This window comes from Lygodium microphyllum, chromosome 13, assembly GCF_053477565.2.
Source record: "Lygodium microphyllum isolate KBCC chromosome 13, Lygodium_microphyllum_v1.1.10, whole genome shotgun sequence".
NCBI classification, from domain to species: Eukaryota; Viridiplantae; Streptophyta; class Polypodiopsida; order Schizaeales; family Lygodiaceae; genus Lygodium; species Lygodium microphyllum.
This window is the reverse complement of record NC_141147.1, coordinates 9,775,838-9,847,926: the sequence shown is the minus strand read 5'-3', so window position 1 is coordinate 9,847,926 and position 72,089 is coordinate 9,775,838. Positions and strand designations below refer to the sequence as shown.

The 72,089-nt window shown below is 43.4% G+C and overlaps 1 protein-coding gene and 1 non-coding gene across 3 annotated transcripts; one reads left to right on the top strand and one right to left on the bottom strand.

The window, feature by feature from the left end:
- Positions 1-13,967: 13,967 nt before the first annotated feature.
- LOC148026329 (GTP-binding protein OBGC, chloroplastic-like) lies at positions 13,968-69,787 on the bottom strand. 2 transcript variants are annotated; one of them, XM_087690749.1, is made up of 7 exons: positions 69,272-69,787; positions 67,943-69,130; positions 39,830-40,103; positions 31,942-32,236; positions 31,710-31,854; positions 14,762-14,870; positions 13,969-14,678 (listed from the first exon to the last, which is right to left on the bottom strand). In XM_087690749.1, the coding sequence occupies exons 1-7, from the start codon at positions 69,727-69,729 to the stop codon at positions 14,592-14,594; spliced, it is 2,556 nt and encodes an 851-aa protein (XP_087546875.1). In that variant the 5' UTR covers positions 69,730-69,787; the 3' UTR covers positions 13,969-14,591. The 2 variants fall into 2 exon arrangements, with proteins under 2 accessions (XP_087546874.1, XP_087546875.1); XM_087690748.1 differs by having other exon boundaries at positions 13,968-14,678; positions 67,943-69,787.
- LOC148026330 (U6 spliceosomal RNA) lies at positions 39,436-39,540 on the top strand. The gene has a single exon (XR_015692995.1). It is a non-coding gene; the product is annotated as a U6 spliceosomal RNA (small nuclear RNA).
- Positions 69,788-72,089: the final 2,302 nt, after the last annotated feature.

Sequence of the window (72,089 nt, the reverse complement as noted above, 5' to 3'; positions counted from 1 at the left end):
CATAGTGATATGGATTTGTGTTTATATACGAAGAAGGCTCGTGATGTCAACCTTATGATTTTGATACTCTATGTGGATGACATATTGATTGTTTGAAGTGCTCATAATGAGTTGGATACTTTGAAAGGTCAGCTCAAGAAGAGCTTTGAGATGAAGAACATGGGACAGGTCTCACATATTCTTGGGATGCGCATTACGCACGATCACTCAAAGGGCTCCTCTACTTATCATATGAGTACATTCAAAAGGTCCTTGAGCAGTTTCATCTACGTGATGTTAAGCTTATTGGCTATCCTCTACCTTCTCATGTGAAGGTTAGTTAGGTCGATTGTTCCCAATTTGATGAGCAGCAGGCCGAGATGGCCAAGATCCCTTATGCATCCACAATGGGTATTTTGATGTATGCCATGATAGCCACTCGTCTTCACATAACATTTGGAATGGGAGTTGTGGCATGCTATATGGCTACACCTAGCCAACGACATTGGGATGCCTTCAAGGATATCATGAGGTACCTGTAGGGCATATCAGCTATGTGCATATGTTATGGTAGCCAGGATATAGGAGTTATGGGGTATACTGACTTTGATTATGCAGGACATGTAGACAATAAGAAGTCCACCTTTGGCTATGTTTTCACTTTTGCAAGAGGTGTTGTTTCTTGGTGTCAAGATTGTGGGAGAGAAGGAAGGAGTCTCACTTGTAGCTTTCTCACTTACACAATGGGAGAATACACACAAAGGTGGAGGCTGAAAACAATTTTTCTCTTCTTAGTTGTGTAAGCCAAAAAAAGAACACTTGTACAGAGAAATAGAAGAACCCTATATATGGGTCTCAAACCAAACTCAACTAACTGAGGTGGCATACTAACTAAGCCACGAACTAGAGTAGATAAGGATAGCTGTCATCTAGCTATTATTCATGGGCGGTGTACCAACCGCATTTACAACTAACAAGTCGGCGACATAAATGCACAACGGTCACCCTGGCATATCACGAGTGGAGCTCGATATCTTAACACTCCCCCTCGAGCTCAATCCCAATTCTTGCACACCAAGCAGGTCTCTGAACTTACGCAGCTTCTCTGCACCCAATGCCTTCGTAAATATGCCAGCTACCTGATCCTCTGTGTTGACATAAACTAGATCAATAAGACCTAGTAAAACCCTCTCCGGCATATAGGATAATGCACCTCAATGTGCTTTGTTCTAACATGATAGATTGGGTTATTTGCCAAGTGTATACTACTCATGTTATCACAATAAATGACAACTGGCCCATCTGTAGGCTGATGCATATCATAAAGTAGCTTATGCAACCAAGCTACCTCACATGCAGCCATTGCTGCACCCCTATACTCAGCCTCTGTGCTCGACAAGGCAACTATAGGCTGTTTCTTGCTGCTCCAAGTGACTGCAGCACTCCCAAAAGAGAACACATATCCACTGGTAGATCGTCTATCAAAAATACTACTAGCCCAATCAGCATCAGTGTATCTACGAAACTGTATCTGAACCCCAGTCTCATAAAATAGTCCATACTACAATGTGGACTTCACATACTTGAGTATACGTCTAGCCGCATCCAAATGCGGTTTCCTTGGAGCCTGCATAAACTGACTTACCAATCCAACAACATAGCTCAAATCTGGCCTGGTAATAGTCATATAAATCAAACTTCCTACTATGCGTTTGTACATAGTAGGGTCTTCCAGAAGCTCACCTGCATCTGCGCTCAACTTCACATTTTGCTCTAAAGGAACTGAAATAGGCTTACAGCTTGTCATCCCATATTTGGATAGCATGTCCAATCCATACTACCTCTGCAAGAGCCGTATCCCACTTGGTGATCTAATCACCTCAATGCCCAAGAAATAACGCAGCTCTCCCAAATCCTTCATCTCAAACTTCTGCTTCAATAGCATTTTCACATGAAGGATATCTTCATCACTATCACCTATGATAATCAAATCATCAATATAAATGACAAGCAGCATAATACCTTTCTCTGTTTTTCTCACATAAAGTGAGAAATCTGCCTTGGAAATCTAAAAGCCAATAGTGACAAGATACTGTCCTATCTTGTCAGACTATGCTCTAGGTGCTTGCTTCAAGCCATACAAGGCTTTCTTCAACCTGCAAACAAACTCAGGATGAACATCATGCACATAACCTAGTGGCTGCTCCATATAGACCTCTTCTTGCAAATCACCATGCAAGAAGGTATTCTTTACATCCATCTGATGTAAAGACCATCCCTCTGATGCAGCCATAGCAATGACTGCTCTTACGGTTGCTATCCTTGCAACCGAACTGAATGTTTCTTCATAATCAATGCCATATGTTTGTGCATACCTCTTGACTACTAATCTTGCCTTGTATCTGTTCACAGAACCATCTACATTGTGCTTCACCTTATAAACCCACTTACAACCAATTGCATTCTTATCTTTAGGCAAAGGTACCAATTCCCATGTAGCATTTGCTTCCAAGGCATCCATTTCTTCATCCATGGCTTTCTCCCATTTTTCTTTTCCCATGGCTTGCTCAAAAGAAGTGGGTTCTAGTTCCTGTATCACTTTGACTATATAGGCATAGTGAATGGCTGTAAATCCATCATATTTCAACCTATCCAGAGGATACCTAGCTCTGGTAGACCTACGCAAAGTAGGCTCACTTCTAGGTGCTCTCAAAACATCCATGGTCTTCCTTAATCCAGGTGTAACAACAGAAGGAATACCCAACTCATCATCAATGCTCTATTCTGAACCACTGGATTCACCATCCACATAAGAGTGACTTGCATTCACATCAAACATGGGCTGATCTACCTTCTCTTTTTCTTTTCATGATACCTGCATACCACTATCTGCATTGCTTTGAGAAGATTCTACTGATCTCAATCTGCCTGTCCATGGCGAAGAATGTGAACTGTTGCTAGAGGACACTCCAGGTCCACTAATATCTTGTGACTGCTGCTGTGAATTCTATGCAGCATTACCATTTTGTGCATCTACATTATCAATCACATTTACTGGTTTATACCAGCTACTCATCTCATCAAAAACAACATCTTTGCTCACTGTAAACTTACGAGTAGAAGGGTTATAGCATCTATACCCTTTCTGCTTGCAGAGAGTAACCAATAAAGATGCACTTCTCAACTTTTGGATCCAACTTGGATCTCAACTCATTTGGCACATGAACATAGGCAATGCAACAAAAAATTTTCAAATGAGAAATATCTGGTTTCCTACCAGTATACCTCTCCTCTGGAGTCATGCCATGTATTGTTGCAGTGGGAGTCCTGTTCATTATGTAGATTGCTGTAGCAACTGCCTCAGCCCAGTAAAAATCTGGCAGGTCTTTTTCATTGAGCATGGCACGAGATACCTCTCCAATATGTCTATCTTTTCTTTCTGCAATTCCATTTTGCTGTGGGATATGGCTACATGAATATTGCTGCTTTATGCCATGCTCTTGCAAGAACCTTGCAAACTCATTTGAGAGGTACTCTCTCCCTCCATCTGACCTTAGGCATTTTATTTGCAGGCCTGTTTCTTTTTCAACCATAGCTTTAAGAGTTTTGAAATGCCCAAAAACTTCACTTTTCTTTTTCATAAAATACACCCAAACTTTTTTGCTATAGTCATCAATAAAAGTGACAAAATAATGACAGCCTCCAATAGATGCAGCTTTAGTAGTCCACACATCAGAGTGGATTAATTCCAATGGCTTCTTACTCTCTTGAATATGTCTAGGAAATGGTTTCCTTGCCTGTTTTCCAAATTGACAGGCTTCACATACCTTATGCATTTCTACAACCTTGAATTTAGGCAATCCTGCAACAATATTTTGGGCTTGCATTGATTTAAGTCGCTGTACATTAACATGACCAATGCGTTTATGCCAGATATCAATATCTGCAACTACACCGGTCCCATGTGCAAACATTGCTACACTCAATTCAGGCATGCCTGCATCCAATGTAAACATTCTGCCCTTCTTCTTTCCTTTTGCTATCAAGCGACCTTTATTTTTCATATCCTCAACAAGCATCCATTTGGATTAAATCTGACCTGCAAGCCCTGCTCAACCATTTGACCAACAGAAACCAGGTTCTTGGTGATTTTCGGGACATGAAATACATCCGACAGGCATTTCTTTTTCCCATCCTGCATAGACAAATAAATTTTTCCAATCTGCACAATAGGATGTGCAGTATCATCACCAGTCTCCACAAATCCAGGTTTTTCCATTTTCCTTGCATCCTATATCCATTCTGCATGACCTGTCATGTGGTTTGATGCACCTGAGTCAACATACCACACATCATTGCTTTCTTCTGCACTTGTCACAGAATTGGTCATGTGCTGCACCATAAACAAATGCTCATTTCTGTCATCACCCTGTCTACTAGAAGATACATAATTTCCTTGTTGCAATTTTCCATTCATGATGTCATTCTGCTTTTTATAGCAGTCTTTAGCCATATGACCCATTTTACCACAGTAGTAGCATTCAACATTGTTGTTTGCATTTTGCCCTCTTTGCCATCCACCACGACCTCTTTGGCTCCCTCTGCCTCTAGAGTTACCACGTCCTCCTCCATAGGACTGGTTTTCTTGAGTTTGCTGCATATTCTAATTTCTACCACAGCCTCCAGATCGGCCTCCTCTACCTCTGCCTCTACCTCTTCTAGCATTTGAGTAGAAGACAGCTTCTTTTGAAGTTCCTCATGAAGAAGATGCACCACCATTTCTCTGCTCCTCAGAAATTAGAAAAGCAATCAACTCCTCAAAATCAGGAAATCTTTCATGGACGAAAATGGATGTTCGGAATTGTGCATAATCCTTTCCTAGACCATTCAAGGTCACAGAAACTAAATCATCATCTTCCACTGGTGATCCAATGGAAGCAAGTGCATCTGCAATCTTCTTCACCTTCATGTGGTAGTCATTGATGCTCATACTTTCTCTTTGCACATTGTGCAACTCTTGCTTGAGCTGCATTTTCCTGGCTTGCATATTTGTGCTATACATTTTTGACAAAGTATCCCATGCCTCCTTTGGCGTACTTGCATCCTGAATATGCACAATCATAGAGTCTGAAATACTGATAGACAGCCAGTACATAACTTTTCTGGCTCTCTCATGCCATCCTTTAAATGCCTGCATTTGTTGTTGATTGGGAACATCAGGAAGAACTGATTCTTCTTCATTTTCTGCAACAAATTCCCAATATCCTTTTCCCATAAGGAAATTCATCATTCTAAACTTCCATGCTTAAAAGTTGTTCTTGCCAAGCTTTTCAGTGACAATCTGTGAAAGAGAATCAGACGCCATTACAGAACACTGCAAAAAATTCTATAACTGCAAAAAACACAGCTTCAGCCTCACAAGGGTAAATCTGCAAAACTGACGAAAGTGGTATTTGACCACACAGTCACTTCCTAGTGACGATTTTGCATCACAAGGATGAATCTGTAACTCCCAATGTCTCTGCGCATAGGCATGCGATGCAATTTCTACGATAACTTTTCACCGACCTGTAGAACAGTGGTCGCACAGCAAAAAACAGGGCATTTTCCTGAGTGCATGCGGAAAACTTCCGCCTCCAAAATAGGCCCCGAAATGGCCTCGAATAAAAAAAAATAGGGCAACCAAGGGCTAAAGCCCCATCCCGCAGCATATACTGCCCTCTTGCTACACCGTGAAGGGCGTCTCAATCTGAGACAATGCACTCTTGCACTTTTCGGCTATGCTACCTGCAGAGAATTGCTCCCAAACTCGAAAAATGAAAGCAATACTGGTCCTCTTACCAGAACACTGCGAACTTAGTTTGCTTTCTTGAGCTCCTTACCACGAACCAGGCTCTGATACCATGTCAAGATTGTGGGAGAGAAGGAAGGAGTCTCACTTCTAGCTTTCTCACTTACACAATGGAGGAATACACACAAAGGTAGAGGCTGAAAACAATTTTCCTCTTCTTAGTTGTGTAAGCCAAAAAAAGAACACTTGTACAGAGAAATAGAAGAACCCTATATATGGGTCTCAAACCAAACTCAACTAACTAAGGTGGCATACTAACTGAGCCACGAACTAGAGTAGATAAGGATAGCTGTCATCTAGCTATTATTTATGGACGATATACCAACTGCATCTGTAGCTAACAAGTCGATGACATAAATGCACAACGGTCACCCTGGCATATCACGAGTGGAGCTCGATATCTTAACACTTGGATGTCTAGGGTGCAAAAATGCATGGCTCTATCTACTATAGAGGCACAATATATTGCAATCGCTGAGACTTGCAAGAGAGGCTCTCTAGTTAGGACGTTTGCTGGCATACCTTGGCATTACTGACGTGGTCTCTACACTACATTCAAATTCTATGAGTGCTAATTAGTTGGCCGAGAATCCGGTCTTCCATGCGAAGACAAAGTACATTGAGGTGTGTTACTACTTTATACGAGTGGTCATTAAGGACAAGTCTATTGAGCTTGTCAAGATCTCAACTTACTAAAATCTTGCAGATTTGCTTAGCAAAAGCCTCTTAGCAAAGCGTTTTGCCTTCCTTAAGAAGTTGATGGATGTTGGATGAGATGACATATTTCCTCATCCTGTTGTACTTATGTACATTTGTACTTTCACTTTTTTCTTGTTCTCTCCTCACTAGGGACACATGTCTTTAAGTGGGAGGTTGTTGGGGATAAAGGCGCCTGTGTCTAGCCACTCATATATTAGTTACATTGACAGTACCTAGATACTCACTCACCTGTACACTATAAGTGGTGGATACCCATCACTATCACTTTGTTTTTTATTCTTTTAGTGACATTTGAATGAAAAAAATACCGGTCACACATTGCGATTGTCGGAGTTCCCACATCCTCTCTCTCTCTCTCTCTCTCTCTCTCTCTCTCTCTCTCTCTCTCTCTCTCTCTCACTCCTTCCACCATAGCTCTTGCTTTCCCTCTGTGCCTACACTTCAAGGCTCACTCCCTTCATCTAATACCACGTCAGAGAAGTGTGGAGCAACAAAAGCAATAACCTAGTTGCTATATACATAGAGAATGGAACAAAAAAAAAGAATACATAAACGTAGAAATTAAACTTTAGAAACAAAATCCATACACCAAAGCACAAAAGTGTATACAGTTGAGTGGGTGGTGAGAAAAGGCAACTTCACTTGACTTCAACTTCCCTTAAAGGAAATAATGATTATGCCATTGTAAATGTTGGTTAACCAAACTAAAAGCATTCCACCCACTCAAAACAAAATGCATCCAAAAGACTTGCTCATACAATCCATGATATGTACTATGCTAACAATACCCTAATCTAGCTCGAAATTCACAAAAGTCTTGGTGGCTAACAAAAAGATATGGATCCATACAATGACATGTAAAGGCTCCTTGCTAGTACATGACAAGGGAAGGAGCCTGTTAGATATGATCAATGCCCCACCCTCATTAGGTACTACCAATGATCCATGGTGCTCAAAGTTGTAAGGCCCCCATTATGAGGAGAAGCCAAGTGTGAGCCCGGACATTGGTGGAGTCCTGACTTGTATATCAGATGAGGTCTATGTGACCGGATGGCAAAAAGGTGACCATTGTGGGTCTAATCTTTGGGTTAGACAGAGTGGTTAAGTTGGTAGCAACTCGAGGCACATTGCATTGAGTTGCGTAGTAAGGGAGTTAAAAGGGGCCCCTATTGTGGGGTCCGGGGGCCGCGGAAGCGGCCCCTGGCTGGGGGGTCCCAGGGGGGCCAGCGGCCCCCCTGGCGGGGGTCCGGGGGCAGCGCCCCCGGCCCGATGGTAAAGGGAATATTCCCTGGAATATTCCCTGGCCGACTAGTGGAGGCTCATATGGTAGGTCGGTCAGCAGGCCGACCTAACGACCTTCGCGGGCTATAAAAGCTAAACCCCTTCGCAGCCATCTGACACTCATCTTTCACCCAGTCAGAGTTGTTGTTCCAGCTAGCCTTAAGCTCTTCACCTATCTTCTGTCTAGATCGCCATCTAAGCTTCACACAGTGGAAGCGCACGGGTGGACAGAGCCATCTTTGTATCAGTTGTTTGGAGTTAAAGAATTTTACTGATTCTCCTCTTATCTGTTGTGTACTCTCTATCTCTTTCTCAGATTCTGTTCGCTGCGCCGTGTAATATTTTACATGGTATCAGAGCCCAGGGGGCTCTAGAGATCGGAGAGAGTGCAAGAGGCAAAGGCTTCAACAGCAAAGAGAAACGATGTCGACTCCGGGAAGCAGTTCTGGCGCATCAGGAAGCGGTGCAGGAGGTGGTGCTGCTGTACCGGCTATTCAAACACTGAGGATTCGTCCACCAACCTTCAGCGAAGGCAAGTTAGATGGTACAAACTACACCTTGTGGAAGTTCAAAATTACTACTATCCTTGATTCTTATGAGCTTCTGGAGACTGTGCTGGGGACTGACGCAGAACCACAGCCTACCCCCGACCCATCAAATCCTAGTGTGATGATTCCTCCGAATGCAGATCTTCTACGAGCTTGGAAACGAAGGAATGCAGATGCATTGTGTGCCTTAGTTACAAGCTGTTCTGACAGTGTTTTGACTCTGATTCAGCATACAACCAAAGCGTCAGAGGCTTGGAATGTACTAAGGAGTCAATATGAAACACGAAACCAAACAAGGATTCAAAACTTGGAGAATCAACTAGCAGCGGAGAAGTTTGCTGAAGGAGAGACGGTTGAAGCATTCATCACTCGGATTAAGAATCTGCGCGACCAGATGGCTGGCGCTGGGATACAAAAGACTAGCGAAGAGCTAGCTCGGAGGTGTCTTCGGATTTGTCCACAAAAGTTTGATGGACTAGTAACTGCCCTTAATACTCAGGTGAGACCTCAAGCTTTGACTTTTGAGGAGTTTTGTGCATTATTAATGGAGGAGGAGTTGAGGCTGAAAGCCCGAGAAGGAAGCAACAATGGAGATGCTGCATTCTCTGCCAATGCAAAAGGCAAAGGTATTTCCTCCACCAAAAATGATGGTGACAAAAAGAAAAAGGGCGGCAAGAAGAAGTTTCAAGGAGAGTGCTTCTACTGTAAGAAGAAAGGACATGCGATTGCAGATTGTCGTGTCAAGAAGGCAGATGAAAAGAATGGTACCCTTAAAACTAAAGGGAAAGAGACAGCCAATACGGCTGAAGCAGAGTTGGAATTATTCATGGCGACCATTGAGGAAGTGTGCTCCTCGGCGCAAGAAGAATCTACCACTGACTCTTGGGTGTTGGATAGTGGGGCCTCCCGTCACATGACCAACAAGAAAGGTCTATACAGTTCTATGCAGCCTCTACAAGAATCCATCACTGTGACGGTTGGAAATGATGCTAAATGCCCTGCTGCGGGCACAGGTACTATTTCTTTTGTTGCTGCAAATGGTGAAGTCAAGAAGCTTTCAAATGTGTTGTATGTTCCCGAAATCAGGAGAAATCTCTTATCAGTTGCTGCCATAACTGATCTTGGTCATGAAGTGAGGTTCAAGAAGACAGGTGCAGAAATTATTGATAGTGCTGGCACAATTGTTGGCAAAGGAGAAAGAAGGAACAACCTGTATGAGCTAAGTGCTCTTACAGCCACCGCTGGAGTGGGCACAAGTAAGCTTTGGCATGAAAGGTTTGGACACATCGGATTTGCAGTATTGAAGGAGATGCAAAAGCAAGGTATGGTTGCTCACCTACCTACAATAACTGAATTGAAGGAACCATGTGAAGCTTGTATGATGGGCAAGCAACAGAGAAAGGCATTTCCACAAGAAAGCAAGAATAGAGCACATGCTCCTCTAGAGTTGGTGCATGCTGACTTGTGTGGTAAGATGCCTACACAGGCCTTGGGGGGATCTTCTTATTTTATGTTGATTGTCGACGACTACAGTAGGAAGATGTGGGTGTACTTCCTTCGTGATAAGGCTCAAGCTTTTGGTAAGTTTAAAGAATGGCTAATACTTGTTGAGAATGAAACAGGGAAAAGTGTGAAGAAATTTAGAACAGATGGTGGTGGTGAGTTCAACTCAAAGGAGTTTGAAGGCTTTTGCAAGAGCAAAGGTATCAAGCGTCAATTGACAACGCCTCACACACCTCAGCAGAATGGTGTTGTGGAACGCAGGAATCGTACCATTGTGGAGATGGCAAGATGCATGCTAAAGGGCAAGGGATTGCCTAACCATTTTTGGGCTGAAGCTGTTAATACTGCAGTCTACATTCTAAATCGGAGCTACACAAAGGCTCTCAAGGGAAAAACACCTCATGAGGCTTACACTGGTAAGAAACCATCTGTTTCACATTTCAGAATTTTTGGATGTGAATGTTATGCACATGTTCCAGATGAGAAGAGAAACAAGTTACAACCAAAAAGCAGAAAATGTATCTTCTTGGGTTATAGTGATGAGCAGAAGGCTTACAAGTTATATGACCAAGAGGCAAAGAAGATCATCGCGAGCCGTGATGTGGTGTTCAAGGAGGAGCCGCATACAGTGGAGGAGGAGAAGGCAAGGTCTTCCACTTTATCATCAAGCGAAGAAGTAGTCCACTATGAACCTGTCCCGAGAGCTATCCCTATCCTTAAGGAGGAGGAAGCATCATCTTCAGATGATGAGGAAAAAGTTCACCAACCTGACATCACCCCACCGGAAAAGCCATTGCCGCGCTGGGTGAAGCAGCTCTATGACCACAATAATCCTATGCATGCATCTGTTGAGGAGAAGGCAGACGGACCAAGGAGGTCTCAGAGAATAGAGGAGCAAAGGAGGGCTTCTGCTCACATAGTCAACATGGCCTTGATGGTTGAGATTATGAGAGAAGTAAAGGAGCCAACTGACTTAGAAGAAGCACTTGCAGATCCATCATGGAAGGCTGCTATGCAGGCGGAGTATGACAGCATAATGAAGAATGACACTTGGGAGCTAGTGGATCGGCCAGCAAAGCGGAAGATTATTGGCACCAAGTGGATCTGGAAGGTAAAGTACAAGGCTGATGGTACCTTAGAAAAGTACAAAGCTAGACTGGTTGCCCAAGGATTTTCACAAGTTGAAGGGTTTGATTTTCAAGAGTCATTTGCCCCAACTGCCAGAATGACCACTATTCGCACGGTACTTGCAGTGGCTGCCCACAAGAAGTGGCCAGTGTACCAAATGGATGTTAAGTCAGCGTTCTTAAATGGTGACCTCAAGGAGGAGGTGTACGTGGCTCAGCCACCAGGGTTTGAGGCCCCCCATTCTGAGAACAAAGTGTGTAAACTGAAGAAGGCATTGTATGGGCTGAAACAAGCCCCCAGAGCATGGTACCAGCGGATAGATAGGTTCTTTTTAAACCTAAACTTCAAAAGATGTGCCTCAGATGCTAACTTGTATGTTTACAGGGATGGTAAAAAGTCTGTAGTGATTGTCCTATATGTGGACGACCTTCTTATTACAGGTGACTATGAAGATATGATCAACCAAACTCGAAAGGCTTTGAGTTTTGAGTTTGAAATGACAGACTTGGGCTTGCTGCACTATTGTTTGGGGATTGAAGTCTGGCAAGAGCCAGGAAAGATCTTCATCTCTCAGAAGAAGTATGCATGGGAGATCTTGAAGGCATTTGGTATGACCGAGTGCAAGGAGATAGCTACACCTATGGAGGTGAATGTAAAGTTATCCGTTGAGGATACATCAGCACTAGCAGACATTGGGAGGTATAGGAGGTTGGTCGGCAGTCTAATCTACTTGTGTAACACCAGACCAGATATCAGTTTTGCTGTTGGTGTTTTGAGCAGGTTCTCAAACAAACCTCATGAGAGTCATTGGAAGGCTGGGATGCGGGTGCTCAGATACTTGAAGAAAACTCTTGACTATGGTATCACATACAGTTTCGGAACTTCTCTTGTGGGGAACTGTGACTCAGATTGGGCAGGAGACATTGATTCCAGGAAGTCAGTTTCTGGTTATTGTTTCTCTTTGGGTTCAGGAATTTTCTCTTGGATTAGTAAGAAGCAACCAACAGTGGCATTGTCTTCTACCGAAGCAGAGTACAAGGCAGCTTGTTTTGCTGCATGTGAGGCCGTATGGTTGAGAAGGATTCTATGGCATATGGGAGTGCAGGATGAAGAACCAACTGTGCTGAGATGTGACAATCAGAGTTGCATCGCCATTGCCAAAAATCCAGTGTTTCATGCACGCACCAAACATATAGAGATCCAGTATCACTATGTGCGTGATTTGATGGAGGATGGGATAGTGGAATTGGTCTACTGTCCAACAGAGGAGAATGGAGCAGATATCTTCACCAAAGCACTTACGAAGGATCTGCTTCAAGTTCATCTTCAGAGACTCGGCATTGGGCCGAGGAGATAGTTCACCTATGGGTGGACATTGAGGGGGGGTGTTAGATATGATCAATGCCCCACCCTCATTAGGTACTACCAATGATCCATGGTGCTCAAAGTTGTAAGGCCCCCATTATGAGGAGAAGCCAAGTGTGAGCCCGGACATTGGTGGAGTCCTGACTTGTATATCAGATGAGGTCTATGTGACCGGATGGCAAAAAGGTGACCATTGTGGGTCTAATCTTTGGGTTAGACAGAGTGGTTAAGTTGGTAGCAACTCGAGGCACATTGCATTGAGTTGCGTAGTAAGGGAGTTAAAAGGGGCCCCTATTGTGGGGTCCGGGGGCCGCGGAAGCGGCCCCTGGCTGGGGGGTCCCAGGGGGGCCAGCGGCCCCCCTGGCGGGGGTCCGGGGGCAGCGCCCCCGGCCCGATGGTAAAGGGAATATTCCCTGGAATATTCCCTGGCCGACTAGTGGAGGCTCATATGGTAGGTCGGTCAGCAGGCCGACCTAACGACCTTCGCGGGCTATAAAAGCTAAACCCCTTCGCAGCCATCTGACACTCATCTTTCACCCAGTCAGAGTTGTTGTTCCAGCTAGCCTTAAGCTCTTCACCTATCTTCTGTCTAGATCGCCATCTAAGCTTCACACAGTGGAAGCGCACGGGTGGACAGAGCCATCTTTGTATCAGTTGTTTGGAGTTAAAGAATTTTACTGATTCTCCTCTTATCTGTTGTGTACTCTCTATCTCTTTCTCAGATTCTGTTCGCTGCGCCGTGTAATATTTTACAGAGCCTTATATCTATTACAAGCCCCTCTTCCATCACATGTTTATAATTAAAAAAGAGAGTTAAAGGCATAGCATTGGTATCCGGACGTGAACAACACACACACACAGAGGGAGGGAGGGAGGTTCCCATGATTTCCTTAACACAATAGTTACAAGTTCGTGTTAGATGAACATTGGGTTTGTAGATTGTGATTGTCTTAGATGAATGTGTCTAAGGTTTTTTGTAGCTTGTGATTGTCATAGATGAATGTATTTGTGTATTTGTATTGTTTATATATCAACAACATAAGGTGCATTGTTATTGTGTTGATGGATGCCTCGATCACTTCATGATTTGTGGCTATGTGCATGCCAAAGAGTAGACAAAACTTGATGAGCTATAAATTATTATAAAGTTGTAGCCCAACGCCGCTAAAATGCTATTACTAAAACCTCACGAACCGCTAAAACAAGTCTTAACATATTAGAAATGACTATATGGCTCTTGTTAATGGCAAGATGCAATCCTTAATCACAAGGTCTTGCTTTGTAAAGCTATATTATGCAAAAAATGTTCATGATAAACTCTTCTATTAATCCGAAATTCAAGGCCTAAAATTGATGGGATGCCTAATATTTTGTGTGACAGCTAAGTTTTTTGACATACATTTCGTTTATATGGACTAAGCCTCAAGCTATCCAAAAATTTGGATATGTTATGGTACATAACATAAAAGCCAAAAATAGGCAGGACAACTGTCAAATCTAGGATCTGATGACTTAAGATGCTCTTATGCACTCTGTGAATCGTGAGCATACTATAATATATTCATGTCGATATGGTGTGCGAGTAGTGTTGATATTATTGTGGCGATATGGTATTGTATCACATCTAGGATAAGTTCACAATTGTGAATAAGGTAACAAATTGTTATCTAAATGGACACCAGCAACCAAGCAAGACTAGTTTTCAGAACGGACATAAGCCCTTCATTAAGCCCAGAGATTAGATTAACGTCAAGCTCCTCCATATTCATGAAAGATTGGGTGATCAACTTCTTGCCACCATCAGAACGAGAATGTGAGAATTCATCATGCCAATCAGGACATCAACCCACTATCATGGTTCGAACAGTGCCAAGCGCAGAACTGGAGTCCACAGATCACCATACATTTTATTTTGTTGTCAGCCCAGGGATACAAGATCCAAGAACCATTGTTACAGACTTACAACGGTAGGCCATTAACAGGGGGTGTATTCTTTGCTTTGGCAAGATCCGATGACAAAAGTTGATCTTTTTACATATTTCATGTACTCCCATGGTTCATCACTTATATTTGAGATCTGTGTGAGAGCTAGGAGATGCATGACAACAAACCTCTTCTTTATAAGGCCGTGGACACATGGAGCTCCAGGAAAGCTTAGCATTTAGGCCTCTATACCTCCATCTCTACCAGGAAGGAACAGAAATGAACATGCTATGTTAGTGGGGCCAGAGTCTTGAGCCGCGGAATCCTCTTCTCCAATCACCAGCCAGTACATTCTCAGAATCATGCCACTCAAACTCCATCTGCAACCGCCAAAGTAAAGTCAGCAATACTTGAAAGAGTGTGGACGAAACTAGCCTTTTAACTACAATTATATCAAACCTACCTCTCCAACAATAACCGTGTCACCTTCTGATACTCCCTGCGCCTTAAGAGCCTTGTTTACACCACTTGCAGTTAAAACATGTTGGAACCTTGTTAGAGCCTCGAAGTACCTGCAGTGGTGACAGTTAATACTTTAAAGAAGAAAACGAATGTCTATCTAAGATAAACTACAGATCTCAACATGAAACCAACAGTTACTAAACCGATGACATTGCTGGAACCGAGAATAAAATGTACTCACACGTAAGGGAGCAATTTCAATGCATGGCTGCAGTCGATGAGAACAGGGTGAGGTCTGATGGTTCTAGTGTTCAAACAGCATTGTCAAACAAGGACAGGACCTCTAAGTCCAATCAGCCCAATTCCATCCAATCTAGTCTGATGGCATTGAATGACCATTGATGCTCGTAGTTCAAAAAGTGGCCATCTAACAAGAGATTTGGTCATGCCATCTGCAAGTGGTTTTTGGAGCTGTTTTTGCAGCTGGCCAGGCTTCCTCTCTCCTGCAATACAGACCCTCTTAACTAGAGATTTGGTCATGCCATCTGCAAGTGGTTTTTGGAGCTGTTTTTGCAGCTGGCCAGGCTCCCTCTCTCCTGCAATACAGACCCTCTCCCTTTGTACCTTCTGGCCAACTAATCACGAAGTATGCACAATTGGGGTGGTGTAGATAATATCCATCTCTGGAGCAGCCACCTATTCGAGGATTGCACCAGCAGTAGTCATGGAACCAACTTGCTGCAATAACAATCCTCAAACATGGCCCACACGACCCAAGTACTCAAGGTTGAGTTGAAAATGAATGCATTGCTTGTCAACCAAATGTGCCAAAGACTGGTTCAATGCAAAAAATCAAAGGGATAGATGGGTATGCTTTGGTTCTAGATTGGCCATGGACCGCATCTTGCCCAGAACCCAAGAACAGCTGACTATACATTGACATGTAATTAGAGTTTGTACTTGGAAAAACCCTCCCCCTCTCCCTCTCCCTCTTTCTCTTCCAGTCCCTCCCTCTCTCCTATCTTATTCTTTTTGCGAAGAAATTTGATTTAATGAATCGAAATATTTACAAAGGGCCTTGGGGCCAGCCAAGGAGACTCAAAGATAGATTAAAAAACAACATATGGAGCCCAAAGGCTACAAAAAACACAGGACTACAAGAATAGAAGAAAGGCATCATGAGACAAGCACAATCAGGGTGGTGTAGATGATATCCATCCATGGAGCAGCCACCACTTTGAGGATCACACTAGTCAAAACCATGGAACTAACTTGCCATGATAGCAATCCTTGAACATGGCCCACATGACCACAAATACTTGAGGCCAAATAAAAAATAAATGCATTGTGTGTCTGCCAGACGTGCCAAAGACCAGTCCATCGTAAAAAATGAAAACGACAAGGATGCTCCCTCTATAAAGTAGGCATGCACATAATCTTGCCCAAAACCCAAGAACAGATGATTGTACACTGATGTGTCACTGAAGTCCATACTTGGGAAATGAAACCCAAGCCTATCTAGCAATTGGGCAAGAAATAAAAAGATGAATAGGAGTCTTACCACATGCAATACAAAAGACATCTACTACTAGAAGCAACTGATCATGCCACTGGGTGAAGAGGCGACTCCCAAGGCAACAGTTCCAAGTCGCAAGTAGGTAGGCGAGACAAGTCGAAGGTAGCCTTGTGTGCAGGAGAGGCAATAGACAGGTGCAAGAGAGTGAGACAGGCAACAGTTGTTGCAGGTCGACGGGGCAACAGTCGTGATTGCTAGAGTTGCTGCTGGAGAATGGGCTACCTGCGTGACGGGTCAAGCAGCTGACGCGCTACCAGGCAAACAGGATACGGCAGCCACGCAACTGACGCGGGCGACAAGACTGAGTGACGACCAATTGGCTAACAGCGACCAGGCGCGGTGTGGACAGTTGATCGGACGAAGCGAGTTGACGATACGTTGATAGGTCAACGCATGGAGTCCGACGGACGAACTCCTATTTTTCGTCATTTTTTGTCAAATTCTTGCAATTTTTCCTCTTCCACTACCGAGTGTTCGCGCGCATAAGCACAAAGTTCAGATTTGTGCAATCTTGGTCCGAAAATTTGGGGCTTTTCTCGGTTTGAGGATTGTGATGCAGAGCAAGACCATTTGTTTCAGAAATTGCAAGAATTTGTGACATTTTGCCTCCCACATTTGGGCCTTTTCATGTACATCCAAAAATTGGGCTGAAATTTACCGAATTTCTCGACATTGATGCACGTTGGACCCCGTGCAATTTGGGGCTTTTGCTATTTGGGCGAAATTTGTGCGCCATGGGGTCATTTTATATACATCCGGGTTTAATGCAATTTGGACATCTAGCACTTGGAAAAATTTGGGGGTTTTGCTAAAACTGCCCTATTTTGGCAAAATTGGCCTATTCTATGCTTGTCAGAGACTGCAGATGTATGGTCAAAAATTTTAGGGCTTTTGATCGTGCGTGTCAAATTTTATGCCCGTGGGTGCATGAACAACAGAAATTGCAGCTAAAATTTGGGACTTCTCATGCAATGTGATGTATTTGCCCCTGAAACACCTGTAATCAGTTGTGGAGTGTTATAGCACAAGGTTTAGTACTTCTGAAATTTTATCTGCAGATCTGAAATTTCTGCTTCTACGTGGCTATTTATTGTTGGTTGGTACTTGTTTGTACCTTGGTCACTTGCGTGACAGTTTGGGCCTGCATTTGCTGAATTTTTTGTCACATTTGGGCTGAAAATCATGGCTGGCAACAGTGACAGCAGTAATCTCATGCACATTAAGAAGCTTGAAAGAGCACATAACTTTGCAGTCTGGCAAAAGCAGTGCTACAATATCCTATAGCAAAAGAAGCAAGCAAAGCCGATTAAGACCAAAGGGGCAAAGCTTGCAGATATGGAACATGAAGATTGGGATGAGTTAGACGAGCTTGCACGCTCAACCATCGAGCTATCAATTTCTCATGCCTTGCTGTTTAACATTGAAGGTTTGGATTCTACCTATGCTATTTGGACTTGACTGGCAAAACTGTATGCATAGAGGAGTGCCGCAAGCAAAGTGTATTGGCTGAAAAAGCTTATGGATTTGCGTATGAAAGAGGGTACAGCAATGTCTACTCACTTGAGTGAGTTTAACTCCATTTTCAGCCAACTGGTTGCCTTGAAGTTCTTGATTGATGAAGAATTTAAGGCTACGTTCTTACTTTGCACTCTACCAAAGAGTTGGGATACATTTAGGACTGCTATGAGCAATTCTAATGCGATTCTTTTGTATGCTGATGTAGAGAGTGCTCTACTCATGGAAGAAATGAATCGGTAGAACAATGTATCCAGTAAGTCTTCCAGTGCTTTGCATACTAGGGGCAGATCACAGTAGAAAGGCAAATCTGATAGCAAGGGACGCAGTAAATCACGTGGCAAGGATGTTGAATGCCATCATTGTGGCAAGAAGGATCACTTTAAACGTGACTGCTACAAATGGAAGAAAGAAAAAAGAAAGGGCAAGAAGATAGATGACAGCAAGGAAGAGAAGCGAGAGTCAGCATAAGAAGAGCACTGTCAAAATTGAAGAGGTGAATGTAGTTACTCATAACAGTGACAATGGGAATAACGTACTTATGGTCTCTTCACACTTTAGTGCATATGCTTTACTTGCAAATACAAATGATGACATGCATACTTGGATTCTCGATTCAGGTGCTTCCTTTTATGTCACCCCTCATTGTGAGTGGTTCTCTGACTATACACGGGATCGACATGGCGTTGTCCATCTTGGGAACAACTATGCATGTGACATTGTAGGTATTTGCAATGTGTAATTGCAGTTTCAGCATGGTTCTATCTTCACACTTCAGCATGTATGGCATGTACCTCGGCTCAAGAAGAGCTTGATTAGCACAGGGCAGCTAGATGATGATGGATTTCATACCATCTTTGGTGATGGGAGATGGAAGATCTGTAAGGGATCTAGAGTGATTGCCAGAGGTTGTAAAACTGATACCTTGTATCCTCTCCATGTATCTAGTGTGAGTGATCATGTTGTTGCCGTGACCGAGCAGCCAAGTCTTTCTTTGTGGCATGGCTGGTTAGGATATGAGTCAAACTGGAACAAAAGTACTTTCTAGACTGGAACAAAAGTACTTTCTCGTTTGGATTACTTGCCTTGTCTTCATCATGCTGATTTTGAGCATTGTGATCATTATGTTTATGGTAAACATGCACAGACGTCTCATAAGAAGTCTCTTTCACTGAAATCTTCTCCTCTAGAGTTAGTACATTCCAATGTATGTTAGATGCCAAGGTTATCTTTAGGGGGAAATAAATATTTTGTCACCTTTGTCGATGATGCTACACGGAAGGTATGGATTTACCCTATTCATAGCAAGGACGAAGTGCTTGACAAGTTTAAAAAATTCTTGGCATTGGTTGAAAATCAGACTAATAAGACACTTAAGTGTCCTTGCTTTGACAATGGTGGGGAATATGTATCCAAGGCCTTTCAGGCATTTTGTGACAGCAAAGGGATAAACAGGAAGCTCACTGCCCCTCATAACCCACCCCAAAATGGAGTTGCAAAGCGTATAAATTGGACCATACAGGATAAAGTCGGTACAATGCAGTCTCATGCTGCATTACCCCATGGTTTTTGGGATGAGGCTGTTATGACAGTTGTACACTTGATTAGTCGGTCACCAAATAGGTCTTTGAGGAGGGGAGTTCCCCAAGAAGCATGGTTAGGCAAGCCACCTTTGTATGCACACTTGAAAGTGTTTGGCTACGAAACATTTGTGCACATTTGTAAAGAAAAACGTAGCAAACTTGAGCCAAAGTCCTGTAAATGCATTTTCCTAGGATATGGTGACGAGGGTGAAATGGGATATAGATTATGGGATCCCGAGAAAAGGAAAGTAGTACGTAGCAATGATGTGATCTTCCGAGAAGATCGCATGCATAAATAGCCTGAAAAGACCGAGGAGGTCCATAGGGTTGTATTCTGAGAAGAAATACCTTTTGGAGAGCAAAATATGCCCGCTGTACAGCAGCAAATACCTATTGTAAATGAACTTGCAAATGCAGAAAATAATGCTGAAAATGATCAGCCAGCTATTGCCAGTAATAATGAGCCACTGGATGTGCAGGAACAGCCAAGACAGCAAGCTGTTAATGCTGATTTGCAAGCTGAAATGCCAGGACAGCAAGCTGAAAATGCTCAACAGCCAACAAACAATGATCATTGGATTAGGAGATCGTCTAGGGCTACTAGACAACCTGATAGATTTGTTCCTGGTGCAAACAATGTGGCTGCTTATTTCATGTTGACAGACTGTGGTGAACCGTCTTGCTTCAAGGAAGCAATGGATAGACAAGACAACAAGAAATGGTATAAAGCCATGTTATCAAAAATGAAATCTCTTGAGAAAAAATGGCACTTGGGACTTGGTGCAGTTGCCTAAAGGGCAGAAAATCCTTCCATGTAAATGGATTTACAAGATGAAGGTCACTTCACTTTTGGTTCCTCGCCAAAGTACAAAGCAAGATTGGTTGCAAAGGGGTACAAGCAGAAATATGGAGTTGACTTCGATGAGATCTTCTCTCCTGTAGTCAAGATGATTACATTGAGAACCATTTTGGGCTTGGTTGCAACTGAAGATATGGAGCTCATACAGATGGATGTAAAGACTGCATTCTTACATGGTGATCTGCATGAAGACGTATATTTGCAGCAGCCTGAAAGGTTTGCGAAAAAAGGGAAAGAGAAGATGGTATGTAAACTCAAAAGGAGTTTGTATAGGCTAAAACAAGCACCAAGAGAATGGTATCATAAGTTTGATACATTTATGCAGTCTCAAGGTTTTCATAGAAGTCAAGTGGATCATTGCTTGTACACCAAGAAGGCAACAGATGGCAGCTTGATTATCTTGGTTCTGTAGGTTGATGACATGCTGATTGCTGGCAGGGATACTCATGCCTTGGACTCAATGAAGCAAAGTCTTCATGGCAACTTTGACATGAAGGATCTTGGTGATGCAAACCACATTCTTAGCATGCGAATACTCAAAGATAAATCAAAAGGATTACTCTATCTATCTCAACAGGAGTATATCTCCAAGGTTTTGCAGTGTTTTAATATCGAGGGGGAAAAATAATTGGGGTTCCATTGCCTCCATATGTGAAACTCAGTGTAGAGGACAACCCTACATCTGATGATGCGAAGGTTGAAATGGCCAAGATACCATATGCTTTAGATGTTGGCAATTTGATGTATGCTATGGTTACTACACCTCCTGACATTGACTTTGCAGTGGGAGTGGTTAGCAGATACATGGTAAACCCCGGTAAAAAGCATTGGGAAGAAGTGAAAGGTATTATGAGATACCTCAAAGGCACAAAGGATTTGAAAAGCAAAAGGCATTTGTCGTTGGCTTTACGGATGCAGACTATACTGGTCATGCGGACTGCAAAAAGTCCACTTCTCAGTATGTGTTTACCTTCACAGGAGGAGCAGTCTCTTACTTCTCCAAGCTACAAAAGTGTGTTGCATTGTCTGTTGCAGAGGCAGAGTATGTGGCTGCCACTAAGGCATGCAAGGAGACTTTATGGCTTTCACGTCTGGTGGGAGAGCTTGGCATTACAGAGTTACTTGTTCTCCATTGTGATAGTCAGAGTGCTATCATGCTAGCACGGAATCGTGTCTTTCATGCAAAGACGAAGCACATACAGATGAAATATCACTTCATTAGAGATGTACTTGACAGACGAGCATTGAGCTTGTCAAAGTGCATACAGATGATAGTCCTGCAAACCTTCTCACGAAGGGTCTTTCAGCAGAGCGGTTTGCTCATTGCTGACAAATGATGGGAGTTGGATAGACATATGTATTTCAGCTTTGTACATACCTAGATTTATCTGATTCTTTTCTCCTCTTAAGGCACATTGCCTTTAGGTGGGAGGTTGTTGGGAATAAAGGGCCATCATGCCTTTTACATGTGCACGGGCGTGAACACACCCTTAGCACATTTGTACTTTCATATATATATCTATCTAAAAACCTAAAGAGGTACACTTGTCATTGTACCCACAAGTCATGCTCTCTCTCTCTCTCTCTCTCTCTCTCTCTCTCTCTCTCTCTCTCTCTCTCTCTCTCTCTGTGTGTGTGTGTGTGTGTGTGTGTGTGTGTGTGTGTGTGTGTGTGCTGCTAGCAAGCACTGCGTGTCTCGATCCTCGCGTTCTCTGTCACTACAAAAAGAGCATGTATACATGAGACATTTACAAGAACTCTTGGCTAGACAAACTTCTTTTCTACCCACTCATGGCATCAATGGCATGTAGTATTCTATGGCATCCAAGAAGGGAACCTTCGAGATCTTAGGAGTTGTGGGGTTGAGGTATTGATCTTTGCTCAGGTGATGCTCAAGATGAGGAAAGTTGCTTTATAGACCTAGGGTTCAAGTTGCTTAAGTTGAGATCTGTGATTCGATTGTGCTTCCTCACCGACTCATGGGTTATAGTATGTGTTCCTTTGCTCGCCCACTCACAATGACGCAATACGCTTAGTAGTGAGGAATTTATATGCCAGTGGGTCAAGTAGAGAGAGGGCCAAGATTGGGAAGGTTACACAAAAGCCTATCGGTCCTTAAGGTTGAATTGTCACACAAAAGGCCTTTCGGGTCAAATTGTTAAGTAAAAGGCCCTTGAGACTAAATCATCAACTTAAAGGACTTTTAGCGCCAAGCACTAAGGCTTAGGGGTCCCCAATGGAAAATCGTATGAAGCTTCGGCCCTATGGGCTGAGCATCATGATCTTTGGTCCTACCGGCCGAATGAAGAGGCCTTCGACTTAGAATCCAAGGGGTTCATAATATTATGAAGCAAAGGGTGGAATACAAGAGTACAGACATCCATGAATTCAGCCAATCAAAGCATTTGAGCAAGGAGAGGCCGCAAAAGCCATACTTGTATGTTCATGGCAAATGGAGTGTAAGACACCCTTATTGCAATCACTTCATCCTTTTGTCCCCTTCGCTCTCCTTTCTGCTGCGCCGTGATTCCACTCCATCATCTCTTCTCTCTTTATCATACTGTACTCTTTTACTACTATGGAGACCCAAAACACACTCCCAAAAGCATGAAAAACAAAAGCTAGTATGCTCCCTCCTACGAAGGAAGAAAACCAAAGGCTAACACAAAAGCAAACGCTTTGGAAAAGATTCTCAACCCCCTACTTCCATTCTAAAACCCTTGCTTCCTTATTTTTCTCCTTGCGGACAAGATCCCTGTGGACAACAGAGACCCAAATTTTCTTACTTTTTCATGATTTTTAAAAACCCTTTGACTTTAGTTTCTCCTAGTTTAATCTTCCCAAAAAATCGAAACTACCTATGAACACCAAATCAAAATCCAACACACAACAAATCAATCACCTCTCGATTCACTTGTCCTAAACTAGTCCGTGCAAGGTTTCAGTGTGCAAGCTCTTATTCCACCACTCGGCATGGAGAATGTACACCTAGTCGTTTGATTATGTCGATCCTGGCAATGAAACCAAAATGTTGTAGCTTTCCCAAGCTTCAAATGCCGGACTTGATGGAACATAATAAGACTCAAACGCTTTAAACAACACAGTTGTGGCTACCTCTCACATTGCTTTCCCAAGCTTCAAATGCCGGACTTGATGGAACATAATAAGACTCAAATGCTTTAAACAACACGGTTGTGGCTACCTCTCACATAAGCATTACACACTCTCACCAATGACAGCACGAATTCATTGCTTTACCTCTTGGTTGTAATCTATCCACAAAGACTTATTGATGGCTCCATGACTCAAGCAATGCATCTCAAGCATGCTCCATCTCCATTGTTTTGATCACCACACTTGCTCCATAAAGAAAAAGAAGAAGAAGAAGAAATGAAGAGCTTCACCTACGCCAATTCCTCACTCTCCCTCACACACACACAAACACACACACACACACTCTCTCTCTCTCTCTCACACACTCTCTCTCTCTCAAAAGACAAAGCAAGAAGAAAGCTCCACAAGTTTGCACAACTTAAGAATGAGCTTATAAATTTATTTTTTTAGTTTTACACATGGGCTTGAATTTTGGGTACCCTACCCCCTCTTTGACCTAAAGCTAAACTTTTCTTACTTTGTGTATACTTTCCAATTTTTAATCGGTATTCCCAACTTAATGAGTTGAAACCCCGTGCTATAGATACTTCAATCCAACATATATATTACAATTTGCATAGGAGTGAGCCCAGCTCTTAAAAATAATTTGCATGGTATTTGCTTTTGTGTCTCCGTCCATATATTTGTACTTTTATTCCTCTAACCTTTTTTGATTTTTTGAGTTCTTTGCTCGTCACTTTTGAGAAGAGGTTAGCATTAGGCTAACTAAATCACACCAATGAGCTAATTGTCCTTATGCTAAATACCTTCTAGGACTTCCTCTTTTCTTCTCCTTCCACTATACACCCTTTTAGCTTAGCTTTGTATGTTTAGCTTAGTATCAAAGCATTGCAATATTATGCATAGGTATATAGATTTTGATCTCCCCTTTGGTACTTACATGTTTGGCTTACATTTCAATTAAGGATTGCCATTGCAAGAATCCATCCATTTTAACTAAGCTAGAGGCACAATCTTTTGGCCTCCCCTTAGTGGTTCCATGTTATCCCCTAGTTGAGTTCTATTTCTTCGGCTAGCATGGAGGCTTTCCCTCCCAAGGCCTAGGCTTTATATATCCATTTATGCTACCATGACAACTACTTCTTCAACACACTCTTTAGACTAAGGTGCTTTGTCTTCTTCTACATCTTCTGCATTAGGTTGTCAACATCTTATCCAACTTCAACTCCTCCTTTGACATCAACATCAATGGTTTAAGAGGGGGTGGCTTACCCCACATGGTACTTTTGGGTTTTAACTTTCTTGCTTTTTCTTTGATATTGATTAATGATACCTTTGAGAAAATTTCACCCTTATGTAAAGGAGAGAGTACAAAGAAGGCCCTATAGAGAACACATCAATATATCATCAATGCATTGGTTGTGTAGATAACTGATCTAGTGGGCTATGGTGTCAAACCATATGAGGGGCTAGGTTAAAGAAGGTGCCATGATCCCATATTTACAAGAAAGCACCTCTCCTCCTCCTCCTCCTCTCACAACCACCACATAGTCTCTCCAATCTCCTTGTGAGAGTATGGATGATCTTTGTCCAAATCCTGTCAATTATATATTTATTTTTCCATTGTAAAAGGGCATTGTCCAAGTCAAACCTTGCTGCATAAGTATGGACCTTATTGCACTCACTTTGTATAGCATTATGTCTTGTGATTTGGGCACTTGGAACAATGGAAACTTGGGATTCTTGGCATCTCTCAAAGCAAAAACCCATGCATTTATGTAGCATCTTTCATTTTATGTCATCAAATAGAGAATCATGGGCTTTTGTATTTGTATTCAATGTCCCTTCACAGTGTTGCAATCACCATTAACATCAGATTTCACTATCAAGTGATGGTTTGCTGCACTCAGGATTTGTTTTGAATGACAGTACTCTCCAACCCTCTCCTTGAGCCTGCTTCCACTAGGCCCCAAGGACATGGGCTATTGGACAACCCTTAACTCCTTGAGCATCCATTGTATCACATCCAACAACAACTTGTTCAATGTTTTTCTCAGCATACATTCATTTCTTTCTTCTTCATGTGCATTCTTTCCTGAGTTGATTTTGTTAGTGACGTTGGTACAATCTCCATTTTTCTCTACAAACCCCTGTGTCCTCATAAAATCCCCGTCTTTTCTCTTTACTTGAATTATTTGGAAAGTCACAATACCAAAGCGATGTCTGAGAGGGTGATGATGTGATTTTGTTATAATTGTCACGAGGAGGTGAAATTTCAAGGATTTGCTTAGCATTTCATTAAAAGTTAACCAAGTATGTAAATGTGACTTACATATGTTAGGTGCAAGTTAATTATTTCACAATGTGGGACCCAAGACCCTAAGATATCACTTGGTGCCAAAGGCAAAAGTTGTAATAAGTTATGTTTGATAGATACTCGATGGTACTAGGTGTCAAAACTGGGCCTAGATCATTTAATTAGCCATTAACACTAGTCTTGTAGCAAAAAAGCCATTTTTGTGGCAACTTGAACCCTCTATAAAAAATTCCATTTCTTATCAATGAGAAAAGATAAGAAGAAATGGTTTTAGGGAAATGTAATCAACACATAATAGTCATTGAAAAAAAATAGATAGAGTCAAAACAAGCTAGAAGTGTTTCTATATCCATGTTTGAGACAATTTTCACAAAAAATAAAAAACTTTTAATGCTTCTAATCAAAACCATCTCAAACTTTTTTTTATCAGGCTAAAACTTTCATGAAAAATTATTTGATATGTATAGCATGCATTCCCATCAAAAGAGTTACAATTATAAAAAGTTGTTAAATTTTTAAGAGCTCCAAATATTATTGTTGAGTGCTTCAATTTTCTTGCAATTTTGAAAATCCAATTTTTTTAGAAAATGAATTTCTACTTGAAACTTGTTCCACAGCTTTTATTCTACTACCTCACAATACTGGAAAAGTCTTATCTAATTTTGGTATCATATACAATTGTTATTTCAAATATAGTCAAATAAAACATGAGTCACTAAAGTTATTCACTTTTATGGCAAATTAAAAGGCTAGCATTATATTAGTGATGATACTAGGAAATTGCCATTAATTAATTAATTAATTAATATTAGTTTTGAGATAGTGAGCGCTCAAGACCACTTGGGTGATAAATTGACCTAGTTATTACTTGGCAATTAATTAGAAAATATTTTTGAGCCATAAATAATAGTTAAATTAATTTTTAAAATTAATATTCTAAAAATTATTCTAATAAAGCTGGATAATGTTGGAAATTATTCTAGAAGGCCACTAATTCGTAAAACTTGCCATGCAAGTGGAAGAAACGTTTATGAGAGTGAGAGAGAGAGAGAGGGGGGGGGGGGGGGGGGGGGGCCCGGCTGCCATTGCTGTTGCAACAATTGATAGGGTATTTCCAACAAGCAAGAGATGCTCCACGAGTTGGCGACATGTCTAAAAGAGACTTTAGCAATAGGTGAGAGAGAGAGAGAGAGGCTGCCATTGCTATTGCAACGATTGACAGGCCATTCCCAACAAGCAAGAGATGCTCCACGAGTTGGTGACATGTCTAAACGAGACTTTAGCAGTAGTAGGTGACAACAGTTTGAGGGTTATTTCAGCTAAGCAACATCATATTCAGGGTGTTCCATCAATGGAGATAGCTTTCATGGCTGTCTAGATAGGGCAGCAATTGATTTCTTCCATTTTCTTGCAATGGGCATCTAAATTTTCTGTCTCCTCAATATTGTGCAATTAGCAAAAGATCCTCGGTTTATGCACTTTTTGTATCCCTTAAAAGAGAGCAACAAAGGCAAGAAAAGAAAATTGTCTTCAAAGAGCTTCGGAATAGCAAGATGGATCAAAGAAAGAGTCAATAGAGCACCATGATGTTCCAAATGTGGATAGTAAACATAAGCAAATGATGCGAGTGGGGCAATTGATGCATATGCAAGGCCAACTTGGAAGTGCCAATCCAATGCTTTTTGGATAGTAAGGCATATATACTAATGTGGTTAACCTAGGGTACTTTGGTAGTGGTTTGGTTTTCCAAGCAATGGTTGATAATGCTTAAACCTTATGGATGCAAGGACCAAATGTATTTGGTATGCAACTACCTATGCATGGTATGCAAGGCCAATGTAATTGGGTAGAGCAAGTGGAATGGACAAACCCAATGTATAGCAATATTGGCATGATGTTGGGGCACAAAGTGAAAAGTTTGGCAATGCATATATGCAACTATTGTGTTTGGGACTCATGGTATAAATGTTGGTCATGCAAATGCTCCATATAGTGCTAGTCATGCAGAAAAAAAAAAGATAGTAATGCATGCAATGTATGGAAAAATGTATCTTAATATGGCTGCCAGTATGCAAATTTCCATGCACAGTTACATTGCAATGATCCAAAGTATGCAAAATAGAATGTTTCCTAATCCATTTGGTGCTCCTAGCATATCAAGTATACGAGGGGCTAGTCAGCTGGATGCAATTTTGAATATTAGTTAAGTTGAAATTGCAGCAATGTGAAAGTATAAAGCATTGCAATGCTCAAGAGGAAAAAAGGCCTAGAAGATGGTGCAAGTTTTGGGACATGAAGAGTTAAGAGGTAAAGTATCCTTGTGCTTCTTTTTAGTAAAGTTTTGGTATTGTTTCTCCTATTGATGGATGCTAAGTGGATGGAAGAGAGTGACTCGACAAACCACTCTCAGTTGTAGCTTTACCTTGAGGCTTATCAATTAGAGCCAACTTGGATCGAGCACAGCCAGGTTTAGCAGAGAAGGGGTCTATAGCATTGCCTAATGCTCAAGGGGGAGGTAGCACTTCCACTCCTCCACTAATGAACAACTCTCGTGTATAGTGTATCTTGGATGTATTCAACAGGCATCCAAGGTATTGTGCTAACAATATATCTGCCATGAGGCCACTATTCAATGTACTAGTCACTACACTTGGTATGTAGATGGGTATGGTTTTCATTGCAACTTTGAAATTGTAGATTTGCATGAGTCTATCGTCACTAGTTTTTAGTGGTATTCGGTTGGTCTTTCATTGCTAAGATTTTCATTGAGACTTATTAAGCATGGAAACACCAAGATTTTTGTCTCATGATACCACGTGATTAATACTAAATAGCCTTTCCATCTTAAGTTTTCTATGCTATTGAATCATTTGGTCCACTCCTGGAGATTGATTCTTGTTAAAGCTTCTTGATATCCTCCTCTGAATTGGAAGGTGGCAAACTCCTTGAGAACGGAAGTCTTGGCAATTTCAAAGCTTCTCTTCTTCTACTAGTCAATGGGGTTGTTATGTTCTCCAAATCAGTTCAATGCTAGTTTTGTGTTCCCCGAGGCTATTGCAAATTGTAGAACGGCACCTTGACCTCTCTACAAGCCATGCATTCTCTTCCCTCTTTGGATCAAGAGGCCCCTTGACAGGATTTAATGATTGATGGTCGGCTACTTTTAGGGCGTGCTTTAGCCAATAAAATATATCACTTGCTTATACGTGATAAGAACTAGCTTGTCGAGGAAGGCAATATCACTTAAGGTCTCTAGAAAGGCCAAGCATGGTGGAAATCTATGGTAATGACAAACTAGCTCAAAAAAATACCTTTTTGATCCAAGGTCTTCATTTGACGGATATTGATTGGTGTGCTTTCTCTTGCCTCTACGCTTTTTACGCAAAAAATTTCCAACAGCTGCTACTATTTTTATTAGACATCGGTTGAAACCCCCTGCCATCAGTTTCTTACTTACCCCATGGCATAAAAGGTTTGGTCACTACTATCACTCATTTGGTTTCGAGTGGTTGGGCTATTGATACTTCCCAAAGACTGGGTCTTTGGACATCCCAATTTTCTGAATCCCGTGCAAGCTGATATGAAAGTGTTCTTTCCCTTCTTATACTTCTAGGGTTGTTGGCATATATGGACCATGAGAAATACATTCATCTTTGATGCTTCATCAAGAATGCAGAGTTATATAGTCCACTTGAAAGGGTTTCTTCATTGGCAACTCGATTTGATTTAGTTAACAAATATTCTCCCTATACAAGATTTGCTCACTTGGCAAATTGTAGTTTCTTCTACTCCCCACTTGTCACTTTGCTTCCTTTGTACTCACCACGATGTCTTAAATTTTATGCACGATGGCACAGAGCCATCCTATATCTTGTAATCATGTAATCTTGTATTTTTCTCATAATTAATGCAATTACCTTTTACGAAAAAAGAGAGAAGGCTACCATTATTGCTACAATAGTTGACAGGCCATTTTCAACAAGCATGAGACCCTCAAGAAGTTGATAACATGCCTAGAAGAGAGTACAACAGTACGTGTCAATAGTTTGAGGATTATTCCAACTAAGCAACATCATATTCATAGTGTTCCATCCATGGAGATAACTTTCATGGCAGGGCAACAATTGATTTCTTCCATTTTCTTGCGATGGAAGTTTGAATTTCCTCTCTCCTCAACATTCTCTCTCATTCTCCAATCAATTCTCATCCTTCCTAAGCAATTTTCACCAAAATCAGCCATTGGAGGTGGAGAGCAAAAATTAGGGTTTGATAGCTACCTCGCAAAGCGTGCTAAAAAAATTGAAGGCCTAGAGATTTGAATTTCAATTGCTGAAATTAAGGCAATTTCAAGAGATTCAAGTGGCCATCCAACGAGCAAACCTTTGGGCTGAATTTGTCACCGAAGGAGCACAATTGAAAGCCAATCCCTGAGCAAACCAAGGGGAAATTTGGTTTGAAGGCTTGCTGGTCATTTATTACAGCAAGAGGCAATTGGAGATCAAAGGAGATTCACGGAATCTCATTGTATTTCATCTAGATTGCAATTCGAGATAAAGAAATACCACAAGGGTCTCCAGGTTTGGGACCAATAGGCTGTCCACTGTCCAAGATTAAGTTGTAACATTTGCATTTTCAGTTTATGTGAATTTTATGCATGTTGTAATTGTTGATTAATCACGTCATTACTACCCTCTCTGAAAAGGAAGGCTGGTTTCAGTAATCATGCCTATTGTGGTAACCATTTGTTGCTCAGTTGGGAGACTGATGCCAAATGCAGAATTAGAGAAACTAACATTAGGCAACTAGACATGTCAGCTGAATTTGGGTGTTTGGAGTTGCCACGTTTCCAATTCCTTTCCATCAACTTTTAGGATGACAAGTGTGCCCATCCTGGGCATTTTCATATGCTGATCTTTTTCTGCATCTAGAATGTTGCTGAAATTATCATCCTGTTGGAAGTTATGGGCATCTTATTACAATGGAAGACAACTCTGGACTTGTGACGCTACAGTAAGTGTTGCATTCCACTATATACAGTTCCAGTCTGCAGGGGAAGATGGCACTGGCATATATATAGACTTGCCTCACTCTCTATTAACTATCTCTGCTATACTGATCAAAAAAGAACCTGCAGAAGACAATTCTGCTGATTTCTGCTGCTGTTTAAAGCTGTGTTTCACTCAAATGGATCTTTCTAATCACGCCATTACAGGCTACAGCCATCCTTAAGTGTTTAGGTTGCCATCCATGGTTCAAGAAAGAGATGGTCTGCTGTTACAGTGGATGCCAGCACTACTACGGCAAATTCCAGTAGCTTTACAGCCACCTTTTATTTGTCTTCTGCATATTACTTGCATCTTTCATTCCCTAAGCTTCTATAGCAAAGCCTCATGCAAGTACATATCCATCAATGATGTCACATCCAAAGTTGTAATTCTCTCATTGAAATACAGACATTGAAAATGTTGCTTCTACTCCCCAAAATCATGTGCCTTGTAATTTGGTGATATGTAAATTTAGTAATCCCTTTTCACAGGAGAAATCCCAACAGCTAAGTGCATATCAGGCTCAGCCCACATTGATAGATGCATAATGCTGTGTAATCCATCAGGTAATGATATGTTGGAGCATTCATGGGAGTCCTCAGGTCACTTGCACCTAATTGGTAATGATGAGTTGGGGAGGTATGTTGGCCTGAAGTTGTCATCTACTACCCAGTTATCCAAAAGATGATACAAAGAATAGCTCCTCCTTCAGAAATTAGAGAATGATGATCTCTTGGTCCTAGAAAACCTCATGATTGAATGAATCTATGGGTTATGCATGCATTTTCTTTTGCCTCTTTGTGTCTAAGATCATCTATGCAGTTATCCAATTATCCATGTGATTATGAGCCAAGTTAGACTAACATAAAAAGGGTGAGCGCAAGGTAGATCTCACAACAGCAACATATTTACAAACTTGATCAAGGAATGTTACACTTACTCCCAATTGGTCATTTGTACAAAACGCTCCAATCCCACACCCCGAACTTCCCAAGTTCTAGTGTTTGAATCACCAACAATCTCAAACTGCTCGATGGGTGCACTACGTTGTCTTTTAACCTTCTCACCAACTTGTAAATCTTCATCTGCACTTAGTACAAATGTATCAGCCATTTATAAAAGTCTATTCTATCAGAGCTGTTTAGGTAACACAAGAAATATAGAATTTGGACCTTCTGGGATCACCACCGTAGGGCAGGGTAAGGACTGTAGCATGGCATATGCTCTATTCACCACCTCAGTTGTCCCCTTCTTAGTAGCCGCACTTATGCAAAGAGGCTCAATTCCTTGCTCTTTCAAATAACTTTGAAACTTCTCCCACCTTTCTGCTACTTCTGGAATGTCCATCTTGTTAAATGCCACAATAAAAGGCTTCTCAGAAAGCAATGGATTGAACAGCTCAAGTTCAAGTCGCACTGCCTCATACTCCTGCTCTGGCTGCTGGCTCATACCATCCACCATGTGAACCTGCATCAATTGGCAATAACATTTTGTTAGTACAAAATTCTGTTAACTAGTATTTGAACTTCTCAATGACACAATCTTCAGTTTTACATCCTGAAGACATTTCTCAATATTACAATGTTCAGTTTTACATGGATTGTATGTTGCAAGAGTTGTGGTATAGCACACGAGTTTTATGTTGTTCCAACATGCTTTGTGTTAAATACTCAGTTGTACTGCAGGAAGACTCAACAATCATGTAGGAGTCGTTCCTTCTCCAAGAAGAGAAATTTCTATTGAACAGCATCTCAGTGAAGATCTCCACTGCAGCGAAATACAGTGCAAGATCCCACTACAGAAAATGAAGAAGAGACATAAGGGATCAACATCTCCCTGGCTATCTGCTCTTAGGAGATGTCAAGCATAAGGCTAGTAGGATAACCAATCTGGCAGTCTATAATGCCAGACTGGTTATCTGCAGAATCTCTAAGTGAGTAAAAAAATGAATCATAAAATTTGAATCACCCTTCAATCTATCCTATCTACCTCTTTAGAGCATTCCTTATATGTATCCATGTAATCGTGCAAGGTACTTCACACAAGCATAGCTGAACATCAATGACAACCATATACTTATCCCAGAGCTATAACAGCACGATAAGCATTAACTGCAGAGAATTTGGTAGCTGAAAGACAAAGATTAAGCCTATCCTAGTGGGCCTAGTCCAATAAATCCAGAGACTAAAGTTTTTAGACATCAGCGGGGTACTAAAGAGGCTCGATCAACTCTTTCCAAACTAGTATTCATAACATGAGGTCTGATATATGTTGTAAGAGCCAAGGAAGGCCCAAATTAACCATATTTCCAACCAGACACAGGTACTGCTGAAGCTTCAGCTTCAAGGAATCAATATTAAATTTTGACTCTTTTTAATGAAAAGGTAGAGATCCTCTATAAAAGAACAAATCTTCCATTATTCTAACTATGAAAACATATCCAAAGATAGCCGCCACACTCTGAGAAACTCACTATCATTATGTACTAGTGCACCACATTATCTTTACATGCCCCATTGTTTACTTTTAGTGACCTAGTAGTTCTCAATGTAGGGTACAACTCTGGACTGACTAGAAAAAAAGGCCACAATGACAAAGGCCATTGCCTCAAGGCAGAGACAAGAAGAAAACTTAGATCATAGCACTGGTCAAGAATCTGGGCATATCAATCAGTACTTGTTGGACACCCACAGTCTATTTTGGCCTACCCTCATCCTCCTCCTATTTATTTACCAACTTCACCTCCTCCATCTTACACACATTACCCGTATCCATCTTCTCAAACACCTCATGGTTCTTCGTCCTCATCAGCCAAGCATGAATGTAATGATAAGACTCGTTTAAACGAGTCTAGCTATACTACTTGGTCCAATCTCATGAGACATGTCCTTGACTCACAAAATCTATGGGATATTGTGCATCAAGTTGGAACCCCAACCTAATCCCGCACTTGATCCATATGAGGTTGTCCACTCATGAAAGGCTAGGAATGCCTCCGCTCTTGTTGAGTTGACGCAAGGCTTACTGTCTAAGTTTCACTCCTAACTTTAGCACTTTGACTTAGTGTCTAAGCATTGGGAACACTTGATTGACCGCTATGTAGCTCGGAATAGGACTTGTCGCATCAACTTGGACCATAAGCTTCAGAACTTCAAAATCACTGTCGGTGATGACTTAAAGGTCAAGTTGACAGAAGATCAAGTCGACAGAATATCAATGACCCCTCGCTGAATTCTCCACTACACGGGCTTCTAAGTCCCCTAGTGATTGGGACCCATTGTTCCTAAATAAGATGCCAATGAAATATTTCAGCTTTGTCCAACAAGTGATCTCATAGCCCACTATGCCCACGTTCTATAAATTTGAGTGTTAGCTATTGCGTTAGTTCCGCTATTTGATCAATATCATGGAGCATAAGGCAAGAAAACTCAAAATTCCACTCAAACTCAAAATCAATCTAGTGAGACCCAAGGGAACACCTAGTCATCTCTCAAAACTAGGTGGTAGAATGTACCAAAGAAAAATCGGTATTGTCAACATCGTGAACGGGTAGCCATTTTGATGATGAGTGTTAATCAAAGGCTAGAGGCACACAGCCAAAACCCAAGTCCCAAACCCTTGCCCATCAATCGGGCAATCCCCAATAGGGGAGACAGGGTGGTAGCAACCAATCTTGGATGCAGCGGAGAGGTCAAACTCACACTACCACGAGTCAGCCATCACAAACAACAATATTCTCAACACCAAAGAGCTTGTCTGACTGGTCTATAGAGGCCTACATCATCTCCATAGAGAGATTTGAGGATGTGAGTCTCATCCACACCTGTGAGTTGCCTCCCAATGAGATGATTGCAAAGGCCTACTCATCACAGCCAAGTACTTCAGCTATTCCTTGGCTTGTGGACGATGGAGCCACTCAGTATGTGACCCCCATAGAGAACATCTTCATCTCCGGAGCCCTTATAACCGAGAGAGTCCAAGTTGGAAACAACTCATTGGTCAAGACTCAAGCAAATCATTGCATCAATTCTTTACAACCACCCCAGTCGAGATCCTAAACTCCTAGACTAATTCAGTGATTGCTCACGATGAGAAATAATCTAGTGGCCTATACCATTAGCCACTGCACCAGAGCCTACAAACATTGAGCATCTCTGGCATTTTTGCTTAGAACATCTTGAGTATGATTATCCTTATGAGCTATAATGTTGACATATGGTGAAGGGTCTTCCATGCCTAAAGCTATCTTGAGACATCTGTAAAGCCTATCAACTTCGAAAACAACATTGTATTCCATTTTCTTAGCAATCCACTCTTAGGGCTAAGCCTCATCTGAAATTGATTCATGTTGATCTTTGTGGACTGATATCCACCATCGCCTTGAATTGCGTGCTTTATTTCTTTTTGATTATGGACAATATCCTGCTAGCTTACCTCTATCAACTCCCCCTCACAAAATGGAGTCATAGAGCATAGGAATCTGACATTCATGGATATGGCCCCCTCTATGTTGCTAGCAACACAACTCCCTAATCATCTATGGGTCAAGGGTTGCTAACACCTCCGCGTACATCCTCAACCGATGCCCAACTGCAGTAGCCCCTAAGTGGACTTCCTACGAGGCATTCTTTGGCGATCAGCCTTTAGTGTCCCACTTTAGAGTCTTAAGAGTATCGTGCCTACATGCACACTCTTGAAGTTCACATAGGAAAACTCACTACCCGAGCTGATCTCTTGGTCTTCATAGGTTACTCCTTTGAAGCGAAAGCCTTCCATTTGTTCAATCATCGAATGAACAAGGTGATCGTTAGGAGAGATGTAGTTTATGATGAGAGGGATATAATGCAATCTTCTACACCGGACTTTGAGCCAATTTCTCATTTTACACCATCAGAGATATTGCCTATTGAACCAGGTCTTCTTCCTGCTCCTACTCCACCTACACATTCTTCCACTCCCAAGTCCCCTCTACAAGAACCATTACCTTGCTAATACTTGCAAACCATGCAGGATTCAGGGATCCTTTCATAAGATTCCACCCTAGAGGACCCTAGAAGATGTAGGAGGCTCTTCAGCACTCCCATTGGTAAGAGGCCATGGAACAAGAGCTTGAGGTATTGAGCGAAATGTAACTTGGACCTTGGTGGACCGTCCAAGTCACAAGAAAGTCATTTGGACGCAGTGGATCTTTCAAATAAAGCTAAAAGTTCATAGAACTTTAGATAAATACAAGGCCCACCTTGTAGTGCAAGGGTTTTGACAGAAGTAAGACATTGACTATGAAGAGACCTTTGTTTCCACCGTCCGGTTGACATTGTTCCGTTTGTTGGTTGCGCTAACTACTCACCACAATTAGCCGATCCATCAAATGGACGTCAAAAGTGCCTGAACAATTATTTAAAGAAGGAAGTCTATGTAGAGCAACCACCTTGGTTTTTTTCTACTGATTGGAAAGATGAGGTTTTTCGCTTACAGAAAGCTCTTAATGGGCTGAAGCAAGCACCACAGTCTTGGTTCTAACGGACGGACAAGTTCTTACGAACTCATAGATACCATTCGACCCCTTATGACCTAGACTTATATATACATATCACTTTAGAGAGAATCAGCTATGTTTTGCTTTAAGTAGATGGATTTGCTAATTATTGGCACAGATTCTACTGCCATAGCAGAAATTAAAACCAAGCTTTGTGCCACTTTTGAGATGACAAACCTCGATTTGTTGTCTTATTTCTTGGGAATGGAGATAGTTTTGAGATATATTCAATGTATCTCACATGTCACATTGGATTGCTTGTTTACGTGTTTTGAGATATCTTTAGTGTACATATACTTATCCCAACGTATGGTTCTCATTTATGTTTGTAGGGCTATACTCATTCAGATTGGACAAGAGATCCTGACATTAGACATTCCCTTAGCACTTACCTCTTTGCCTTGGATACAATGTCCATTTTTTTTATCAAGCCATAGACAGAAGATGATGGTAGCTTTCGCCACTAAGACTGAGTATTGGATGGTATTCAATTATACCACCAAGGCCATCTACCTAAGGAGCCTATTGGCGGACACCCTCTAGCATAGCTCCAGTACATTAGCATTTTGTTCATATAAACATGCATATATGCGCATTTATCCCTTTTCGATCTTTAGTGTGGTCAACTCTAGATCCACCATATTCATGACATTGCACAGACAATCTACGAGGTAGTCTCCCTTGTTTGCTTAGCTTATCTTACTTGCTATCCGCACATCTTTTTTGCCTCTGGACATACCCACCATATTTGCTTCACCTACCCTTAGCCCATTGCTTCATCATCAACACCTAGTAATGGTAGGGTTAGCTTACTTGTTTTGTGAAGTTCTTGGGTCTGACTATTTTTTATTGTTAGTCTCTTGTCGGTCTACACAAACAATCTCCCAAAAAAGAAAAAAACAAACAAGCAAACAAACAAAAAACAAAGTTCATTGTGGTTCCATTTGCCTTTGCAAGACTTGGTAGGCCACTGGGCAACGGATGTGCACCCGTTATCCAATGCCTCGATCTCTCTGAGGTGACCATTTGGACTCCCTTAGTAAGATAACCATCGCCTCTGTAGTCTTGGCAAGCCACTAGGCAACCGATGTGCACCCTTTATCGATGCCCTAGCTACTTTGGAGTGGAACACCTTGGGTTTTATTTTATTTTTAACACAAAACCCAACTTTGTGTTGGCCTTCCTTTCTAGCTCATTTTTGGGCCTAAGAGAGGGTGTTGAGCTTAAAAATGCATTATATGTTGATAAGCCTCTTAAATAACCCCAAAAATTCTTATTAATATAAAAACCCTAAAAAGGGGAAGCAATTTGAGAGAGTTAAAACACAGAGAAATTCTAGATCGCTGAGGACCCAAAACTTTCTATCAATAGGCATGTTGCCATCCATTCAGCCTTAATCTCATTTTTGTAGGTTTCACATGATCTAGCTTCGCTATCCACACCCCATTCGCAAAGGACATCTCAGCTAAGGCTACCTGACATTATTCCCATCCATCCAACCCATATTTCCTAACTCCATCCCGCAGTCTACATCAATTTCTACTGTGTTTGCTGATCAGCCACATTGTCTATCACTGGTCACCTGCTGAACTGCTGTATTTATGATCTACTGCTGCTATACGGACTGCCACATCATCATACCTGCGTTTTTTGTTGCCATCAACCTACCACGTTATCAAACCTATGTTTTGCTACAGTCAACCTACCATGTCATCACCAACGGCTGTGTTTGCTAGTTTTCTCTGTCATCTACCTCTAGTACAACATCATTCTTTGGTGCATTTGCTATTGTCAAGCTGCCTTGCTGCAATTCGGAATCCGTAAAGAGTATGACAAGCTCTCCAGCTCATTATCTCTGCATTGGTCCTTGAGACACAAGAGTTTGAGGTTCAGAATTCATTTCCTACACTGTTTGTTTGCTACATGAGCATTGCATTATTCTGCATTCATTGACTTTTTCATTCAATGTGTTCATTGTCTCTAAGTTACCCTAACCCTAACAATGCTCTGTGTTGAGTTTATGCTTTGTCGTATGTTTTATTTGTGTTTCTACATTAGGGTATTTCTTTACAAGGGCTTCTCCTCATAATGGGGGCCGTACAACTTTGAGCACCATTAATCATTGGTAGCATCTTTCGAGGGTGCAAGATTAAGCATATCTAACCCATCCAAGATATGCAAGGGTTTTGATCTTATAGATCTTCTAATATACAACATTAGCACATGGTCAATCCATAACAAATGCAGGCAATTGTAGTTTTAACTTTGAATTTCTGAATGTAAGAATCTGCAGGTTTTCACCCTTTCTTGGGTTTTCCACAATAGTAAAAAGATGCACGTTTGTGGATGGTGCATGAGCTTTGTCAGGATCAGGTTTGAGAACTTTGGACCATTTGGGAATCTCACAATCTTGTGGCCTTTTATGATACTGTTTTTGACTTCAACTTTCTTAGGAGATCTCTGCAGCAGTCCCTTTATTACTGCTATACACTCCAGGATTTAATCAGGATCAGTACTCTCTCTTTTTCTAAATTTTTTTGATATGGTTGTGTTCACACTGGACTTGCTAGTCTTTACATGTCAATATAATTCCATACTGTGGTAGCATCTGAAAAAAAAGTGAGTGTTGAGTCTCTGTCAAGCTGTCATAGGGTTGGCCTGCATTTTCTGCTCACCTTCATTGATATTATCTTTCAACTTTGAATGTCTCTAATCTTGGGTGCCTTATATTCTGTTAATGCCTTGTGTTCAACTTTGCTCACTTTCAGATCTCCATTCTGATCTGAATTTTCTGTGCATAAGGCCCCCTTCTCTTTACCTGTTGCTGCCTACCTTTGCAGCTCCTGCTCAGTGATTGCTTCTACTCATCTGGTTTGACCTTAGTACATCACCTTTGTCATAGCTATACCTTCCCTCTTGCTAAAGAGTTACTTCATTATCTATGCCTGTGTACTCTTCTCTGACCTTCGGAACACAATTTTTAATTGTCCCACTATTAAGAAACACTCACAAATTATATTCATTCGTTTTGTTGATAAGCTACCATTTCAAGTGATGCAGCTCAATGTGTTTTATCGAAGGCCTGTACTTGGCTTCCTAGGGTAACAAAAGGTGTGTCCCTGTTCACACAAGCACAATTCAGAGACATCTGATAAAATTGGAACGATACAGAGAAGATTAGCATGACCCCTGCGCAAGGATGACACATGCAAACCAAGATATGGTCTAAATTTTTTCTTGCGACATGCCTCCTTCATAATCATGATATATCATATAGCCGATCGAACTGTATAAAGATACATATGGAGAAAATAGAGAAGAAGAGAAATCTATTTAATCAAGTTTATGGAGTAGGAGCAGTGGGACTTCACGACACAAGATAGAAAACTGCAGGTACTACAGCATAATTTAACGAGAAGTCTTCCAATAAAAAAAGCATTTTGTTCCTATGTCTCAACTTAGTTGATCTTAATTATCACTTAACATATACATAAGAAGAACATGGACAACACAAAGATGCGTACCAACACACGACAACGCTCTGTATGTCGTAAGAATTCATGGCCCAATCCAATACCTAAATGGGCACCTTCCAGTAATCCAGGCAAATCCGCAAATACCATTGTTGCTTCAAACCCCATAGACACAACACCTAGATTGGGTAATAATGTGGTAAAAGGGTAATTTGCTATGGCAGGTTGAGCAGCACTGATAGCACTCAACAAAGTGCTTTTTCCAGCATTTGGAACTCCTATTATTCCAACATCTGCAACAAGCTTCAACTCCAATTCCAGCCACCTAGCAATAGATCAAAGAATGAGCAAGTAATTACAACATCCATAAGTGCACACAATTTAAATAATGCACACTGACTCATCAATGGAAAGAAAAGAAACATATAACTTGGAGATAATGAAGAAACCCACAAAGTAGGAGACCAAAACAAGCCTTAATATGGTAAGGGGTGAACCCCGCATAAAAAGCGAGCGTCACCTTGCATTTTACAAGAACTGACCCTAATGGTCATTCTATGAAAGTTGAGAAAACGAGAAAAAAAGAGCAATTTTGCAGCATGTTTTTCGTTTTCTGAGAAAAATACATGCTATTAGCTCTAAAAGGAGCGATTAAAGTATTGAATATGTCTGATGTACAGATGGACCTGAAGCATAAACTGATGTTATGTTCTTGGTTGTATGCAGCTGGACACTTATTACTTCTGCACAAAGAATCAGAAACCCATACTTGGATGATAGGTCTCAAACAGAGAAAGGGTGCACCAACTTCTTAAATGTGAAAGCCTCCTATCTTGGGTACATTCTGGCAGCCAGTGTGATTAAAATGCACTTTGAGAGGGTCTAGCAAATCTGCCCCTAGAATTCCCAACAATTCTCAGCTCCTTAGCCTCCAGGAACCCAAATGTCTCATTAAATGTGTCACCAGTGACCAAGTTGCAAATATGCCACTATATAGAGCTAAGAGACATGACTACACATGCATATCTGTGATTCTGCTGTGCTCATTTCTGTCACCATTTTCCTTTAAATAAAGCCCCTCCACAGGAAGATGGGGTCAGTAACAAATCATTGAAAGCTTTGTGTGTATCCATATGAATTATGTACATTTTGGCCACAGAAACGTCACAGTGCAGCAAGTTTGTTTGATGTCACAAGGCTTACCTTGTAGCTTCAGTTCAAAAATTAAATGGTCATATACAAGAAAGATAGTTGTTGCCCGTTCTATTTTGGTGGACTTCCCAAGCTTTAATGACAAGACAGATCATATTTGGAATCAGACAAGTTGAAAACAAGCAGTAGAGGCACAGTAAGAACTTGTAATCGTTCATGTGGCTGGCGATGACATCATAGAACCATGTGGTACTGCATGGCAGTCTGCAAAATACAAACTAAAATCACCAAACTAGTAACCTTGAAGAGCTGACTAACTTTACCTTTTAACACTTCATCCATGTGATAAGGAGGGTGGAAGAGGTGGCTTGATAACAAAAGGTATACCAGTAGAATGTAGATGAGAAGTGTGCACAAGTAAAACCACAACATGGCTAGCCAAGGTTATTGAGTATGATTCATACAATGTGCCCATGAAACCCCAAACCAACAATAGATGAAAAATGTTAGAGCTCCATAATGTTCCCCACAGACGGAATGGTATGGCTCACAACCAAGAGATGACACACACAAGCACTACAAAATGCATCAAAAGTAATAATCTCTTTTGAGCCTTATCAATGCTTGAGGAGACTTTGACACTCTACTTGGAAATGAGAAGATATGTTTTAATGAACTTTTCAGGGATCTTGAGGTATGGACTAGATTCTACAGCCAACTTTGATAGGTGGATGAGGAGCCCTATCACACTATTTGTTGGGATCTTGCCACAACAATCGCAAGTCTAATGGTAGCATGAAGAGTACAAAACTATGGTCAAAGAAAAGGTATTGATAGATAGAGGATAGAGAGGTAAAGCAAGAACAACATTGAAGAGGTAGAGGTAGAAGTAGATCAAGTGAAAGGGATTAGGAGGGGATCAAGAAGGGAAAGATGAAAAACCAGAGGGAGAGGAAGATTTAAGAGCTAAAGTGGTGACTATAACCATATGGTTGGTAGTGATGTGTGTGAACACACTGAGGACCTCCGGGGAACTTTTTTTCCTCACAAGGGCATTCTTTTTTTGTGGCTTTGTACACATGCCCATTCACTTTAGGGCAAACTTAGTCTTGTAAATCTTCTACATTGATACCGCTAAATACATTTTGTGTTGTGTGCTCTCAAGCTTCTTCTTCTCCATGTTGTATGTGTGCACTCTAGCAATCCTTAATCCAATATTTGGTATCAAAGTGGACATTGATTATGTAGGCCATCTCATGGGCTTCACATGGATGTCCTTTGATCCATATTTTGGGCTTCCTAGGTATTTAAATTGTCATTAAAACAATTGTTACAACTTACCCCTAATGCTCTAGGACCATGTGACACTAGGGTTAGGGACTCTTATGACACTTTAAGCCGTTTAGGGTTAGATTTTTCTATAAAAGCACACTTTGTGCAACCCTAGCACATAATGTGTGGCATTATCCATTGTGGTCATTCGAGTGTTGTACTCTCATTCATTCATTTTGCCCCTTGTGCTCTAGGATCCTAGTGACGCTACGGTTAGGGTTTCTTACGATGGTTATGTAGGTTTTCTTTAAAATCACACTTTGCGCAACCCTAGCACATAATGTGTGGCATTATACACTATGGTTATTCGAGCGTTGTACTCTCATTCACGCATTAATACATCATTGACTTTTATTTTGTGATTGAATATCATTGTTCATCAATTGATTCTCTCATTATGTTTCATTCTCTATCTATTAATGATGCAATACTTCAAACTTGGGCCAACAAAGGTTGCAGAGCCACTTTCAATTGTGACCATCCACTACCAACAATTTTGCCATGGAGATTCTTCAGCTTGGCTGGTTGCTGCCTGAAGCAATTAACTTCATGCCAGTTTCCAACAAGTGGTAGGTGACAGTCACATGTCACCATTTCGGCCATTGTTGACACCATTTGGCCTCTCTCCCATGTGAACACAACTCAACAATGCCACTCTCTCGCTGAACAGCCACCCTTGCAGCCCCTGTAACATCTCATCCATCTTGGTTCCCGACACCAAGTTCACAGCCCTTCTAGCTGAGAAGTTCAACTCCTGCCACTGGAAGTATTGCCGTGTGGCTGCACTGCACATCAGTCTGTCGCACTCAACAATCCAGCTTGACATCCTGCCACCTCATTATACAACCGCGCCAAGCTCAATGCCATAGTACCACTGTGTTTCCATGCAGGACACTCCCTATTAGACTAACACCGCCTACAGCTCATTGCGTCTCTTGGCAGCCCAGTCTTCAGCATCATTGATTCTCAGCCCACGTGGCTCACTTGGTGATGCAGATGGCAGTCTGCCATGGCTGCCGATATACCTCGTGCTACTGCTGACAGCTGCAGTCACTTTCTCCAGCTTACTGCCCTTCCCATCTAGCCACCAACACATGATAACATGTCGGCAATCACCTAGTCACAACCACCTCACCATGAGTGCAGGTCACCAGTCCTTCTTGTAACACCTATGCTCTAAGAACCTATAACAAGGCATGTGGCTATCCATGATGTGGAGCAACCGAAGCAAAAAGATAGAGCTGTAGTAAACACAAAGAACTGAACAAAATAATGAGAACACATGTTCTCAAAAGTAATGAACTTGCAAAACCGAACCCATATTCCAAAGCGCAAGAGTCTGTCCAAAGGCACGGGCTGTGGGCAATCAACAGAGTGCTTTTCAATCTCCCTCTCTCCAACAAGATGCAGTGTGCTTGTATCACATGATTGTAAGATGAAAGAGAGGCAGCCTATAAATAGACTAAAACAATACGACCAAATAATCAGATCCGCAAATATCATTAAATGCCACAAATACACATTGGCTAGCATAAAATGTACAACACCTCAAAAATGAAATGCACTAAGAGCCCATACAACCATGATATGTACATCGTCAACACCCTCTCTCAGATAAATCTAATAAGTATGATAAATATACATTGTTAAAGATAAACCATAGTACAAACAAGAATGACTATCAAATAAGACTATGGATATCCAAGGAACGGGTGATCAAGCCACCACCAAGGTGCCTCGGAAAGGCACCTATATAGATGTCGATCCTTCCCATTGCAGTCTACTACCATCTGGCACCTAGTTCCAACCTCCATCACCCACATCCAGCTATTGCATGTTGATCCTACCACTCCGACTTCCATTTGCTCCCAAGCATTCCTTTCCAATTGGAGGCGACCAATCTAGGCTGCATTTGCTGTCATCTGTGCCTTCTAGAGCTGTCGCCATCATCCATGTGCTATAACCTACATCAAACTGCATGCATTTGATCTTCTCTCTCCTCCACAGGATCTTCCACACTATTGCCTACACTCTACATCCCATCAACCATTCCAGACTACTTGCATTTACCTTCTACAGCTCTCGGCAGATATATTCTCTCCTCCACAATTTGCGTTTGTAGTTTTCTCTCTCCTTTACTACCTATCTGCATCAAATCCAGTCTTCTAGGCTATGTTTGTTGGTGTTCAACTCTCGAAGGCTGTCTTTGCTGTATTTCAAGATCCATCAAGAGTTCAACACACTCTCCCACTCAGTACTTTGCCTCAATCCTCAAGACATGAGTTCGGGAAACAGTTTTCATTCCTATACACCTTGTTTGTTGCATGAGCATGCATTCTATATTCACTCTTCAATCATTCATTCAAATTCATTGCGTTCATTGTCTCGGAGTTCCCCACCCCTAAGTATGTTCTTTTCAGTTTATGCTTTGCCATATGCTTTCATTTATGTTTCTGTTTAGGGTATTTCTTCACATGGTATCAAAGTAAGGTTCTCTTCCATGAAAACCCGGTCTTTGACTTGAAAACCCTTCAAAACAAGCAAGAACAACAAGAGGGCAAGATGACTTCAAACACATCTTCATCACATCATCATGATACTCCTGAGCCTAGCACTTCGAGACACACGATAAAGTGGGCTTCACAGCTTGCTTCTCCATCCAATATGGCCAATTCAAACTACAATGGAGTCCACAACCATATGAGATTTCACAAGCTGAATACAACCCCATACTCATGTATCGAGCTCAATAGTAGATTGAAGGTAAATTTGAGATTTCCCCTTTAGATTCAATGCACCGGTCTACTAACTTTGCAAGAAGAATAGAAGTTTCACAAAGGATTAATCACCCTTATGTGGAAACTAGCATGAGATATAAACCATTTTCTTCTCCACCTTCATTCACTCCCATGTGAGGTACGCATGCTACTGTGAGAGTGCGCAGCGAAAGAAGAACACGAACACAGAGGAGAGGAGAGAGGAAGCAGAGAATGAAGGAAGATAATCTACACTGACTGAGATGAATGCTGAATGGACAGAACAGTCCCTGCACGCAGCCCGGAGCGTCAGTGAGGGAACCAGGACAGACTGGAAGCAGAGGCAGCACCAATGCCGGAGACGGAGACGGAGGGAGGAGTGCTGAACCTGCAGAGCATGAATGAGATGAATGCTGGACTGACTGGGGGGGCAGCTATAAATAGCCCCCAGCCAGAAAACTGGCCGACCAGCTAAACTGGCCGACCTGGCCAGATCTGGTCCGACTGGCCAGATCTGGTCCGACTGGCCAGTTCTGGTCCGACTGACCAGAACTGGTCCGACTGCCCAAAATAATGGGCAGTCACCCCAAAAACAGCCCAGATCTGGGCTGTAAAATGCCCAGGGCTACATGCTGACTAAAGCAGCCTGAAAACACACTGACAGAGCTCCTCTGTCTCCTGTCAGACTCTGACAGGAGCTCACAACCAGGAGATGACAGACTGAGACTAAATAAGAGCAGGCTAACACCCCCTCTCAACTCCTGGGAGAGACTGAAGACCCAAGAACCGCATGTGATGAAGCAAAGAAGCCTGAGGCAAAGGCTTCGTAAAGAGATCAGCTGCATTGGCCGCCGTAGGACAATAGACCACCACCAGCTCCGAATCCACGATCCGCTCTCGAACATAGTGATACTGAACCTCAATGTGCTTCTTACGAGCATGAAACACCGGGTTCTTGGCCAGAGCAAGAGCACTCTGGTTATCCACGCGCAGCTCCGTAGGACCGGTCTGGGTAAAGCCAATCTCCGCGAGTAAGCGACGGAGCCAAACTGCCTCCATAGCGGTCGAACATAGGGCCCGATACTCAGCCTCTGTAGAAGAAAGTGCCACAGTAGGCTGCTTCTTGCTGCTCCAAGAGACAGCACCAGATCCAAGGGTGAAAGCATAACCTGTAGTGGATCGTCGCGAATCCACATCACCTGCCCAATCAGAATCACTCCATCCAGAAAGGGTAAGCCCATCTCCATACATGATCCCAAAGGATCGAGTCCCCTGCAAATAGCGAAGAACCCGCAAGGCCGCCTGCCAGTGATCCTGGGTAGGAGTCTGCATAAAGGAAGACAATAAAGCCACCACAAAGGAGATATCCGGCCGAGTGTGAAGCAGCCAGATAAGAGAGCCGACAAGACACCTGTAACGGGTGGGATCGGTAAGAGAAACTCCAGCTGTCAAAAGCTTGGACTCAGGGTCCATAGGGCATGAGATAGGCCTACACTCAGCCATATCAAACTCCGAAAGAAGCTCGGAGATGTACCTGTGCTGCGAGATAAAAATGCCCTGTGCCATCTGATAGATCTCCAGACCAAGAAAGAAGTGAAGGATCCCTAGATCCGTCATGTCAAACTCCTGCTGTAGAATGGACCGTGTATGCTCCACCTGCTGAGTGTCGCTCCCTGTAATAATAAGATCATCCACATACAAGATGAGGAACACCGAAAGAGAATCCACAACCCGTAAGTAGAGGTTGGGATCATAAGCGGAGCGCGCAAAGCCACTCTGTAGAAAGAAGCGGTCAATCCGCTGGTATCAAGCACGAGGAGCCTGCTTTAGGCCATAAAGAGCCTTCCGCAGCCTGTAGACATGATCCTCCTTCCCCTGCACAAGAAAACCAGGAGGCTGTGAAACATAAATCTCCTCCTCAAGAACGCCATTCAGGAAGGCAGACTTGACGTCCATCTGATAGACAGGCCAACGGTGGTGAGCAGCAAGAGCCAAAAGCACTCGGATGGTGGACATCCTAGCTGTAGGAGCAAAAGTCTCAAAGTAATCCAACCCTGCACGCTGGGCAAAACCCTTGGCAACAAGCCTAGCTTTATGCTTGTCCAAGGAGCCATCTGCAAGATATTTGGTCTTAAAGACCCATTTCACACCAATCACCTTCCGTTTCGCGGGACGCGGTACAAGCTCCCACGTATGGTTGCGCTCGATGGAGTCGAGCTCGGCCTGCATAGCCTGTCTCCAAATATCCTGTGCAAGAGCCTCCTCCATAGTGGAAGGCTCAGAATCCTGAAGAATCTGTGACATAAGAGCATAGTTCACACATAGTGAACTGTCCCGCTGGGCCTGTAAACGGGCTGATCGTCGAGGACCTGTAGAAGAAGCAGGAAAGTGTGTAACACCTGAATCCTGCATGAGCCGGCGATACCATAAAGGAATCCTGAGAGACTCCTTCTGTGAGGGAGACCGGGGGGTCTCCGGAACCTGTAAAGCACCCGAATCGGAGAGGGACTCCCCCTCACCGAGTGAAGGTAAATCCTCCGCATCTGAAAAAGGCTGTATATCCCGTGAAGATCCCGAAGAGGCGGTAGAAGAGCTCGTAGAAGACGAAGGCACATCCACCAAAGGGGAAAGGGAAGCCGAAGGAGGAGGAGGAATAGGGGGGGTGCTAAGGGTGATCCTGGAAGGAAGTGAAGGGAGAGAGGGTGGGGGGGGGGGGGGGGGGGGGGGGTCCGTCGATGATGAAGAAACATCGGAAATAGAACCATCAATCGGATCCTCAGAGGCCGAAGCCTCATCAAAGATCACATCCCTGCTCACCTCAACCTGCCGCGTCGTCGGGTCGTAGAGCCGATATCCCTTCGTGGTCGTACTATAACCAACGAAGATAAGCTTTCTCGACTTAGAGTTGAACTTCGTCTTCCTCTTCTTCTTGTCCACATGGACAAAAGCATCGCACCCAAAGATGCGAAAATGGGACACGGAAGGCTTCTTTCCAAAGAAAGCCTCATATGGAGTCATGTCCTGTAACGCCGAAGTCGGAGAGCGGTTGCGGATATGCACCGCTGTAGCCACCGCCTCACCCCAAAGGAAGTGAGGAAGACTCCTATGCTCCAGCATAGATCGGGCCATCTCAATCATGGTCCGATTCGCACGCTCCACCACACCATTCTCTGATGGTGTGTTCGGATGGGAATACTCCACCCGAATACCATGATCCCTGCAAAACTGAGAGAAAAGGTGAGAAGTGAACTCTCCACCGTGATCAACTCGAACACCACGGACTTTGGAAGTTGTTTGGGTCTCCACAAACACCTGCCACTCACAGAAACGGGAGTACGCCTCGCTCTTGTACTCCAAGAAATAAGGCCACACATAACGACTAAAGTCGTCCACAATCAGCATCAAATACTTGGCCTTCCCAAGGGAGGCCGTGCCCATAGGTCCGCAAAGGTCAGTATGAACCAACTCAAGCGGTGAAGTAGCCCTCCTAGAAGCAACCTGTGGGTGAGGCTGCCTGTGCTGCTTGCCCCTCAAGTAGCTAGGGCACAAAGTGTGAAGAGGAGGGAAATCAGGAAGTCCCTCCACCATCTTCCTCCTAGAAGCCCGGCGAAGAGAATCAAGGTTCAGATGACCATACCGAGCATGCCAGAGCAGCCCAAGCTCATGGGAGGTCCGCGCAGCCAAGGCTATGAGCGTATAAAGCCCACCCTCCTGTGTACCTGTCCAAAGGGCATCACCTGTAGAAGCATCCTCCACTGTGACTGCATCCTGAGTAAAAATGACTCGGGTACCTAACTGAGTAAGACCATGCACAGATAATAGGTTAAAACCCAAATCAGGCACATAGAGAACTTTGGCGGAGGAAGACCGCCTGTCAGAAAACATAGGTAAAGTCCCCACTCCATGAACAGGAACTGTAGAATTGTCACCAATGGTGACTGTACCCCCTCTTGAACGAAGATCCTGAAGCCAATCCTGACGGAAGGTCATATGTGAAGATGCTCCACTGTCGACGAGCCAAGGCTTCTCCTGAGTGGTAGAAGCTAGGGCAGTGTCTTCCTCAACAAAGAGATGCACAAACGCAGATTCTGTTGTGGCTGGGGCCGCCTTCGAGTCCTTCTCCTTAGGCTTCAAATGGGGATACTTCTGCCAACACTTCTCCTCGGGATGAGTGCCCTTCCCACAATGGGGACACTTGGGCTTCTTCTCCTTCGCATCCTTCTTATCTTCCTCCTTCTTGTCCTTGGACTTCTCCTTCTTTTGTTTCTTCTTCTTGCCACCACCTGTGGAAGCCGTAAATGCCTTGGTGGAGCCACTGGCTCCCACCTCTTTGAGTCGCTCGTCATGCTCCAAGACAAGCGGGGAAAGCTCCTCCCATAGGAGAGTCTCACGGGTTCTCGTAGTGATGAGGCTGGTGTAGAAAACATCATATCGGGGTGATGGCAGCTGAGTCAACAGAATCATCGCCATATCCTCAGACGATATCAGACGACCAAGAGAGGCTAGCTCGCCTCGCATATCCTCCATCTTCGTGATGTGCTCCTTCATGGAAGAAGAACCATCAAGACTGAGCATCCGCAACTTCTTCTCCAGGGAAATCTTGTGGGCAAATGTCTTGTGCTGATACAAAGACGCAAGCTTTGTCCATACTTCCGCCGCGGTCTTTAACCTGTGAACATGTACAAGAACGGAATCATGGAGACTCATAAAAAGAAAGGAACGGGCTCGTGAGTTGAGCCTATCCCATAAGGCTGCACGGTCCATTGAGGTGCCATCGGACGAATCCACGGGGGGTCGGTCGATGGGCGAAGAAACAAGATCCCATAGATCAAAGGTATCAAGAATGCAAGCCACCTTGCATGACCATAGGGAATAGTTGGAACCATCCAACTTGTCTTCCTTCGGAAAGGAAGGGAGAATCGGCACCTGGATAGAGGGAATCAAGGAAGGCATCCGCACAGTTGATGCAGTCTTCACTGAAGAAACCTTCGCAGTAGATGGAACCCTCTGAGATGCATGGACTGAAGAAGGACGAGTGCGAGGAGGGTCATCCCGTTGACGAACTTCACGATAGTCCCGCCTCCGCTCAGAGGAATGATGAGAAAGAAGCTCATCCTCTGAGTCTTCAAAGCCTGAAAACTGGTAAGACATCTTCCAATCTGCAAAATACCAAAGAAAGGTGTGCCGCTGACAAAATAGGACCAACAGTGTGGTCACCAACCACCAAGATGCAGGCAGAGAGTGCCTACAGCCACCTGGATCTGCAAAACGCAAATAGATCTGATGGCGAACACCAGAATCGAGATCACCAGCACCGGGAACTTGCCCAGACAGAGGTCGCCAGCAGGATAGGAGCAGCCAGGGTAGAAGCGAACTGCAAAACAGCAAAACGCAAGCTGTAGGAGGGTCGCCCTGCAGCAGAGGAGGTCGCCTGGCAGCAAACGCAGGGTTGCTGCGTCACTGGATGACGTGGCAGCCCCTATGTACAGCAAACGCAGGCTGAACAGCCTTCTGATGCAGTCGCCTGGCTGGAATAGACCTGTTGGCAGCCTCCTGAAGGAATCGCCTGGCTGTTGTGGAACTGTGGACAGCAGCAGTAAGGTATTTCTCTCGTCCTCCGTGCTCTCAATCAGGCGATGATACCATGTGAGAGTGCGCAGCGAAAGAAGAACACGAACACAGAGGAGAGGAGAGAGGAAGCAGAGAATGAAGGAAGATAATCTGCACTGACTGAGATGAATGCTGAATACACTGGAATGGACAGAACAGTCCCTGCACGCAGCCCGGAGCGTCAGTGAGGGAACCAGGACAGACTGGAAGCAGAGGCAGCACCAATGCCGGAGACGGAGACGGAGGGAGGAGTGCTGAACCTGCAGAGCATGAATGAGATGAATGCTGGACTGACTGGGGGGGCAGCTATAAATAGCCCCCAGCCAGAAAACTGGCCGACCAGCTAAACTGGCCGACCTGGCCAGATCTGGTCCGACTGGCCAGATCTGGTCCGACTGGCCAGTTCTGGTCCGACTGACCAGAACTGGTCCGACTGCCCAAAATAATGGGCAGTCACCCCAAAAACAGCCCAGATCTGGGCTGTAAAATGCCCAGGGCTACATGCTGACTAAAGCAGCCTGAAAACACACTGACAGAGCTCCTCTGTCTCCTGTCAGACTCTGACAGGAGCTCACAACCAGGAGATGACAGACTGAGACTAAATAAGAGCAGGCTAACAGCTACTACTTCTCAATCTTATGATTTTACTTGCAAGATATTGATGATGCTTAGGACGAAGGAACTCTTCATACCAAGTATTGATTCATGAGCCTAAAGATAATAGATTTTTCTTTTTGAACTCAAGAAAAGGTAAACAAAATTTGCAAGAATCTATGGTGAGAGCTCCTTCTCCATCCTTTCCTTCTGCTTTTACATATCATGATCAATATGATTTCGAGAATTCATCTATTTTTTTATTCGCATTTAATGGACAAAAGGTGTTATAGCAGTCATGTTTGTCATGCCTTGTCATCTCCTGCCTGTGAGCCTCAGAGTCAGACAAGGACTTTAGGAGCTTTGACTTGTCTATCACTTGTTTTGACGGAGGAGGTAGCTCATTCTAGAGCACTCAGTTTATTGCATTTCAGTGCATTTTCTCCTCCAGTCGGGATTTTATGTGCATTTCCCGGGGCAGTTTCTGCATTCTTCAACCTGCCTCACCTGCCGAACATTGTCCACCCTTTCCGGGATTTTTCTGAGCATTCCTGGCATTTTTACCAGCATTAAATGCTGGTCGGATCAGCATTAAATGCTGGTCGGACATATTGATGGCCTCAAATTTCAGGTCGGCCAGTTTTTGGGTTTTTTGGCTATTTATAGCCATTTCCCACTTGGCAGTCAGTTGTATTATCATCTTCCCTCCTTCTTTGGCAGGTGCACACTCCGACTCCGTCATCTTCCTCCGTCTTCGGTGCTCCTGTCATCATCAGCCTGATCTGGTGCCCTCACTGACGCTTCGGGCTGCGTGCAGGGACTGATCAGTCCATTTCAATGTATTCAGCATTCATTTCAGTCAGTGCAGATTTTCTTCCTTATTTTCTGCTCTCTCTCTCTCTCTCTCTCTCTCTCTCTCTCTCTCTCTCTCTCTCTCCGTGTTCGTATTCCCTCTTCCGCAGCGCACTCTCACATGGTATCAAAGCCTGACTGAGAGCACAGAGGACCTAACCTTGTGGAGAGATACCTCACCCCTCTTCTGCTGTTGTCGCCTCATCTCCAACTACACAGGCGGCCCCTCCAGGTGGCCATTCTTCTTGCGTTTGCTGCAGACGACTCCTCCAGAGGCTGCCACGTCATCAAACGATGACTCCTGCTTGCGTTTACCATCAGGCGGCCTCTCCTTCAGCCGGGCGACACATCATCAGGCTGCGTTTTCCTGATCTGGTGGTCGTTTCCACTCCTTGCGGCTCATCTCCTGCTGGTGACCCACTCCCAGGCTGCGTTTTGGTGCTGGCGGCTTCTATTCTGGTGATCTTCATCAGATACCTTTGCGTTTTGCAGCTCCAGGTGTTTGTAGGCTATCACAGCCTGCGTTTTGGTGGTTGGTGACCAGACTGCTGGTCATTATTCGGCATCGGCAAAGTTTTCTTTGGTGTTTTGCAGATTGGAAGATGTCTTTTCATCAGTTTACGGGCTTTGATGACTCAGATGACGAGCTTTTGTCTTGACACTCATCTGAACGGAGGCGTGATTTTTATCACGAGGACCGTCGTCCGGAGTCTATTCCTCTTTCCCGTCCCCCTTCTATTCATGTATCTCGGCGAGCCCCTTCCAGTGGGCCGAAGATGCAGCCTTTGGTACCCCCTGTACAGGTACCCGGACTTCCTCAGCTGCCCAAAGAGGACCGGTTGGATGGCTCCAACTTTTCTCTATGGTCCTGCAAGGTGGAGTGTATCTTAGACTCCTTCGATCTTTGGGAGCTTGTTTCTGTTCCTATTCCCCGGCCTAAGGTGGATCTCGCAGATCGGACATCTATGGATCGTGCAACCTTATGGGATCGGCTTAATTCTAGAGCCAGATCTTTCCTCTTTCTGAGTTTGCAGGATTCTGTCCTTGTTCATGTTCACAGGTTGAAGACTACAGCAGACGTGTGGAGAAAGCTCACGTCTCTCTATCAACAGAAGACGTTTGCCCACCGGATATCACTCGAAAAGAAGTTGCGGATGCTCGCTATTGATGATAGTCCTTCCATAAAGGACCACATCAACAGATTACAAGATATGAGGGATGAGCTTGCATCCCTCGGTCAAACGATATCTTCTGAAGACATGGCTATGATTCTTTTAACTCAGCTGCCATCGCCTCGGTTTGATGTCTTCTACACCAGCCTTCTTACATCGAGGACCCGTGAGAAGCTTCTATGGGAGGAGCTATCCCCGCTTGTCTTGGAGCATGACGAGCGACTCAGAGAGAGTGCTAGTGGATCCGACTCCACTAGAGCCTTTGTTGCAGGTTCGGGAGGACAGAAGAAGAAGAAGAAGAAGAAGAAGTCAAAGGCTAAGAAGAAGGACAGTTCTTCAAGCTCTGACTCAAATTCAAAGAGACCGAAGTGCCCACACTGTGGGAAAGGGACACATCCCGAGGAGAAATGCTGGAAGAAGTACCCTCACCTTCGTCCGGGAGCGAAGGGTGGATCTACATCGGAGCCTTCTTCTACCTCTACACCAGCTGTTACCCATGAGTCAGTGTTCCTTCATATCCATGCTTTGGAGGAGGATCCTTCTTCCGTGGCTGCAGTGTCTTCTGTGCAGCCTTGGTTAGTGGACAGTGGTGCTTCAAGTCATATGACTCCCCGAGGTGATATGTTACAGGATCTCCATCCATCAAAGGGTTCAGTCACTGTTGGTGACATTTTATCGGTGCCTATTAGTGGTGTTGGCACATTGCCTTTGTTTACCGACCGACCTTCGAGCTCCTTTTCACAGGCCCTACATGTTCCGGATTTGGGCCTTCCCCTCCTCTTAGTTTATGGTCTTACGAGGCTTGGCACACGAGTGATCTTCACCGAGCATGCCGTTGTTATTGAGGATTCTCTTACAGGAGCTGTCTTATCTACAGGTTGGTAGGAGAGCGGGCTTTATAGGCTCCATTCCCCTTCTTTGATGCAGGGTCCTCCGAGGCAGCCTATTGTTACACCCGTTCCCGCTTGTGCACCTTCTATTCCACAGGTTCCTTCCCATCCCCCACCCTCTCCTTCAGTGGTTCCCTCGTACCCCCCATCCCTTTCAGAGGGGGACGATCTCGGTGATGCGGCTGTGGATTCCCTGGCCCCTAGTGTTTTAGAGGGGGATTCCCAGGATCGTGAGGAGCTCCTTCAACAGCAGTCTACATCGACGGACTTCATCAACCTTGGCATTCCTTTTGTCACCCCAGGATCCGTTTCTCCCTTGGCCTTCCGCCACATCCAAGATCTGAGAGGAGGTGTTAGCAGTCATGTTTGTCATGCCTTGTCATCTCCTGCCTGTGAGTCTCAGTCTGAGTCAGACAAGGACTTTAGGAGCTCTGACTTGTCTATCACTTGTTTTGACGGAGGAGGTAGCTCATTCTAGAGCACTCAGTTTATTGCATTTCAGTGCATTTTCTCCTCCAGTCGGGATTTTATGTGCATTTCCCGAGGCAGTTTCTACATTCTTCAGCCTGCCTCACCTGCCGGACATTGTCCACCCTTTCCGGGATTTTTCTGAGCATTCCTGGCATTTTTACCAGCATTAAATGCTGGTCGGACATATTTATGGCCTCAAATTTCAGATCGGCCAATTTTTGGGTTTTTTGGCTATTTATAGCCATTTCCCACTTGGCAATCAGTTGTATTATCATCTTCCCTCCTTCTTTGGCAGGTGCACACTCCGACTCCGTCATCTTCCTCCGTCTTCGGTGCTGCCGTCATCATCAGCCTGATCTGGTGCCCTCACTGACGCTTCGGGCTGCGTGCAGGGACTGATCAGTCCATTTCAGTGTATTCAGCATTCATTTCAGTCAGTGCAGATTTTCTTCCTTATTTTCTGCTTTCTCTCTCTCTCTCTCTCCATGTTCGTATTCCCTCTTCCGCAGCGCGCTCTCACAAAAGGAACCTAACACTTTTTCCCACAACTCCTCAAATGACAAATCCATTTAATCCCCCACCCATCCCACCCATTAGCTCTGCTGCACCTTTCTTTCAACCTCCATTAAGTGCACCATATATATATCCTCACATCACACCGAGGGGTCCTTCACCCATAGGCACACCTTTTAGGACCTCATCTTTTCCCCAACCAAGTGGTGTCTCTATGATGGAGGTTCATCCTTCCATGCCCACACTTTTGAGATTTTCACGGCTTGGGAATGCCACCCAACCACCACTGAGTGTAAAATAGTTAGCACCACAATTTGCCTTCATGGCATTACCTAGTGGGACTTCTAGTCATTTTGCTATGTCCCAGCCGTCTATTGGACAAGGCTAACGTGTCTCAATACATCCACCTCTAACAGCACTTTATGGAAACATTCATGTATGCTCTGATGACACAGCAGATGAAAACCTTGAAACTGCAGAGCGATGGCTGAAAACAGGCTGCCTAGGACTGGATAGTGATGGGCTGCAATCGATGATGGTTGGATGGGAGATGGTAGGTGGCTGATAGCTAAAATCTACACAGTAGAGTGTGAAACTTGCACGAAAGGATGAGGAGCTGTTCAAAAATGCTAATCAGCTGTAAAGCGTGATTTAGCTAAACACCCCCTCTCATGCCCAAAACTACGACTTAAAGGGAAGGCCAGTAATGTTTACCCCAAGGTGTCTCACCCCAAAGCACCAAGGGCATCGGACAAAGGGTGCATGTCGACTGCCCAATGGCCTACCAAGACTACAAAGGTGATGGTTATCTTACCAAGCGAGTCCAAGTAGTTACCTCAAAGAGGATAGGGCATCAGACAAAGGATGTTTGTCAGCTGCCCAATGGCCTACCAAGCCCTACAAAGGCAGATGGAACCACATTGAACTTTTTTCTTTTGGTGAAAAGTTAATTTTAGGAGTAGTGGTTGATTTAAGTAACAGTGAGCAAAAAGACAGAAGTAGGTATGGTATACCCAACATATCACAAAACAACACAAGAATACCCAACCACTCAAGGATATTGATGGCAAGGGAAAGGTAATGAAAAATCATGGAAAGAAGGATGGTGGTGTAATCTGCCAATGGAAACAACTTAGGATCCATCCAGTGGTGCTGTACACAATGGGATGCATAGTATGCTACATGTTGAAGAATACTTATGCAGCACGTAGCACTTGGACAGTGTCCCACGTGGGAAAGTTGTTTACTTGCCCAAGTGCCCTAATACAAGGATGATGAAATTATGCGATACATAAGGAAAGGTACAACAAGGGGGAAAGGCTGATATCGAAGACAAGTGCCAAAACCTGTAGAATACCAAGAAAGATAGAAACCCCCTCTCAACCCGGATGTAGATGCCAAAGAAGGAAGAGGAGCCTGAAGATATCGATATTCGTGTAATACCCAGAACCATGTGGATGAAGATGATGAAGCATCCCGATTGGAAGAGCAAGGATAGAAGCCACCACCATGATAGCATCAAGAGAGACGCTCTACGATCTGCCACGAGAGCAAGCATAGAGGTTAGTAGTGAAATACTCCAATAACCAAAACCAAAAATAAAAGAAAGCAAAGCTAAGTGCAATACAATGAGTATATAAGTATGTAGCGGAAGTATAAAAAGGAAAAGGCTAAGTGTGGCCACCATCGCGTACTACGAGATGGGGAAGGAATCCTAGAGGTGCAATGGACTACCAAGACTGTCTGCATGCCACATATCTAGTAGCCACTAGGATAGATGGACCAGATGGTGCAACAACAAGGCATAGCCCATTGGACTGGCCAACCATGGAGGCAATCGCAACAATCTACTGTTGTTTTCTAAGAGGAAGACTCTAAGCCTTGGTACGACACTTCTCGTCCACATGGTACGACCTTTGGAAGCATGTGCACTATTGAGAAACCACTTCTTCAGTTTACACACTTCATTTAGGGTTTTACACTGACAGCCCCAAAAAAATTTGGTGTCCACATTCTATTTATAGATGTTGAAGGGTGCCCCAAAAAATTGGGATTTTGGGAAACTATTGAAACTCTCTCAAACCACACACCAAATTTGTGTTTTTCATTAATTAAGCGTGCTTTGGGGCTATTTAAAAATGCTAATCAGTTGAAAGTGTGTCTTAGCTCAACACCACATTCTATGAATTGGAGTCTCAACTATTGAGTTAAACTCTGTTGTTCAATCAGTGTCATAGTTTGGTCTTTACAAAGGGGGCTCTCTTTGCTTCTTCTCAAAACGGGCAACAAAGGAAGGGTAAACAAAATCAAAATTCCAATCAAAATCAAAAACAAAATCAAAATAAAATCAAAACCAAACTAGTGAGAACCAAGGAAACTCCCAATCATCTCTAAACACCCAGGTGGCAAAATGTATCAAAGAAAAATCAGTATTATCAACATTGTCAGAAGGCTAACCATCTTGACGACGAGTGTCTATCAAAGGCAAGAGGCACAATACCAAAAGCCAAGACTCACACCCCTGCCACTCAATTGGGCAACCCCCAACAACGGAGGCAGAGTGATGACAACCCTGTGCACAAGTAATGGTGAGGCCAAACCCACACTGCCACCGGTTAGCCATCATAATCGACAACATTCTCAATGCCAAAGGGCTTATCTGCCTGGTTTGCAAAGGCCCATATCGTCTCAAATACAAACATTGGAGGATGCAAGTCTCATCCATATCTGCAAGTTGCCTCGTCATGAGGTGACTGGAGAGACCAACTCATCACAGCCGAGTACTTCAACTACTCCTTGGATTGTGGATAGTGGAGCTACTTCTCATATGACCCCCCTTGCAGACATTTTCATTTCCGGAGCCCTTGTAGCTGAGCACATCCAAGTTAGCAACAACTCCTCCATCACAACTTACACTCACGGTCGTGAATTGTGCTAGGCTGGATTATGTGTACTATGTCTCCCAACTAGGGTGAACTTGTTATCCGTTCAACAACTTTACTAATTGGGTTGAGAAGTCTTCTTCACACCGACCACAATGCTTTCTGCATCCTTCTGTGGGCAAACGACAACTTTTCACCCTCAGGCAGACCTTCTACATTGAGATCTTAACATCTAATAGCAGATTTCCTTCTGTTTTGGGGCTCTCCATAGCCAAACACACATTCTTGTGAGTGTTTGCAAGTATTTTTGAGATGCTTACCAGTTCACAAGCTTTGATGACTCAGAGGAGAAACTTCTTTCCAGATACTCTTCTGAGCGGAGATGCGATTATCACGGTTATAGTTGGTGAGAGGAGTCCCCCATCTATATCCATTCCCCTTGTATTCATCTATCACAGAAGGCTCCATCCAAAGTGGACGTCGTCCTTGATACCCTCGGTGCAAGTATCTATCTTCAATTCATTACCCAAAAAAGGCAAACTCAATGGTTTCAACTATTCATTATGGTTATGTAAGGTGGAGTGTATACTCGATACCTTTGATCTTTGGGCTCTTGTTTCTAATTCCATCCCCCATCCTACGAAAGATTCAACATATGGAACTTCTATGGACTAAGCAACCTTGTTGGATTAGCTCAACTCTAGAGCCCCATCCTTTCTCTTTATGAGTTTGCAAGATTTTGTCCTTGTGCATGGTCGCAGGTTGAAGACCACAGTCAAAGTGGAAGAAGCTTGCATCTTTGTATCAACATAAGACATTTGCCCACAAGATTTCCCTCGACAAGAAGTTGTGGATGCTTAGTCTTAATGACTCCTCCTTTCTAAAGGAGCACATCACAAAGATAGAGGACATAAGGGGCGAGCTTGCCTCTCTTGGTCGGATGATATCCTCCAAAGACATGGCTATGATCCTTTTGACTCATTTGCCATGTCCTCAGTTCAATGTCTTCTACACAAGCCTTATCACATTGAGGACCCGAGAGACCCTTGTGGGAGGGGCTTTCACTGCTTGTCTTGGAGCATGATGAGCGACTCAAAGACATTGAGGCTAGTGCTTCTCGCTCCACCAAGGCATTTATTACAGGTACACATGGATGAAAGAACAAGAAGAAGCACATGAGGGGTGAGCTTACCTCTCTTGGTCGGATGATATCCTCCAAAGACATGGCTACAATCCTTTTGACTCAGTTGCCATCTCCTCAATTCAATGTCTTCTACACTAGCCTTACCACATCAAGGACCCACTAGACACTCTTATGGAAGGAGCTTTCACCGCTTGTCTTGGAGCATGAGGAGTGACTCAGAGATGTTGGGGCTAATGGTTTTGGCTCCACCAAGGCATTTACTACAGGTATCCGTGCATGGAAGAACGAGAAGAAGGCACAAGCCGAGGACAAGAAGGATGAGAAGAAGGATGAGAAGAAAGAGAAGCAGCCCAAGTATCCACATTGTGGGAAGGGCACTCATCGCAAGGAGAAGTGTTGGCAAAAGTACCCCCATTTGAAACCAAGGAGAAGGATTTAAAGGATACGAAGGAAAATCCCACAATCCCACAGTCTATCTTTGTGCATGTATTTGCCGAGGAGAATACAACTCTTGCTTCTTTTGCTCAGGAGAAGCATTGGGCCATTGATAGTGGGGCCTCTTCTCACATGACCTACAGATTGGATTGGCTTCAAGACTTGAGTGCCATAGGAGGCACTGCCACCATTGGTGACAATTCTATTATTCTTGTTTGCAAAGTGGAGACTATTCCTTTATTGCCGGACACACAGTCTTGTTCAGCCAAAGTTATCTATGTATTGGATTTAGATTTTAACATTTTGTTTGTTCGCATGAGTGTGTGCAATGGAAGAGAAACATGAACATAGAGAGACAAAGAGAGGAAGAAAACGATGAAGGAAGAATACTACACTAACTAAAGAAAAATGCTCATACAATGGAGATGGACCGATTAGTCCCTGCACACATCCCAAAGGGTCAGTGAGGACACCAAATCAGGCTGATGATGAGAGTAGCACCAAGCATAGAGAATCGGAGTGCGCACTTGCAAACAAAAGACTGAAGACTAAAGAGTGTGTATCTACCAAGTTGGGGGTGCAGCTATAAATAGCAAAAGCACCAAAAAACTCGCCGACCTGATCTTGAAGAGACCATAAATGCTAGCCGACTAGTATTAAATGCCAATCACTAAAGAAAAATGCCAAAAAATTAGGGGAGACCCCAAAAAAATCCCAAATGACAATGACAATGTCCAACAGATGTAGGCACACTATGGAAAGTGGAAACTAGCTTAAATATGCACACAAGAAACCGACAAATAAAGAAAATGCACCTAAACTACCAAAGCTCCTATGTCTCCATGAAACTTGGCAGGAGCTCACAACCAAGAGATGACAAACTGACATGACTAACACAGGCAAGCTAACACCCCCTCATATCCTAGGAGTGTCTCAAGACCCAATAACCTCTTTTGATGAAGCATAGAAGCAAGGGGCAAAGGCTTCATGATGAAGAGATCAGCTGCGTTGTCCTTTGTGGGACAACAGGCCACCGCTAACTTGGAATCCACAATCTGCTCTCGAGCATAGTGATACTGAACCTCGATGTGCTTCGTGCAAGCATGAAAGACAAGGTTCTTGGCTAGAGCTAGAGCACTCTGGTTGTCCACACGTAGCTCCGTAGGTCAAGGCTGAGGAAAGCCAATCTCTGCTAACATGCGGTGAAGCGGCAAGCCAAACCGCCTCCATAGCTGTAGAACATATGGCACAATACTCTGCCTCTATAAAAGAAAGAGCCATAGTAAGCTACTTCTTACCACTCCACAAGATAGCTCCCTATCCAAGGGAGAAAGCAGAACCTACAGTGGACCGTCGTGAAGCCATATGAACTACCCAATCAAAATCACTCCAACCGAAGAGAGTAACCCCCTCACCATACATGATCCCGTAGAATTGAGTCCCTTGTAAATAACGAAGAACACACAAGACTACTCTCCAATGCTCCTGAGTAGAAGTCTTTATGAAAGAAGACAACAACGCCATAACAAAAGAAATATCTAGCTAAGTGTAAATAAACCACATGAGAGAGTGAACAAGACACCTATGGTGGATGGCATCAAGAAGGGAAGCTTTGGCTGCCAAAAGCTTGGACTCTAGGTCCATGGGGCAAGAAATAGGCCGACAATCGACCATGCTAAACTCCCAGAGAAGCTTGAAAATCTACCTAAGGAGCCTAGAATATATATAGGCATAAATAATCCCATAAAATATGTCAAGTCAGCCAGCATTTAATGCTGGCCAACTAGCAACAATAAATGCCACAATAGCATAAAATTCTATACACTAAAAATGCCTAAAATAACTGCATAAAGTGCCCAGCCATAATACAAGCTCAGACTCACACATGAGCTAACATACTCTACTAACACCCTCTCTCAGATCATGGGTGATCTGATACAATACAATGGTACAATGAGAATGAATCAGAAACCATACAAGATAGAACCACCAAGTAGAACCATGGATACCCAAGCAATGGGTGATCAAGCCACCACCAAGGTGCCTCGAAGAGAACCCGATGTTAATGTCGATCGTACCAGCTCCTGAAGATAGAGAAGAGCATAGCAGCTCTCAATGTTTGTCAACAATGCCTCTAATATAGCATACGTGACCATCTTGTCACCAATGCCACAACGCATAAATGACCATGGATTCTCGTTCTTTGGCGAGACCGCCAAAGTGTCCCCTCATGTAAGCTCCAGACGAAAGCCACCCGCTCTTTGTTAAAGAACCAACCCATCGTGAACCTGGATGTCAATCCTAGCTCCAGGATTTGTACCTGCCAGACTGCGGTTGATGCATCATGGATGTCCCTCTCTAGATCCTATGCATCTATATAGAAATATGGATGAGGCGCGGTTGCCCCATCTCACCACCCTCTCACTCTCCCTCTTTGGCACAGGAGAGTCATGAGGGATGACCTCATCACCACCACTATAAAGTAGCTGAGGAAGGGGCCACCAAGCCCTTCCCACGATCCGAAGAAGCGGATCCCTTCCACACCTTGGACTTCGCCTTGGTCGGAGAATCTGAGTCAGAATCTGAGGCAGATGATGACTTGTCGAAGGAGTCCGCATTCCACTTCGTCTTCTGCTCCTTTTGCTTAGAAGCCACTAACTCTTTGCAATCCTTCCGCAAGTGGCCCTTCTTGCCACAGTGATAACATTGGACCTTCGACTTCTTCATCTTCGAACCCCTCTCTGAAGCTACAACAGCCTCACCTGAACCTACATAATGTGACAAAAGCCGCCCCTGTAGTTGGAAAGTCGCCTCATGCTCAAGTAGCATCGAGGACATATTAAGAAAAATGATAGGAGTCGTAGATGTTTGCGCCCATAAAGCATTCGCCACTCCATCAAACTCCCGAGGAAGCTTGTACAGTACCGTACCAACAAGATGTGCCTCTAATAGGGCAGATTGCATAGTAAAAAGCTAGTCCTGGATTTGGGTAACTCGAAGTAGGAATGATTGGATTATATATTTGATTTCAAACTTCAATTGTTGGAGCTACCCATAGAGAGTAACGACCCTCATGGTGGAAGGAGCCTCATACACCAACTACAACTTCGACCATACGTTTGAAGTTGTCCTGCAGGAGGTGACCGCCGGTAGGACTTCTTTGGATATACACCAAAGTAAGGCCGAATAAGCACGGGCATCATCCGAATCCCATGTAAGCACTGCTTCCTCATGGTTGTCTTCATCAAAATCAACTAAAACAGGAGAAGGCTATTGAGGACGTGTAATAGCTCCGCCAACCATGTACCATAACCACTTTTGGATAAACCAAGCCTTCATCACCACAATCCACGTGTAATATCAGGGCCATGGAGCTTGTCATCAGTGGATGTGCATGGAGCCACCATCTGTAGAGGATTTAGAAGAGAAGTAGAGAAGAGAAGATATTTGGAGAGGAAACACAGCCAAAACACGAGCACAAACTGCAAAAAACAAGAGTTCGCATATAGTATAACCCAAAATCTGACCAAAAGAGGACAAAGGCTGCTACAAAAAGTCAAAAAATCAGTCAAAAACTGCCAAAAACAGCAAAAACGGCCTGAAGGTACAATCGCTCAGCCAGGAAGGAAGCAGAAACACCAAAACGCAGACTGAGTACTGCCACAAATAGGCTGGAAAACTGTCGCAGCAGCCTGAAAACTGAAAACGCAGGCAGCATAAGGGTTGTAGATAGCAGGCAATGGCAAATCAGCAAAAAACGCAGAGAAAACAGGTTGCCTGTATGGAGCAGCAGTCACCTGATCAGCAAGGGTGAAAACAGTCTTGAAATCAACAAGAAAACACAGGAGCACAAATCCTGAAATCTGATACCATGTCAGAAGTGGAGCAACAATGGAAGCGTAAACATATGCTGTAATAAACTGCTGAAACACAAGACAAAAGAAAAAGGAAAAGAAAGAACACAATACAAATGAGAACTCAAATGTATGCTCAGGAAATGGAATCCATACATCAAACACGAGATTGTCGCATACAACAGTGAGTCACTGGCTGCGTGGGCACTGGCATCGGCTCCTCTCTCCACGGGACCTCCAGGTGATGAATTGACCTGACTGAGGAGAAGGAGCCCAAAATATATATATGCATAAATAATGCCATAAAATATGTCAGGTCGGCCAGCATTTTATGCTGGTCAACTAGCAACAATAAATGCCACTATAGAATAAAATGCTACACACTAAAAATGCCTAAAATAACTACATAAAGTGCTCAGCCATAATACATGCTCAAACTCACACATGAACTGACATACTCTGCTAACACAATCGACCAATGTTGCAATATATTCTACCCAGAAATAGCTTAAGTACACCCTCCCCAACTTCTTTAGCTTGACGGGGAGAGGGTGCAACCCTCCAACTTTCCCTTCTAGTTTGAGAGCAAGCAGCTTTTTTCTCTTGGTAGTGACAGAATGGTTTTACAGCCTTTGATTAAGACATTTGATATTTTGTACTCTTATATTCTCATTTACACTATCAGGATGATGTGATTGTAAAAGGGCATTTAACAAGTACGTAATTTCCCTGCAAGGGCACTGCCCACTAGCACCATTGCATAGCATTTTGCAGAAGTATGCACCCACTTGCATAGCTCCAATGCATTAGCATTCTATTTGTGTAAACGTGCATCGGTGCGCATATATCCCTTTTCAATCTTTAGAGTGGTCAACTCTAAATCCACCATATTCGTAGCAATGCACATGGCAATCTCCGAGATAGTCTCCCTTGCTTGCTTAGTGTTAGAGATCAGATCAGATCAGGGCAGCAGGACAGGCCTGGTGCAGTCGAACTGCATGCAGTCGGACTGCACAGTCGGACTGCCACGTGGCAGTCCGACCTGCAGCAGGCAGTCGCCTGCATTTAATGCAGCCGACTGGGCATTTTTGGCGCCCTCTTTTGCCCCGTTTTTCAGCTATTTATACCCGACACTCTCAGCAGTCTGGTACACTTCTCTGCTCGCAGATTACAGACCGGTGACACGCGCAGATTCCGTCTCTGTTCGCAGATTTCGGACAGCAGACAGTGCAGACTGCAGCGGACTTCGAGGTGGACAGCAGGTTGCATCGTCGAGGTGGAGACACGCAGTCCAGCGCACTGCGCCCGTGTATATATCTGCATATCTTTGTATTCAGCATTCTTTATACAGCAGATCTTCATCGTCCACTGTCTCTTTCTCTCTCTTCTTTCTCTGCGTTCTCTCTCTCTCAGTCCTACGCTTCCGCACCGCTGCACTCTGACACTTAGCTCGTCTAGCATACTATCCGCACATCATTTTTGCCTCTCCGCATACCCATCATATTTGCTTCACCCACCCTTAGCCCATTCCTTCGTCATTAACACCCAGTAATGATAGGCTTAGCTTGCTCGTTTTGTGAAGGTCTTGGGTATAACTATTTTTTGTTGTTAGTCTCCCGTCACATACTTAATCGACCTCAACCCATATTTTTTGAAAAACACACCCACCCAAAATTTTAAAAAAAGATTCATTGTGGTTCCATCTCCCTTTACAAGACTTGGTAGACCATTGGGCAACCAACGTGCACCATTTGTCCGATGCCCTCGCCTCGCTAGCGTGACCCAATAATGGTAGGCTTCCCTTACTTATTTTGTGAAGGTCTTGGATGCAACTATTTTTTATTGTTTGTGTCCCATCAATTACTTAATCAACCACAACCCATATTTTCTGAACAAACACTCCCACTCCAAAAATAAATAAATAAAATTGTGGTTCCATTTGCCTTTGCAAGACTTGGTAAGCCATTGGACAATCGACGTGTACCATTTGTCCGATACCCTGGCCTCTCTGGGGTGACCACTTGGACTCCCTTGGTAAGATAACCATCATGTCTATAGTCTCAATAGGCCACTGGGCAACCAATATGCACCCTTTGTCCGATTTCCTAGCCGCTTTGGGGTGGGATGCCTTAGGGTTTTTTTTTTTAACAAACAAAATTTTGGAATGGCCTTCATTTCTAGCTCATTTCTTGGCCTAAGAGGGGATATGGAGCTTAAATATGCATTACATGCTAATTAACCTCTTAAACAGCCCCAAAAATACTCATTTAATATAAAACCTTGAAACAAAAAGTAACTCAAGAGAGTTAAAACAGGAAGTGATTCGAGAGAGTAAGAGCACAGAGAGATTAGAGACCGTTGAGGATCCGAAACTTTCTATAACTAGGCATGTTGCCCTCCATTCAACCTTCATCTCGTTTCTACTGGTTTGAGGTGATAGAACTTTGATTTCCATAACACGTTCGCAGAAAACATCTCAGTCAAAGCTACTCCACACTTTCTTCACCCATCTAACACATGTTTCTAGCCTCTACCTCGCAACCTGTGCCACTTCCTTATGTTTTGCTGCTATTTGTTGCAATTTACTAATGCATTTTATTGCCGTGTTTTACTCTTGCATTCTACTGTGGCGTTTTACTATGGTGTTTTATTGCTGCATTTTACTGTCACGTTTTACTTCTGCATTTTACTACTCCATATGTCGCAAATCTAGCATCTACTACTACGTTTGTTGCTGTGAGACACCTTCAGAGACTGCCTTGCTCTGTTTCGAGATTGGTCAAGAGTACAACACACTCCAACTCATTACCACTACCTCAAACCTCGTCGCTCCTTGAGACATGAGAGTTCAAGATTCAGTATTCATTCCTTGCACGGTTTGTTTTCTGCATGAGCATTGTATATTCAGTATTCATTCACTCTTTCATTTTGTGTGATCATTGTCTTTAAGTTACCCTGACCCTAACTGCGTTCTATGTTGAGTTTATGCTTTGTCGTACGCTTTTATTTGTGTTTCTATGTTAGAGTACTTCTTTACAAGGGAGATAGCAGGAGATGAAGGAAAGAAATCTGCACTAACTGAAGAAGAATGCTGAATACAAAGGGGAGGACTGATCATCCTTGCAAGCAGCTCACAATGTTAGTGAGGACATCAGATCAAACTAAAAATGGCGACAACACCATCAACTAAGATGGTAACACAGACAATGACAGTGATGGAGAAAATGCAACCTGTTGTCCATGCTGGAGACTAAGAAGACTGCAGCCACTTAACAGAGTACCTACAAGGCAAGAAGTGATCATGCCCCAGCCACAAAACGTTAGCTATAAATAGTTTTCAGCTAATCTAGCTGACCAGCAAACTGGGACCACAAAAAATCTGGCCGACTTGCAATAAATGCAGTCGGCAGCTGATGAACACTGCGCAAATGCTGATGTGGTAGTGAACAGGCTGACATGGTACCCCTGGGGCAGTTGCAAGGTGACTGGGCCTGGAAACTGGCTGACAAAGCCTAAGACAGTTCCTACATCTCCATCAGACTCTGATGGAGCTCACAACCAGGAGATGACAAGACAGACAGACAGAAATAAGGCAGGCTAACAATGTACCATCAGACGCATGATTGTAACTCATGGTCTCATAGGTCATTTTGACCTTCTTGCAGATGTTAATATATCATTTCGTTTCATTTCTCTCTCTCTCTCATCTCCCTGCATACTTGCAGCTATTTTGCTGCATGGAGGTGTGAGGATGAGAAAAGCTAAGGAGTGGGGCCTTCACATGGTTCCCAATATAGCTACATGGTTATGGAATGAGTAAAGAGAAATTTGAGTCGCAAAGGCCTGACATACATTCTAGTTTAGCCAGTGGTTATGAAAGGGCTTATGATGGCTTGACCTTAGCTTGAAATTAATTTTAGGTAGACATGAAAGTTATGCCTACTTCAACAAGTTACTCGTTAGTCTAGTCTAATGCCTACTAGATTGGATGGACATTCAGAACTACCAATCAATGAGTGATTTATTGACAGTGCAACTCCCAAACACTAGAAAAACTTTGACCTATACATTGTCATTTAGGTTCAGCAATCCTTGCTAGTGCTCTTCATACCAACACTAAGCTCTATTGACGGCACTTAGGAGTTGGCAAGTGCTATCAATTGCAACCATCAGTTTAAAGTGATACAAAAAATTAGTTTTCTTTCTAACTTTTCAGCACTAGTTGTCTTTGTGTTTTCCCATTTACTTCCTAAGTGCCTTGTTTTCTTGCATTCAGCCCATACCTTAAAGCCAGTGCCCCTAATTTTGTTCTCCGAACATAGTGCGCTTTGGGTATGCTATTCCCAACTTTAACCTTGTTTTGTCTACCACCCAACTTTCCAGAACATCACAAAGTGACTACCACATTGATATATACTCCCACCTGCAATCTTTTATTTGAAATAAGATACTGTAAGGGAAAAAAAGGGGGAAGCACAAAGTTTAAACTAGGAGTACAGGAACATACATTTCAGCCCCTTCTTCACCATTCTCTGCAAGTTGAGGCGCCTTATTTCGACCTGTCTTGAATGCTGCATTGCCACGACCACCTCGACCCCCAGGAAGCAACAGCTCAACCTGTCCTGGTCTAGTCAATTCCAGTAAAATTTTTCCCGATCCAGAAAGTTCATTATCAGCTTCCCGAATAACTGTGCCCAAAGGTACTTTAACTGTGCAATCTTCCCCAGCTGCTCCATCTTGGCTTTTACCCTGTCCATGAGCTCCCCTGCCTGCACGGAAGTGCACACTCTTTCTGAAGGAGAGGAGAGAGTTCATTGAGGTATCTGCTTCAACATAAACATGCCCACCTCTCCCACCACTTCCCCCAGATGGTCCACCAAACGGTACATACTTCTCCCTCCTGAATGCCACAACACCATTGCCTCCATTGCCAGCCTTAACAAAGATCTTTGCTCGATCAAAGCATCGCATTACTGCAGGAATAGCTCTTCTTTGTGACCTCTCTCCATCATCTAGAACTTTGCCCTTCCTTCGCTCCTCCGCTTCAATTTCCTTAGTTACTCTGGCTATAAATGCATCTTCATCTTCAGTGTCATCTAGCTCTAGTGACTCTGTAGTGTCTGTTGCTTTTTGCTGCTCAACTGCTATAGCTTTGGAAAACGATGATCTTGGGCTAGCGGCTGTTCTGATGGTTTGTGCAATATTGCGATCATTTAACTGTTTTGAACTTGACTCAAACTTTGCAAGTTCAGCATCGGCCTCCTGAAGGAATAGGGCCTCTTCATCACTGCAGTTCTCTTCGGAGTCTATTTCTTTGACCTGGTGACTGATTGGAGATGTTGTGGATCTTCTAGCCTTCTTCTCTTTCTCAAGTTCGGCGAGCTCCATCTCTGCTTGGAGTAGAAGTTCAGCCTCCTCCTCCTCTGTCATGGGGCCCAAATCACCTTCCCAAAATTCCACATACTCCTCCTCCTCATCTTCCTCGTTTTCATCACCATATTGTGCATCTTCGGCATTGACCTCTACCCACTCGTACCGAAGGTGCTCCCCATCCAATTCTTCCTCCTCTTCCAATTCTTCTTCATTCTCATCAGCATTGCCATTCTTTGCATCAAGAACTGTTTCTTCATCTGCTAGGACAAGCTGCTTCTTGCTATTAGAAACCGAGCTTGTTTGATAGTCAGTCAATGCATACCTGGACATTAGCTGGCTATTAGTTTCCTTCTCATCAGCAGCACCATTCGTCGCACCAAGAATCTCTTCTTCGTCTGCTAGGGCAAGCTGCTTCCTATTATTAGTAGTATCCAAGCTTGTTTCATACCCAGCCAATGCATACCTGGACAAGGCGTCAGATTCCGGGGGCATCGAAAGGCCGGGGGAGCTGTTGTACGACTGGAGGAGCCGCTGCTGAGCGATACGCAGGCGTAGCTGCTCCCGCTGCTGCCATGCGGGATCGTCATCCTCATCGTGGTCGGCACGAGGCTGGAGAGCTGCGATGGTGGATGCCCCTGCGCCGATGCCCAGGAGGATGTCGTCGCCATCGCTGCAGCGCTCGAGCTTGCGGGAGGCTAGCTGCTGCTTTGAAGACGGAGGCAGGGACTTGGCCTTGGCAGCTCGCTTCTTGCTGCGCCTGCTGCTACACAGGATGGCCGGGCAAGAAGAAGACGAAGAAGAAATAGGAGCAGAAGCAGAAGCAGAAGAAGGGGAGGAGGAGGACAGAAGAGGGGAAGAATGCGGGGTGAGGGAAGTCGGGAGCGAGGGTAGCTGGCAGGGGTTGCGGCAGAGTCCTGCCATGTTTTCGATACGGGGACTGTGGGGGGTGGTGCGACACTGCGAGCAACGAGAAGCGAGTAGAATATCCTGTAATTTTTCTAAGTTGGCATTTTATCATGTATTTACCAATTTATATTTAAATATATTTACTATTAGTTAAGGAGAGGTGGGGGGTGGGTGCCACGTGGCAGCCCCCACCTCCTCCACAAGAAAAAAAAGAGAACGCGAGGGCGGGTGCCTTGGTCCAGCACCCTCCCCCGCCCGCAAAAATCGTGCCCACCCCGGTGCGAAGCACGTCGGGCTAGGCACAGAGCGCCTAGTGTATACATATCTTAGAGTTTGCTAGGGATTCTAAAATCAGTCGGCATTTCCCCCAATGGGGTTGTAGCTCCATTACTTTGAGTGTGAGTTTTGTGGATACAAGGATCCAAATTTTGGGCTGCACATTTAGAGTCTGCGCCAAACTCTTTTATGAATAGTATTTTCTTTGCATTGTGTGTGAATAAAGGTCCCAAGCTCTCACAGTCGACCAATTACCTCATAGTTCCTCGATTGGCGACTTGCTATACACATCATGTGTAGATGCAGTGAATAATGTTAGGGTCTCAAATCTTGCAGTCTTAATTTTGTTATCAAGAAATCAAGTGTTGTCTCACACTCCCAAGAAGTGTCACTATATTCACAAATTCTCTTAGCACATTGGCATCATGCTAATGCATATACTTTTTTGTATGTGGCCATGTACTTGATCTAAACCCAATCGTAGTATCTGTTCGTGGACAACACTGTTGCCATTTCTAGCTGCCCCATAAGTGCATGAGTGCACAACAAGACATTAATTGGAACCTCTATGCTAGAGTAATGGCCCAATTGGTAATTAGGTTAATAGAGTCACATAAAAAATGGAACATTGTATGCCTTGTTGATTCCTCATCAATTTTAACCATCCAAAGCTCGTTCCATTCACCATGTACAGTTGTAGGTTTAAGAGATCTACGTATTGATGCATGTAACATCTAGACATAGACTTTAATGGTCTTTCACACCTTAAAGCCCAAAAAAGGATGCACGGTAGTAAAAAGAGATTGTGAGGAGCATGAGATCAAAGAGGGGCACCTCTTAGCCACTTTATGGACACACAACCTGTAGCAAATCATACCCAAGTGAAAACATTCATTATCACCCAAGATTTGTTGATCCTTTGAGGGCTTCACTTTATCAATCCATGCACCCTAGAGCTACATTGCCAAACTGCATCATACAACATAAGATTTCTAGGCAAAGCATTTATCACCAAGAAGCCCCCAATTTCTTCTACTAAAGGATTGTTTTGAAATATCTATACTACATTTTGTTACTCACCAAACTTACAATGACCATCCCCAAAATGCTTCTCGATGATATGTTCACCTATCACAATGCTCAAACCATAACCCTCCAAAAAAAAATCATGTCTTGAGGGGCAAAGAAAGCTCCATAGTCATCAAGATCATAGTCCCAAGCATCCACAAGTCTCTTATTTCAAATTGAAGCTGCTCATGAACTTCTTCCTTGTAAAACAAGAGATGATGGCCTTATCAAGAGGTCTCCTCCAAAGGAGCAAGGGATTCCAATTAATCTTCTAATGATAGTCTCATGAATCTTCCCATGTAGTTGCTTATCTATGGCAATGGAACAAGTTGTCTTATAGATTGAGGCCATATCAATAAATTATCTAAATTTCCACAAAAGAAATAAGCATGGTTGATTCATGAATAAGTTAGATTTGAGTTATTTCCACTCTAGCTATACTTCTTGGATGCTTCCCTTAAGATTTTGCTATGGGAAGAGAGATGAATTGGGTCCAAAAAAGACATTCTCTTGAATGAACACCTTGCTTTGTATAGAACCCCATTCACAATGCTCAAGGAGAGCTACCCATAGATGACCTCAAGTTGCAATTAATCAAGTTTCTTGCAAGAACTAAAAGCTTCGGAGGAGACAACATCTCATTTTGAGAGACAAGCTATCAAAATTACTTAATAGCCCAAAGGATCTCAATCAACATCTTGGGCTAAGATGTGCTTCATATGCAATGTCAAAAATAGGGCAACATACTTTGACACCAAAAAATTTACAACGTCACTATATGGTTACAAAGGTTTGAAGGGTTTTCATCGTGTTATACACATTGGCCTTCAACAATATGACCAACTCATTTGTAAAGCCTTGCCCTAGTAGTTGTTTCCTTTATACTTTAGTCCTACTAGGTTTGCATTGAAAATGGAGAAGAGGGGTGAGAGGTGAAGAACCCAAGAGCACATACACAAAAGCAATGGAGACTTGAGAACACAGAGAGAGAGGGCTAAAATATTCTTCTTCTTCTTCTTCCATGCAAAAGA

Coding starts and splice junctions, on each gene's coding strand:
- LOC148026329 (XM_087690748.1), bottom strand. CDS start 69,729: ATGGCAGGACTCTGCCGCAACCCCTGCCAGCTACCCTCGCTCCCGACT. Junction 40,104..67,942: donor GGTGAAGAAGGGGCTGAAAT/GTATGTTCCTGT, acceptor ATCTATTGCTAG/GTGGCTGGAATTGGAGTTGA. Junction 31,855..31,941: donor TACGGTGGTGATCCCAGAAG/GTCCAAATTCTA, acceptor TACTAAGTGCAG/ATGAAGATTTACAAGTTGGT.